We start from the raw sequence: 71,193 nt of genomic DNA, 5'->3' as shown, positions 1-71,193 counted from the left end.
GATGCCTGCGATTCGTCGACCCGCGGCCGTCTGTTGTTGTTGGCGCAAAATCTCTTCCAATTGTTGCTGCATCTGGGCTTGGTCGAGAACACGGTCTCCTCGCCTCCTCCTTCTTCTTCTTCGAGCTCGAGAAAGACCCGATCGAATCGACGAAGGCGGTGTGGAGTCACCGCCACTTCCGCCACCACTACCTCCTCCGCCTCCGCCTCCGCCTCCGCCTCCGCCTCCGCCTCCACCTCCGCCTCCACCTCCGCCTCCGCCTCCGCCTCCACTTCCACCTCTGTCACTGCCTCTGCCTCTGCCTCTTCCACCGCTACCACTAGCGCTACTTCTTCTGCGGCTTCCGGAATTGCTGGAGGACGTCGGTGTATTTTGACGCGGGACGCGTCTCGGTCGTTTCCCTCCTCGAACGGCTCGTGCCAAAGGGGTGGACATTGTTATCCTGGGTGCCCCGACACCTGCCGTGACATTGGCGCGCAACACCGATCCAGCACTGCCGACACCCACCGTGACGTTGGTCTGCGGTGCACCCGAGCCAGCGGTGCCCACTCCGACGGGCGAGACATTGGGCAGAGGCGGTGTCGCCAGTGACGATCGCGGTGAAGGAGGCGTGTTCAGACTCGCACCCACACCCGCGGCAGGCGGAATCGGAGTACTCGTCCGAGCCGGTGTCCCCCAAGGCGAATAATCTTCCAGAGCCGAGAAGTTGAAATCGTCACTACCATAAGAGCTCATTTTTATCCATGTACCTTTCTCTTTCTATCTTCTTCTCGGCGAGTTCTCGTTGTTTATGAACCAAATAATCGAAACCTTCACCGTTATATGCGTTGATGATGGACCGTACTTGACGGTAACTCTCGCATTCCGTGACCTGTCTCATCGGTTCGTAGTCCAGCTCGTGGGGATTCATGATGTATTTGAGCCTGTTTTTACACAGGTGAATGAATAGCGGAAACCACTCGACCTCGCTCCTCAACATGATGGGGTTGCAAACTGATGGCATCGGACGAATCCTTCGTCTTTTAACACATGGCTGAGAACGCGTTGATCGTCCTGACTGGCTGGATGAAGATCCAATAGCATGTAACCGTAAGGTCGATCGGTGACCTTGCGAAACGTGTCCAACACCTCTTGCCATTGCGTGGGAAACGATTGCAGAAGTAAATTTCGTATCCCCAACTGATCCCGAGGGTTCTTGAAGGCTGCGATGTAATGCGCGTTTCTGGAAATGGTCTTGGCGAATTTTCCGTTGGGGAATAGATCCTGGCACAGGTAAATCACCGTGATGTTCCGATGATGCGAGTGTTTGGTGAAGAGATCCAACACGCGCTTGTCGTTACCGCCCTCGTCCATTAGATCGTCCAAGACCAACACACCCCCGCCAGGAAACCATCGGGGTAACTGGTCGCTGTCGGGGATGCCTTCGTAAAACTTGACTCCACCCTTCTTGAGCTTTTGGAAACCGTCTTGCCACGATCCGTAGCAGTAGTGAATACTCTTCGGTGTTTGTTGGAACAAGTCGCCGTTCTCCAACAACAGTTTGGTCGTGAACACCGTCTTGCCGCACCCCGACGGACCCGCTATCAACAAACTCGACGGCGTGTGAAATTGAAACGCTTTGCGCCGTTCCATGATCTTGAAAAAATGGTCCAGGGTCTAGAGACGTTCCGTTTTTATCCGATCAACTTGACCAAGGTGGTCTTGACGGCTGGGATGCGTTTCAACAGACTCAAGAGGGTGGTTCTACGATTGAAACAGATGGGTGGTTTGGCGCGACTCTTGCGTTTCACGAGTTTCTTCGCCTGGAAATTCTTGGCGTACCACGCTTTTCCCTTCTTTGGAGCCTTTGGAGCGACTCTTCTTGTGGCTCTCTTGCGTTTCCTACGCACGGTCACGGTCGCTGGTAATGCACCGGTGTCCAGGACACTCATTGGAGCCGGTTGAAGAGCGACTCTTCTTGCGGCTCTCTTGGGTTTCCTACGTACGGTCACGGTCGCTGGTAATGCACCGGTGTCCAGGACACTCATTGGAGCCGTTGGAGCCGTTGGAGCCGGTTGAAGAGCGACTCTTCTTGCGGGTTGTGGTTGTTTTTTTCGGACCATGTTGAAAGCACTGGGTTGAGGCGTCTTTTTACCCGCTTTTCCGTAGCGTTTTTCCAACCTGGCTATCACGTTGTCCAAATGTCTATGCCCTTGAAACTGAAGAGCCATGACTACGCAACGTCCTTTTCTCAAAAATGAACGTCTTTTATTTCGAACAGCTTACTTTATAACAAATGACGCACTCCTCGGGAGGAACCGCACGTGTCCTGGTGACACGGGGTTTTACAAATCTTGCGCCAATCCAACTCGTCCACGATCAGACGTTCTAACATCTGCCCTACTTTACGATCGTTCTCCACAAACTCGTTTTTCTTAAAACGATTCAAGAACTCGTTCATGTCCCGACCTTCGGCTCGGTCGATCAGGAACATCAGGGCGTAATCACCGCAACTCTGACTGAACAGGGACTGTAGACTCTTGCCGTTGTGAATCTGGTACTTGAAATGACGGTCCAACCAGGCTTGGATCGGTCCGGTGGTGACGTACGTGTCCAACGGTAGACCGTAACTGTCCAGGATCTCGCACTTGTTCTTGTCAGCCCACAAAGCGATCCAATGCATGCCCGGTTTGTCGTGAGGGTCCGTGTTCACGATGTAAGCGGTCGGTCCCTCTTGAGGGACTGTCCTGGGAAGCCGATCGCAAGGGACCGTGCCGTAAAAAACACAGCAGAGCGACGGATTCGTCCGGGCCAAATAATCCAACTGCAAATTATTCAAGACTACTGTCTCCATTTTTTCTTCTTCTTCTTTCTTCTCACTGGTATACGTCGTAGAGGACGACTCGGTTCTCGTTGATCTCTATCATGTTCTCGAATTCGCCGTACAACAAGATGGTCAGGTTTGTGCCTGGATTGGCTCCAAAATCGATCACCAGACGCAGTTCACCTTCCTACTTGGGGTTCAACACTGGACTGTCCAAACATCCATTGGCCGTGTTATCAAATACAAACAGGTTGCATCTCTTGCCGTGTCCCCAGTCCTCTTTCCGGACCATGTTTCCTTTTCCTCTGCACAAGGCTCCCGAGGCTTTGAGGAATCTTTGGTAACCTCTCAGATCTTTACTGTCATCGTCGTGTTTGAGCTCCAAGGTCTCGTAGGGGTACTCTTCACCTCTCACCAGTTGTTTGATGGAAACGAGATTGAATTGTTCAAAACTGAACGGATTGACCGTCACAGTTCCATTGAAGGCCGTTTGTTTCATCAACACCACCACTAACCGATTAGGTAGCTTACTGTGGAAAGGATTGCTGCACTCGAAATGACGATTGTCATTGGGATGCGAGTAAGTACGAATTTCACCTCTTACCGTGGGGTAAGTGGCCACTCTTCCGCCTTTCATGCTGGTCATGAGTTCTCGGTACACCGAGGGAGTCACTCTCACTTGAGATAGGAACAATCTCACTTTCACGTCGGCTTCAGTCAGTCTGAGAGTATCGGAACCGGCCCATTGGATGGTCCACATAGCGGGGGCATTGAAGTACATGTCAATCTGGATCTGTACGCCGGGTACCAGTAACTTGCTGAGATAAAACACTTCCAGGTAAGGTTTGAACCTCAAGGTCACTTTCTTTCCACCCAAAAACTGAATTCGACTTTGAACCATGTTCTTGAGATCTTGGGATAAAGCTTTGTAATCGTTGTGAGCAGGATCCAACTTGTTGCCTGTCATCACGTCGCCTTCTCCGCGACTGGGTACACCGAGACAATTGTACCAACCCTCGGGTGTCAGGATCGATTCACCGTCGTCTCGGTCATGGTTCAATAGCGCTTCGAGGTAGGCTTTGTAGTGGTAAGTATCGGTCTGGGGACTGATGAGAGTCCCATTCAATCTCACATTGATCTGTTTGAAGAGGGTGTGGACCAGATTGTTGGCGAGTCCGACGGTAGTCGCTTGCGCTATATTACCTCCGGCAGCTGTCTTGACGGCCAACTCCACTTCGAAGAAACTCTCGTTCATGTCGATGAAGTCTTCTTGAGGATCGATTTGGAAGGTCACCGGGTTGATCCCCGTATTGAACGGATTGATTCTCACCTCACGTCGCGACGACATGCTGAGATCCGTAGGAGGCGTGGTGAACATGTCCAGGCGGGGGTTACGAACTCCCGCCGACCTAGCGTGAGCCACCAGGTCCGTCATCGTCGTCTACGTCGTCTTTTCCGTCTCCTTCCCAGTGCTGACTTTACCCAACGGTAGTCTGGGAGTTTTGAGGGTCTCTGGAAGAGCGAACCCCCTTTATACGTGCGTATCTCTCCGGGGAGACGTCTCACGCGTCTCGAGTAGATGGGAATCATGATCCAAACAGGTCTTTTCTTTTTCTCTTACCACCCAACACGCGTTGGAACTCTTCCGTCGCTTTACGTTTCCCGGAGCGTATGGCTCCCCGCTTCAACCCGGCGAGTGCACCTTTCCAATTGGGCTTTCCTCCTTGACCGCCCGAATTTAAACCTCTCAGACCCTCGATGGCCGTCTCCTTCAGAACGTCCTTGAGAATGCCGGGACCTCGTTTCTTGATGCCTTTCCAAACCTGGCCGAATATGCCAGACCCCGATTGGTATCCGTCGGGATGAAACCGTATCAAAGCTCCACCGATCATGATTTCTTAAAGTGTAACGTCGCGATCGTATTGCCAGCTCCAAAGGTCGTCAGTTCTCCTGTTGCCTCTGCCACTTGCACCTCTATAATGTCCAGTACCTCTTTGCGCACGGTAATATATTGAATGTGAGCGGGTTCGAAGTACTGAGTACCGGCGCCTTTTCGAATCAAGTTGACCTCTCTCAGTAAATCCGTGACTTGATTTCCCACCACGCCACTTCTAGCCACGTCCGAGTAGACGAGTAAGGATCGCGACTTGTTTCCCACCACCACTGCCTCAAAAGCCTCGTTCAGGTTCATAAAACGCCAATTGCAATGGATGCTGAGTCTCAAATATTTGACTCCCCTCGATGAAAAGGTTACGACCTTCCAAAAGACAGGTACCCCATTCGAGCCAATTACATCCCCATCGCGGACACTAAGGTTGGGAATTTCATCATTGAAGAATTCGAGCTGTAAGTTAAGTCCCAGCACGTAACCGCTGCTGCTCTTTTGGAGCCATCCCATTTTCATAGCCAGGTCGACATTGATGAGTAAGGCGGGTACATCCGCTCCGTGACGTACGATGTTTTCGTTGTCCGTGACCAGGTCTTCCCCGTCCCACTTGAACTTGATGTAGGTTCTCTTCCCGTCGTCTCCGACATATTTGGATCCTAATTTGGGTCCGTCGTGTTTGAAGATGCGTTGTCGCTCGAAAAAGGCGATCATGGATTTCATGAGTCCAACACCGTCCACGTGGTAAATCGCATTCTTGAGGTCATCCGTGTCGAAGTAAGCGTTTCCATACGAATACCCCTTGGATGTTCGAGGTTCAAGGCGTCTCCAGGCACAATAGAACAAGTTGACTTTCTTATCATGGTTCGACATCAAGGAAGTCAGCTTCACGCGGTCATCCGGCATGGCGATGCTAAACAACCCCACTTTCCATCCATGTCCCTCCAGGCGTAAGGGATTGGGTAACCTGATCTTGAAACTGTTGGCCTTGTTCTCGGGAAACTCGTTCTTACTGCTGTGACTGGGTAAAGTGATGTAAAAATCACTCATCCTCTCTCTTGAAATGCAACGTGATCGTGGTCACACCCGACGCAAAGTCCACCAGTCGTCCGTCTTCCTCCGACACCTCAGTCTCGATAATGTCCAAAACGCCCGTACGCACCGGTAGATATAGGATGTGTCTCGGTTGAAGGTCGACCACGTCCGGATCGTAACGCACTTGTTTCAACAGGTCCGTGACTTTATTTCCCGTCACCATACTCTGTCCCACATTCGAATACACGAACAAGGAACGACGCTCGTGACCGAACGCTTCCGCGTAACTGCGATCCAGGTCCGTGAAGACCCAATTGATGAAACAACTCAAATGTAAGGTGTCCGTGTCGATCTTGTAAAATAGTTCGTCCCCGTCGTTTTGTCCTATGATCAAGTCCGTGGCCGTGGGGACGACTCCATTGGGAAATTCTTTCCTCAAATGGGGTCCCAAGACGTAACCCGGTCGTCCGTTCTGTAACGTTCCCATCTTGATCCATTTCATCCTCTGGGCCAATTCGATGCCGATGTTCATCTGAGGGTAGACGCGTTTACCATGGATCAGGAGACTGCGGCACGTTCTCGAATTGTCCAGGACGCATTCTCCATGCTCGGCCCGATGCATGACCGTGTACAGTAATTCGTTGGGACTGTCTTTCTTGTACAGGGTCACGTCGACATCCGTTCGAGAGTTCAACCTATGCAGGTATCGATCTCGTATCATGTTCATTAACTCGGTACCACTCCTCGGCGTGAATTCCAAATCGCCTTCTCGCGTCACCGAAGAGACCCGCGTGTATAGGTTTATGGACGCGTTCACCATATCGATCCACCAGAATTCAAACAGAATAGATCTCTTCAAACCCATCTTACGCGTCGCGGACGGAAACGAGAGGTCGCTGATTCCCACTTTCCATCCCGACTCTCTCAACTGCAACGGGTTCGGCAGACGGTTCTTGAAACTTTGGGCCTTGTTGTCCGGGAACTCGCTCGTGCTGGCATTGCTCATCAGTTGCACGTAAAAGTCTTTCATTTTTTCGTCTTGGGCTTTTGGGTCACGTACAAGCCCTTTTTATCCACCCAACTGTCGTACTTGACTGGCCAACCTTTCCAGCGCACCAAGACTTTATCCCCTTTTCGTTTGACGATCTTGTCGACGCGGAACAGATCGTCGTCTTTCACGTTCACCTTTTGTAAATCTTGCGCGTAGAACGTGCCCTCGACCGCCGTACCGTCCCATTCTTCCACCTTGTACGTGATGACCTTCCCAGGACGCACTCGGCGTATCACGAACACCTCCTCGGTCCATCCGGGTAAATACCCTTTCTTGAACTGACGGAACTTCTTGTTCAGTCTCACACGATCCCCGACTTTGAGTTGCGGTTTCTTCAATGTCCCTTTTTTCTTTTTACCGTAAAGAGTCTCCCACACGTCCTCGCTATTGCCCAAAGTCACTTGATCGGGAGCCATCTTGATACTGCGATGATACGATCGATTGTACCCTCGGACCAACTCTTGTAACACGGGCACATACGTCATCGTATTCTTCACGGTGAAGTACCGGTACATACGTTCCTTCAGGGTCCGATTGAACCGTTCCACCAGACTGGATTTCGTATCCCCGCGCGTCGAAAAATGATGAATGCCTTTCTGCTTCATCAAATCCTGAAACGTCTTGTTGTAGAATTCCTTCCCGTCGTCCGTCTGGAGATTGATGGGTTTTCTACCGCCTTTCAGGATCTTTGCCATGGCTTCCGTCACCGCTTTACCCGTCTTGCTCTTCAAGGGCTGGACCCAGGCGTGCTTGGAAAACACGTCCACCACCGTCAAGAGATAACGATACCCTCGATTGTACCTCGAAATATGGATCACCTCGATCAGGTCAGCCGCCCACTGCTCGTCGATGCCGAACACCACCACCGGGACCGTGGGAAAACGACGACGTCTGGGTTTGTGCAGCGTGTACCCCAAATCCCGTTGCAGGACCTCGCGAGCGCGTCGTACCGAGATCTTATTGGCCTGGGCGAACCGCGTCAGACCGCCTAGACTACCGGGTCTGGAAGGATCCCGGTACCGTCCCAGTAACGTTCCGGTCGAAAGCGGCTTTTGACCTTTCTTCATAGTCGATAAAGTTTGTACACGCACTGTCTCCACAACTCGAAACGTTGCTCCCGTACCTCGAGATACTTCTTAAATGAATCGGGTTGCCGTTTCAACCACAAGATATAAACGACAAAACGCATCACGTTGGGTTCGACGTCGGTATGGTCAAACACCTCCAAAGGTGAATCGCTGACAAGGTCGGGGAGGGGTTCACCCTTACCGTATCGCTCGTAGACACTAGTGCACTTGGAACACAAGGTCGTCCAACACCATCGATCGTTCATGGTCGTACCCACTCTAGAGATCAACCAACTCAGGACAAGAGACATGAAGATTTGAACCCAATTCTTTATTCACACTTTCTTATATGTACAAAAACGTCGTGCCTGATTGGTTCTTACGAAAAGATCGACTCTGATTGGCTAAACAAAAAAGAAGGCGAAAAAGACTTAGTCCGAATCTGAAAAGTACTGGGCATAGTTCATGTTCTTACATTTCCTGACCGTACTCATCATCACAGTCTTCCTCAAAGGTATCCATGGCATAATATTTACAATTTCTCCAATCACATTTACCGGGTCTCCACTTCAGGGCTTCCTCCTCGTTCCCCTTCACATAGAATGCTTGACGCATACTCTCTTTACACTCACCACACAGGTCATCCTCCGCGGCCTCGATGGCACGGAAGAAAAACCGATCCTTCCACAGATCACGCTGACGCATGATATCGTAGATCAACTCTTCCAACTTCAGACATGTTTCCTTGTAAGTGCACCTATTGAACGTCAGTGTTTCCTTCACCATGGGACTCTCGTCGTTCTCCAACACCCGTCGTGACAGGTCACAAGCGAACCGCAAGGGTTCAAACAGATCACGGATGGCATCGGCCATCAGGTACGAGAGGTGATCCGTGGCGATTAAACAAGCACGCTCGGTGTCCAGGGTGGGATCCCGACAATGAACGAATTTGAATTGTCCGCTACCACTTCGGTACATCACGCGACACCACTCACCGCAGAACAAAAACACGTGTTTGTTCTTCTTCATCATCTCCAAAATCGTACCACCCCAGTCAGGACGACGTCTCATCAAGAGCTCGAAAGACCACAGACTATCGGGTATTTGACCTGACGGTTCGAAGAGATTGTCAAAAATGTACATGTCCACTCTGACATCCGGAATGGCGTCGAGATCTCTTAAAGTGTGTACCTTCAGATCCACGATCTGTTCCACGAGGTCCCGAATCTGGTTCGAGTTGCTATAGTAAGTCATCTTGACACCCTCAGACAAACTCGTTAAACTTCTTTCCTTCTCGATCCGCTCGCTTCGTGATATCCAAGCCCGACAAATGAGGATAGCAACCACGCACACCCCAGTCTATCAAGTGCCTCTGGAGCCTATAGTACAAAGGAGAGACAAGACATAACTCCAAGTCAATTATCCTCGCGTGTAACGGTCTTTCGCCTTCTTTTTCGACTCTATCCAAAACGTCGGAAGCTCGATTCAACTGTTGTCTCATCCAAAATGCTACAGGTCATCACCGCGTCAACAGCAAGTCGAGAATGATTCGCTGCGTCCCACGGGCTCCTTTTATACCCGCGCCGTGGATCCACTTTCACTCCGTGCTTTTCCCGGATCACGTGCCCACTTCAGATCCCGCCAATCGGAACGAAGACCGTCACATGATCCCATCACACCACACGTCACTGATTGGTTAAAAACGCCCATAAAGTCGAACCACGCATTCCATCACGAGTCACTTTTCAGCAGAAGTCGTCATGGATTCACACGTCGAACCCGTCAGGAAGAAGAAAAAATCGCCCAAAAAGAAACTGAAACTGCTCTTGCCCCAGAGAGTAGAAAGAGAAGTAGAAGGTAAACAACTACAAACCATGCGACGTGAAAACACCTTGTTGGGATACTAACTCGTTCTCTATCTTCTCAGACTCACCTCCTCGAACCGTGCAACTCCTGGAAGCAGCCCCTGAAGTGGATGCCCGAGGAGAATCCACCGAAGTCCAAGTGTGGGAGGAATTCGACCCCGATCAGTTCCTAGCCCAACTGAAACCCCAAGATCCCACTTGCCCGCGTTGTATGGTACCCCTGACATACGGAAGCGTGAAAACCCCAGACGGTGGTACCTGGGAATATTACCGATGCCCCTCTTCCAGATTCTACACCAAGTGTTATGTGACCTGTGGCGTCAAAGAGGTGGACGCTTACCTGAAACGCGTCGAAGAACAGACCCACCCCTGCTACAGGAACATCGACCCCGCTCGTTTCCGATGTCTATGCAGCAAATCCCTGGTCTTAGCCACCTCCCACTCCCAGTCCAACCCAGACAGGCTCTATCTCAAATGTCCCAAGCGTACCTGCAAGTTCTTTCAATGGATCGACGAATACCCACGAGGAGTCGCCGAAGCCATACTGATTAACGGACAGGACCCATACTAAGAAAAAACACACTCTGATTTTTTTATTTCACAACTATTTACACGTTGGGTAATCTATCGTTCGCGTCGATCATCGATCGCATTGTTACTTGGTCACATTGATTAAAAGTACGGTAATAAAAATTGATAACGTTCACATAGCGTTTCGCTGTTCTCTTCTGTCTCCGAGTCCAGTAGGTCTGGAAAGGCTCGAACCCGTAACACAGCATCAGTCTGTGAAACGTGATCCGGTCCACGGGCGGCTTCACCTTCACGTCCCATACAAGGTTCTTGTATATAGTACGGATCACGTTAAACAACGTTTTCGCGAAACACTTCTCTATTCTCCGATACATGCTATGACTCCGCGTCCAGTTCTCCCTTTGCACGTCCATGAAAAAGAAGATTTGGTGGAGCATCACCTCGAGCTGACTAGAGTCTTGGATGTGTATCATCCATCGTCGACCCGCCAACACATCCCGGATAGGAAAGTTCCTCTCCTCGTAAAATCGGGTCCAGGGTGCGTCTATCTGGTCGATGGCTTCCTCATACGTAATATTAGGCTTTCTAGGTACATGGTTTTGTAGTCCAATCTCTCTCAAGGCCATGACTGCGCTCAATACAAGTTCAAAAAACTCAGAGTGGCGAACCGACGACGCGGATTCCTTTTTATGAAGATCCGTCCAGCCAATCACAGATCGAGACCAAGTCACGTGTTACCCAGACCCAGGGGATAGGGGGGTATCCCCCTACCACCCCCTACTCACGGTAGGAGACTGGACACCATTTATACCATGTTTGGTAAGGGGTTACCCCCTCACGGTAAGAGACTGGACACCATTATACCGCGTGTATAAAAATGAGTGAGTGGGTCCGTTCGAGTCACTCTGAGTTATTCAACTTGTATCGAGCGCTCAAAAGAAGAAGAAGAAGAAGAAACCATGGCACAGGAGCTGACCGACGAGGAGATGAACCAACTGATGGATCAATATGAATCAGTGAGTATAACATGCACCCTATGTAAGAAAGTAATCTTTAGAACTCTAACCCTAATCTTTTTCATAGAATTACTGGGATTGGTTACCTCCCGAGGTGCAAACTTACATTCTCCATTTACGAGAGGCCCAGGCTCTCGTCGAGACACGCGAACGTTTAATCAGGCGAGAGCTTTGTAACGAGATACGCACCTTCGCCAAGATCAAAGCATCATGGGACCATGGCCCAATCAAAGTGGTTCAACGGATATGCCCACGAAATGGAAATAGGGAAATGCGCATGTACGGAACCTACGTAGACCAATACGACAGCTGTATAAGAACCGTATTGTTAGGGTTGTTTAGGCCAGGAATGGTACCCATAGAAAAGACTTTCATCTAACCCCGTCGCTTATCGCTCCGCTAAGTATGCTCATAATAGGTAGTTAAGAAATCGTTCCCACTCTATTGCAGAGTTACTGGGATTGGCTACCGGAAGAACTGAAGTGCTACGTACTTGACTTAGCAACTTGGCAAAGCATACGCGATAGAAGGAACAATAAACTATTGAACAAACTTCACAGAAGTATCTTGGATTACGCCGAACTGAAAAGACAATGGGGCCACGGTCACATACAAATCAAAAGACAGAAATATACACGTAGATTTAATTACGGAGGCAGATCTCATTTTCCAGCTTTCTATGGTTATTATGTCAACAAGCGTAACGAGAAAAAGAGACTCTATCTAGGAAGTAGTTTCAGGAAGGCATTAGATGTTGTCGTCTACTTATTGGATTACTGATAATAAAAAACTGACTAATTAAAAAAAAAACGTTGTGTTTGTTGTCTTTACAGACCAGACGGACCCACGACGAAGCCTTCCCCTTCGACGATGACCACTGGATCTTTGATCCGGCTCACGACCGAGCGACGCTCCAAACCGGAGGTGGTAGCAATACAAGCCCCCTCCTAGACTTCGACTTAAGACCCGTAGGCGCTCGACGTCGCTGGCGAAACGTCCTCAACAAACAACGGTACGAAGCCACGCTCAGACAACACAGAGACGTGACTCGCGATGACAATCTAGGCCAAGAATTGACTCAGGCCCTTCAACGATCCATCGAGCAACAAATCGCTCAGGATCCTACACTGACACCCAACTCCACGGTCCATTTCACCATGCAGTCCCGTGCCTTCACGCACGCCTTTCAATCCACCACCTTCACCGTGCGAGAATTCGAAGAAGGGAGTGAAAGACTAGCCACTTATCTCCAGTCTCTCGCGGCCAAACTCAACTCCAACGAAGAATTCACCCCCGACGACACGTTTACCATGGAAACCACTTTCATACGTACCCCGGGTCGTGGCAGCGGGAACGGAAAACGATACAGGCCGAGTTGCGCCGCCGTGCGGGGAATCGTCAAACGGTCGCGCGTGACCATCCGAAACAAAGACACTCTCTGCTGCGCTCGCGCCATCGTCACCATGAAAGCCCTGGTAGACGCCGACATGAATACGCGTGACCAAGATTACCACAATCTCAAACAGGGGCGACCCGTCCAAGAGCGATTGGCCAAAGACCTCCACCGTCGAGCCAACGTTCCCGAAGGACCTTGCGGCATTCCCGAACTGCAACAATTTCAAAAAGCGTTACCTGGTTACCAGCTCAAAGTCATGTCCATCGACCCACCCCACATGATCATCTACGCGGGACCCGAACCCTCGGATAAGATCATTCGTCTCATCAAAGAAGGCGATCACTACGACGGATGCAATTCGTTTAAGGGATTCCTCGGCAAATCCTACTTCTGCGACGAATGCAATCGAGGCTACGATCACGACGACTTTCGTCATCATCCCTGCCTCGGTCAATGGTGCACCGCCTGCAAACGAAAAGACTGCCCCGATTTCATCGAGAAAAAACGACCCCTAGCTCCAGGCAAGTTTCCCGAACCCACCAAGATCTGCCAATCGTGTCACAGACAATTCTTCGGAGACCGATGCTACGACGCTCACTCGCAAGTCCAGAGTCACAGCAAACACTCCATCTGCAACACTTACAAAAAGTGTGAGAAGTGTTGTCACGTCTACGAGCTTAAACGCAAGAACAAGCGAGGAGGGCGTCCCCGTGGTCACAAGTGCGGATGGGGCGAATGCAGCATCTATGAAAAACAAGTCTATCTGGAGACGCACCGTTGTTACATCCAACGCATCCCCGAAGACGAAGACGAGCCCAAAAAGATACGCGTGTCGCGCGACCAAGTCAACGGGCGACCCTTCGAAGAACCCGGACCCGACGATCCAGACACGCGAGTCTGGGTAGACAAAGACCCGCCCCTTCAAGTGTACTGCGACTACGAAGCCATCACCGACGCCGAAGGGAATCAGACACCCATTCTACTCTGCCTGGAAGACGACGAAGATGAGATATGCCACTCCTTCTACGGGCCCAACTGCACCGCCGACATGTTCGAACACCTCGAATCCCTCGCCGTCGACCAGGACGGAGACGAACGGAACGTCATCGTCCTCTTTCACAATCTCAAAGGCTACGACGGGATGTTCATCCTGCAACACTGTTACGCCACCCATCGAGAAGTCACCGACCCAATCACCGTCGGCACCAAGATACTGTCCCTAAAATCCGACAGATTGACTTTCAAAGATTCCCTCTGCTTTCTCCCGTTCCCGCTGGCCAACTTTCCCGCCACCTTCGGAATCCAGGAACTGCGTAAAGGATTCTTCCCACACAAATTCAACACTCTAGAAAATCAAGAGTACGAAGGTCCCATGCCACCGCGAGACATGTACGATCCCGACGGCATGTCCGCCAAAAAGAAAGCCGAATTCGACCAGTGGTACCAAGAGAAAGTCAACGACCACTACCATTTCGTACTAAGGGAAGAAATGGAAGCCTACTGCGAGTCGGACGTCAAACTCCTCAAAGCGGGCTGTCAAAAGTTCCGGCAAGAATTCAAACAAAAAGCCGACTTTGACCCCATGGAGAAATGCATCACCATCGCCTCCGCCTGCAACCGATTCTGGCGCAAGAAACTCGTCCCGCTCAACACCATCGCCTCCAGACCCCCGAGAGGATGGCACGGTGCCCGATCCAATCAGTCCGTCGAAGCCCTGAAATGGCTAGCCTGGCAAGAACACTCGTTGCAACGCACGGGTCAAGGCGATCGTATCCGCACCGTGCGAAACGGAGGTGAAATCCGACTGGACAATCATCTCGTGGACGGATACGATCCGACCACTCGAACCGTCTACGAATTCCACGGATGTCTATGGCACGGATGTCCACGCTGTTTCCCGACCCATCGAGACCGACATCCCATCTATCACGCCGATCGCACCATGCAGGAAGTCTACGAGGCCACACTCCGCAAACACGACCTTCTCAGTCGTCAAGGCTACCAGCTCTGCGTCAAGTGGGAATGCGACTGGGCCCTAGAAGTCAAAACCGACCCTGATCTCAGCCAGTTTCTAGACACGTTCGAAATCGTCAAACCGCTCGAACCCAGAGAAGCTTTCTTCGGAGGACGCACGAACGCCGTCAAACTACATCACGTGGCCGACGTGGCTCAAGGAGAGAAAATCAAGTACATCGACGTGACGTCGCTCTACCCCTGGGTCAACAAGGGAAGCAAATACCCCGTAGGACACCCGCAAGTCATCGTCAACCCCGACGACCAAGACATCCATCACTACTTCGGTATGGCCAAAGTGGACATACTACCACCTCACGAACTTTACCATCCCGTTCTACCTTTTCGGCACAGGGGTAAACTCACCTTCCCACTCTGCCGATCGTGCGTGGAACACGAAATGAACAAACCCCTCCTTGAGAAATCACATCGATGCTCTCACACGGCCGAGCAACGCACGCTACGAGGGACCTGGTGCACCCCCGAAATCGAGAAAGCCGTTGCCATGGGATACACGCTCATCAAGATCCACGAAGTCCACCATTTCCCGGAAAGACAACGTCGTACAGGACTCTTCGCCGATTACGTGAACACCTGGCTAAAAATCAAACAGGAATCCGCCGGCTACCCCCACTGGTGTCACACCCCCCAAGACAAGACACAGTACGTGCAACAATACCGCCAGAAAGAAGGCATCGCTCTCGATCCGGCCATGATCCAAAAAAACCCCGGACGCAAAGCCACCGCCAAACTCATGCTCAACTCTTTCTGGGGCAAGTTCGGCGAAAACCTACCCAAACCCACCACCGAAGTCGTCTACATTGCAGCACAACTCTTCGAACTCGTTTCCAATCACTTCAACGACATAAAACAAGTCAGAATCGCCCACGACGAAGCCCTAGAGGTCGTCTACACCGAACTCAAAGACAATCAACCCGATAACGGACGAATCAACATCTTCGTCGCCGCTTTCACCACCTGTTGGGCTCGACTCAAATTATACAGCTACCTGGAACAATTAAAACAACAAGTCCTCTACTTTGACACCGATTCCGTCATCTACTCGCACAAACCAGGTCAAGCCGATGTCCCGCTAGGCGATTACCTCGGAGAGATGACCAACGAGCTCGACGACGGCGACTTCATTACCACTTTCACCTCCGCTGGACCCAAGAATTACGGGTACAAAACCCACCAAGGCAAAGTCTGCTGCAAAGTCCGAGGCTTCTCCCTCAATGTACGAGGAGCCCAACAACTCAATTACGACGTCATGGAACAAAATCTACTCGACGAACTCACACAACCTCTCGAGGACGGTGGACGACGCAACATCCCCGTCGTTAACCCCAACTTCTTCTACAGAAACCCAGCCACCAAACATCTCAAGGTCATCACACGCACCAAACACTACGGACTCGTCTTCGACAAACGCGTCGTAGACACGAACACTTTCATGTCGTTTCCATACGGATACACACCATTGTAATTTTTTACTTCCTGTAAAATCAATAAAAAATCATCTTTGAAAACTCATTTCCTGTCTATCGCCTTATTTGGGCACGCGCGTGACCTGGGATGCAAAAGACTGCTGACCTGTGACGTCACTGCAGACGCATATTTTGATAACCCCCTAACTCATGAATATATTAATGAGCAAATCCGGCCCTCTGATTGGTCGAGAGCCTTTTTTAATGATATGCACGGCCTTCTGATTGGCTACGGCCCACACAAGCGTCCTACACTACTGTCCTTAATTCTTGTTCGAATATGGTAATCAATCAGGCAGTTAATACATCAAACAGCAAAAAGGTTTGGTCCGCGGCTTATATGAGTAGTGCCAGGCCCAGGGCAGAGCATGCGGTCAACAGGAAGACGCTGAAGGAGACATGTGAGCCCATGTTGCATCCGTCCTCGTCACAGCAGCTAACCTTGCAAGTCACATCGTCATACAAACCACAGTTGATTATCTTCCTGTAACAGTCCAACAAAGCTCGCACTATCCTTCTTGGCAAAGCTCCTCACACATTTGCCATCTCCCGCACCGCAGTCTTTCAAATACTTGCTTTTGTCGCCTTCCAGAGTGCTCTTTTTACAGTCATCTTCAGTGCCACGGCATATATAACACTTCAAAGCCGTCACTGATCAATTAGAAGACAAACAAGAAAATACATTCAAAACACCTTCACACTTTAATGTTTATTACAATATTAATTCCTTATTCCTTATTGTTGATTTATTCCTCTCTGAAGTACGTTCAAGTGTCGGTCAAGGGCCGAGCCAGGTTCATTTCAGTAATTTCTTCCGTTTTGAACGTAGCAGTTGATCCATGGCCTATGGACTAACATCATTATCCGCGTTCAGTGGCTCACAGCCACTTTGATTATAATGAAAGTGACACGCTGAGATTAACACAAATAGACCATAATAAGAACACAGCTAGACTGATTGAGAGTCACTCTGGAGGAAATGTACTTTGACAAAACAGTTGAAAACTTAGTAAAATATAAAACTTGAGTGTTCACAGCCCAGTAACCAAATGCTTTTATCCCCGAGACTTTTACGGTCGTATGGCCGGGCCCGGTTTATGTTTATCTCATGGCTTTTTTTTTTCACGCGTGGGTTTACCGGCGGGGTAAAAAGACAAGCGGCTCTGGTTCGGTACAGCATTGTACGGAATAGGGTCGAGCATAGGGCATAGGGCCTTGGCTTTTTTTAACCGGGTCGGCATAGGGCCAACCCAAGTCCATTAAATTTCTTTCGTTTTGTACGTACGGCGTAAGCAGAACGAGACCTCTCCGGGCGGTCCAAGTTGACCGGGAGTGAAAATCAGGGGTACCCGGGATACCCGGATGTTTTTTGGGATATTTGAAAGTCCCCGAGATAATTAGAAAATATTAAGATATATTTAGAAAACTTGAGGATATTTAGAATTATATAATAATGAAATCAATGCGCGCGCTCTGATTGGTCGATCAGCTACCGTTTATTGTGCCAGTAAACTCATAGAAATTTCGCGTGTCTTCTGAATTATTATATAAAAGAAATAGACCACAAGTTTCTATGGTTTAGAGGCAGATAAACCACTTGGGATGTTGGAAGAACTCTCGAAGAATTTCGTAAATCACGAGCCGCAGGCGAGTGATTTACGAATTCTTCTTGTGTTCCTCCAACATCCCGCGTGGTTTATCAGCCTATAGACCATAAAAACTTGTGGTCTATCGCTTAAATATTCATAGCTTTTTGTTTTGGCTTAGCCCTGTGTTTTCCTAGCTTTTTTCTTGAAACAAAGCTCAGTTCTATGCCAGAAACAGCCAAGTGAATTCCTCGTTGGCTATCAATCATTTCATCTTCAACACGTGCTGACCCCGTCCTCATGGAATAATTAACAATTATTCCATGAAACCGCGTTGGATATGAAGTGATAAATAACCAACGAGCGCGTAGCGCGAGTTGGTTATGATCACTTCATATCCAACAAGGTCGAATGGAATAATTGTTTTAGTATATTCTTAATCGGGTTTTTGCCGCCGATTTTTATTTCAACAATTTTACAGAGCGGAAAATTTTTAAACTTGGCGCACTGTTTTCCATATAAGGTAAAACTCCGACTAATGGCTCATAGTCGGAGTTTTTGAGCCAATCAGAGAGCTAGAAATGCAATAGTCGGAGCTGAGAATATACTAATTGCTAAATATCGCTGTCTCACACTGGTATATCGATTTGATTCTTTAAACCACATTCTGTAAACTAAAAGTGAACTTACAAAGGCCGGATCGACTATTCCACACAACATAAATACTCGTTACGAGGGCAGCTGGAATCGTACCGAAATAAATATCTCCAGGAGCCATAATCGGGAACGGAGACCGTAAGTCTCGGGATTCGCGCGCACCTATGATATGGGACAATTTTTCTATTTTTAGAACAAATTGCGCCATCCTGACGTCATATATCCGCGCGGATTCACGCATGTGTCGGGGGCTCTCGCGTGGATGTTGTCACGTTGTGTGATCAAATGGTGAGAGTTGAGAGATTCTTTTGCGCATTTTTCACAGCGATGGCAGGGAATAAGGCAGGGAATACGAACCAGGGCGCTTATATGTAGTTTTATGCTCTGAGCTAACGGAAAAGGTGGGTTTTTCAGGGTCGAAAACAAGACTTCAATCTCGCGCTGGGAATGAATACTAAGATCTGCTCACGCTAGTTGTAAGCTTACGCGTATGTTTTTGCGTTGTTCTGACTTAAGAATATAGCAAGAAAACTCTACACTCTGGTATCGAGTTAATTTGTGAGTTTCTCAGACAATGGTTCATCATAACCAAAACCTGTTTTGACGGCTTCTTATCGTTTCTGCTTGTTTGGTGAGTTTGCAAAAGTTTTTGAAAGGAAAGTCTGACGTGTACAATTAGCTCATTTGCATAGTGCAGCTCGTGCACTTTCAAGTCCGAGTCGGTGTTTGAATTGTCAACAAATCTTGACAAAGATTTCTTTCGTTTTCTTTTGTGCTGAGATGCTGTAACAAATTTCACGAACGCAAAAAAGGCTACTAAGATCATGTGTGTTTCTTCAACATAAGCATAGTGAAGTTTCACATTGCGAAAATGAAAATAGACAAGGAGTTTTGATAGCTCGATCAACAAACTCGAAATCGTTATTCCAAGTTGATTAAAGAAAGCGTCATCGTAACTTTGCTGATTATTTCTGCTTTATTCACATATTTCCAGCTTAGCTTTTAATATGTTCTCAAACATTTATCAATCTTAAACATATTTAAAAACTATAGAGTTATTGTTTGAGTTCGATGTACGCTTTCACACGAAAGAGCGGCGGAAGTACAATTTGTCATGTTTACTGACTGTACTGAAAACACGCATCGGCGGGCGCTCTCATTCATTGACAACAGAGAATTTACTGGATTTTTACACGAATAAAACTGAGCAGTATCTACGGACGTAAAGTTATTGGGCCTTGGATGAAACATCAAGCGTTGCTTAAAATTCAAGCGAAACTCAAACTAGCAATTATTTTGTTTTACTTTTCGGTCGCGATAGACTGACAAATTCCTCGCAAGTGTGTGGCAAGAGGAGCTAGGAAACTATGAAGCCCTGAAGCTCTGCTATATCTAAATATATCCAGCTAGTTTTTTGCTGTGTAATGGAAAAGCTGTTAATCTTCAACATATGTGAAATTTAAAGTGGGGTAATGTACAGCTGATGTAAAAGAAGCATCCGTCGGAACACAACTTGGTCAGCGATATATATAAGCTTACAGCGGAACATACCTAAATTCGATACTGTCTTACTTCACTCAAACTGGAGCAGCTTACGACGAAAATACTTAAGCAAAATTCCAACAGACGTGAACGCGTTGAGTTGTGGGCCAAAAACATGAAAATTTTCGGGAATTTCGGACGCCATTTCCTCCGCGCGACATCCGCAAAAATCCTCGCAGCATGTACGCGCGTGTGCCGCAGGCGATGGCGCAATTTGTTCTAAAAATAGAATTATTGTCCCATATCATGGGGACAACCCTAATACTAGAAATGGCGCGCGCTTACGGTCTCCGTCCCCGATTATGGCTCCTGATATCTCGAATGTCTCCCTCAAATGCATGCACTTCAGTGTTCAACAAAAGGTTCCTGACACCCCTTTTGTTTTAAAACGTATAAAAATTTGGAAAATGAGGCGAAGTTTTCATGATTCCGGTTGAGTAAAGAAGCTCAAACTGTCTGTTCTTGATTGATTACGCATCGGATGGAAATATGGGCGCGGAGTCTGTTGACTGGTGATTTAAAGCTATGAGAAACACATACAACTTGGTAGAAACTGAAGTCATTTGCAATGGTTTATGAACGTAAAACAATAAATTCCTGATGACTGCGGCACTAACTTTCATGTGACGAAGGTTATAGCTGGAATAACTAAGGCATTACGGAGAAGAAAGCTGTTCTTGACGAGATCTTCCGCATCCAAGTTTAAGAGTCTGTTGCAAACTTCGAGAAAAACTCACCTGCCGCAACTAGCACAAGAAAAACAATGATTGTCAGCAAAAAGCGACCCATGATTGTGGTTCCTCGATTCCTTCGTTGCTTGCAAGATGTGGCTCAGTGTATCAAGATGAGCAGACAACTCCCAAATACACTTACTAGCTACTTGCAATATCCAGTTTACAACCTGTTTCGATTCTTTTGATCAATTTTAATTGGTTGACAGACCACTAAGTCACTGGTAGCTAGAAATAACCGCTTACACAAAAAGCGGGAAAAAAAGAAGCATGTAAGCTCCGGGGCATGATTCGTTGCATGCTCTTGTCACTGAAGCGATTCCAGGAATATATAAACTTTCCCACTGGTGAATTAGTGTAACAAACAGAAGGGCAGCATGTCATGTTTTCGAAATTTGCGAACATTTCTCGTTCTCAAATTAAGGGATGACCAAACCCAGAGAATTTGACCTTTCCCTTTTTGGCTCAAAGAGTTTGACCTTACACGGCCGAGTGACATTTTGGTGAAGTTTAAAATCTAATTAACCGTATCCAATAGAATTGCTTATTTTCCCGTCGAATCCACAGTTGATCAGTCCGTTATCTATTATAAACACGCTCTAGTTTATTATTGAGCACTCTGAAAACAGGTTGCTATGTTGGGGTGTCAGGAACGTTTCGTTGAACACACTGAAGTGCATGCATTTGAGGGAGACATTCGAGATATTTATTTCGGTACGATTCCAGCAGCCCTCGTGACGAGTATTTATGTTGTGTGGAATAGTCAATCCGGCCTTAGTAAGTTCACTTTTAGTTTACAGAATGTGGTTTAAAGAATCGAATCGATATACCAGTGTGAGACAGTGATATTTAGCAATTATTCCATGAGGACGGGGTCAGCACGTGTTGAAGATGAAATGATTGATAGCCAACGAGGAATTCACTTGGCTAAAATCATCTCGTAATTACGGAAAAGTATGGAAGCCTTCCGGATCACGCGATTTCAGAGAAAAAAAAGGAACCTGTCACTGGGGCACATGTTCATCGAAGAACATCGTTGCTTGTTTGCGGATATTTTTGTCATGAATTCGATGAGAAAGCGTAAGGAAGGTGCAATATTCCACCTAAACAGCACCATAATCCTGTGACACGTCAGCGGTTTAGAGAATCAAAGATTGAAGTTGAGATGCTACCACCGAACAGCCACAAGGGAAAGCCAACAGAGTTATTCCAAGTTGTTATGCAAGAAAGTGTGATAAAATGGCAAGTTCCTGGCAGAGGTGCCCAGAAACAGGCCCAGCAACTTTCCGAGAAACACAAATAGCAGTGTGGCTCTTTTTCTCAGAAATCACGTAGTTTTCAGTACTTTTGTGAGTCAGTTACCAAATTTGGATACGCTGTAATGCAAGTCTCAGGCCTTTCCACAAGTCGCCCAAATATCCTTCCGGAAATTCTCAAAAAATCTTCTAAATATCACAAAACATTTTCTAAATATCTCGAAAAACCCTCTAAATATCTCTTATTTTTCTTGTAAAAATACACCAATTTAATTTTAAATCACTTTGGCCAAATTTTTCAAAATTATCATGCAGTAGTAGGAGTTAAAGAGGAAGATTCAGGGGCTTCTATTTAACCAGCATCCGCTATTTTGGAAAATTGCTGCTTTAGCACGTTATATTTTTCGAGTGAGAATTCGCTGGACTGGATTGTTTCTGGCATAGAACTGGGTATTGTTTCAAGAAAAAAGCAAGGAAAGCACAGGGCTAAGCCAAAACAAAAAGCTATGAATAATTAAGACACAAGTTTTATATTTTACTAAGTTTTCAACTGTTTTGTCAAAAGTTTGTCAAAGTACATATCTTCCGGAGTGACTCTCAATCAGCCTGGCTGTGTCCTTATTATGGTCTATTTGTGTTAATCTCAGCGTGTCACTTTCATTATAATCAAAGTGGCTGTGAGCCACTGAACTCGGATAATGATGTTAGTCCATAGGCCATGGATCAACTGCTACGTTCAAAACGGAAGAAATTACTGAAATGAACCTGGCTCGGCCCTTGACCGACACTTGAACGTACTTCAGAGAGGAATAAATCAACAATAAGGAATAAGGAATTAATATTGTAATAAACATTAAAGTGTGAAGGTGTTTTGAATGTATTTTCTTGTTTCTCTTCTAATTGATCAGTGACAGCTTTGAAGTGTTATATATGCCGTGGCACTGAAGATGACTGTAAAAAGAGTACTCTTGAAGGCGACAAAGGCAAGTATTTGAGAGACTGCGGTGAGGGAAATGACAAACGTGTGGGAGCTTTGTCAGGAAGGATAGCGCAACTTTGGTATCCAACTTCCGTAGTAACCAGTTGGACTGTTATAGGGAGGTAATCAACTGTGGTCTGTACAGGAGGGAGAGGTGAACACGTCAGATTTGGCTGACCCTATGATCATGGCCATTATGACGTCACGGCGAAAGAAGCGCGCAAATGCATAAAATTTTCGAAAATGGCGTCGTCGCCTCTCGCTAATACAACTTTTTGAGGAGGATTTCTCCAATCATTCCAGCTTCAAATGGTATTGTATTTGGATCTCAAGGAGTGATTATCATTTTCTTTCTTGAGAGGTAGGTAGATTTTAATTGTAACTGAAAAATCTTGCATAAAGTGTTACAGTCATCGCTCTCCGGTGGAAATATGTGGGGCAAAATTTTGACTATTTGCCCTGTAAAATTTCCTTTTTTTACGTGATCGGTAACTTAAAGAAACGTGTAACGTGGTCACATAAGAGCTTACATGTGTAGGAACACATTGTAATTGAAGATGAGTTTGAAGAATCGGTAGTAAAAATGATCAGTCTATTTGAGTGTGAAATATCTGCGATCTCGTGCTCGACACATGTTCTGCAACAGGCCTAGCAAACAGAAATATCCACAATGATGGAAATGAGAACTTTCACAAACAAGAACTTAGGCTTAATTATTTAAATAAGAGTTAAAGCCTGCCTACTGCACAACGGTGGTTAAAATGCAGACAGAGGATAAAATGAATATGCAGACTGCAGACTTTTTAAGAAATATCCCATTTCCTTTTATAGAGAGCTAAGTGCTCCGGTTAGCCTGAAATATACGGCTCATGTTAGCCGGTGTAAGGTTAGCTCATTCTCTCCATAAATGAAAATGGGAATGTGATATTCTTAAAAAGCCTGCAGTCTACATTTTACCCATAGTTTGCGGTCTAGTCTTGTAAGCCTTCTCTTTAAACATATTGACATACAAGGCCCTCTCTCCTCTGCTTAGGCCTCTTTCATGCTGCTTAGACCGCAGGCTGGTAGTTTGGAGTATATTCAATTTCCATGGGGAACTTCTGCAGAGGAGAGAGTATAAGGCCCCATTTATATGGTCTTGGGTACTGGAGACCCTATCAGACCCTTCTGAAGCAACTTTATCAAATTTTTATATGAACCGAAGTTGTCCCTCCAGGATTACTTAAGCCTTTTTTCATATTCCAATGCTCAGTTATCATTCTTTTTTTGGCTTCCTTTCAGTCATTTGATCACTACGGGGTTTTGTGAGTTAATTTTGATTTCTTCATACCATGAGTTGTCCCAGGTAGGCCAGTCATAGTATTTCAATGAAAAAAGGTTACCAGGCCTACCAGGGTTACCCTGGTGATGTTGCCAAGAGTGACTTGTGTTTCACTTTCTCAACAAAATGGTGAAAGTTAGTTCGTCCAGGGTCACTGGGGCAAGGGCTTTCTTGGTTACCTAAGACCAAATAAGGGGCCTCACTGCCAGCAGGAATCATGTATGCTTATATAACAAAACTTGAGTTCCAAACTCTGGTCACCTTGAGTTCCTATTGCTGGATCTTATTATGTTTACAAAACTGACACAGTTGATCAGCAATATTTAGGAATTTGAAGTTTGATTTATTTCAATTCCTAAACAATGTTCTCTATGTAAGGATCCAAAAATGCTTTATGCAGAGTGTTTGCTGTAGTTTGTTTGACACGCTTCAGAAATTTTATTTTTCCTTTGTGCAGGTGAGGGTGCTGAAAAAATTTCTTTATATGAATCTGAAGACCTCAATTCAATGCACTGATACTGGAAATGAGCTATTTTATGTTTTATAGATTATGATATTAGCTCCATGTACATTACCGCATTGTATCTGCTTGGACGGGACTTAAAAGGTGGATGGGGTTTGATTGTTTAATTGTGAGAGTTACTTTTGTTAATTGTAAATACGTATTGAGTTCCTGGTGCTAGATCTCATTAGGAAATTTATGTTTTAGTTTTTTAATACATTTTCTATTGAAAAGAGTTAGGGGCGATGTAAAAACCAAAGAGGGAAGGGAGGTGATATAAACATTTACCCCAATTTTCAACGGGTGATTATTAAGAGGAGTCTTATTTGATCTTTTTAAACCTTAGGTTACCATCCTCCACCACCTTTGCAAGACCATTCAAGCAGGCCCCATTTCTGGCAATACATGCAACCACCATGGAAAGCTATCTATTTTTTGTCATTGTGCTGTCAATTAAACATTTAAAACCCAATCTTGTGTGTTTTTTTTTTTGTTATTTGCTGAAAATGTACAGTTATCATTCTCTTGAAGCCAATAATAAACTCATCAATGCAAAAAGCAACAGGGAACCTGGGATGGATGGCACTGGGGAGAAATCAGACTTCAGGTTCATGTTTACAAGTACAACCTCTGTGACACTTTTCTCTAGAATATTTCTTTGTAGGTCAGTTTAAACTTAATGTAAAATAATTGTTAAAGCTATCTCTATTTACATAAGATTTATGATCAAAATTAAAAGCATAAAGTATAAAGAAAATAACTGATTATCATTTCAAACTTAGAGACAGTAAAGCTATTACAGTTTCTCAAGACAGATACTATTAGAAAACAAGGGGTTTGGTTATGATAAGAGATTACCTGATATTGATCTTTCCAGCTTTGTCTTAACCTTCCTTACTGAACTCTTTGTTTTGGCAATAAGTCATTTTGGCGTTACAAGTTTCTCCTGGATAAGTTAACTCTTATTGCCAATGGCTTAGCATAGGAAGTGTCCCTGTTCATATTTTCTTTCCTCTTTAATTCACTTGCTGCTTGGAACCAGATTCTGTATTTTTTAGTTCTTTCCATATAACATCCTATGAGTTTTCTTGAGTTTAATTGAACTCACTGTGATATTAAAAAAAAAATTAGAACCCAAAGCACTAGTTTAGGATACCTTTCTTGTCAGAGGTGCGAGACAAGAAATAGCTTTGCACTGCATGCGGACGCCCGAGGAAACAGATCCTGCTGCGATCTCATATTTGAAGAACATTTTGACATGAAATAAAGCACCTTTCTGCCAAGAGGTCTCATCCATGTTATTCTGAATATCATCTGTTTCATCTAGGTCTCCCGTACAGTGATTTTATATCATTTTACCACCTAAAATATCCACACGTCTGCTCGGCTTGCGTCAGTTGGTTGGTCTCGCCGAAGAACATGTTATTGTTGACAGTTTTGCGGATAATTTAGCGCAGAAAAGTAATTTCTTGGTACATTATTTACTTTAATTTCTAACCCAGCATATGACTTGATAGTTCAAATGTCTTTGTAAGGGAGCATTTTCCATCAAATACTTTCTTATATTTCGAGGGTTTCGAGTATTGATCAGCAGGTCCTCCACGCTATCGTCTCCAAAATAATGGGTTTAAACCCACTGATTATTTTTATGCATATGTTAAATGATTCGTTCTTATCATCATTCAAACGTTTTAAACCATATCAAGATCATATTTTTGTGTTCGTGTTGTTCATTGTTGGGTTCTCCAGATATCGCCCAGGAAACGGGCGTGAAGCTTCACTTTGCAATCGCGTTTTCAATTGAGCGATCTCCAAATTTTGCGTGTTTTTGAGCCTTCCGACATCTAATTTTTGAAAACCAAGGTAGTTTTGGACGCAACATTAATAGGTTATCTTATTCCTGTGGTCTGTTGATCACTTTCTTTCAAATTCTTTAAGCAATCATCAGATGAAAAACTTTTCTGGTATCATTTTTTAGCGGCCATTGAAACTTCACGGGCTGGCTCACGAGTGACGTCATAATGGCCAAGATCATCGGGCGCGCAATCGCATCGCTACGCAAGCAAAGTTGACCTCTCCCTCCTGGGTCTGTATAACGACGTGACTTGCAAGGTTAGCTGCTGTGACGAGCACGGATGCAACGTGGGCTCAAATGTCTCCTTCAGCGTCTTCCTGTTGACCGTATGCTCTGCCCTGGGCCTGGTACTACTGATGTAAGCTGCGGAGCAAGCCTTTTTGCTGTTTGGTGTATTCACTGCCTTACTGATTACATAGATTGCCATATTCGAACAAGAATTAAGGACAGGGGCGTAGCGTCCATATACGCACGTACGCCCGTGCGTACAGTTGAAATCTGGAAAAAAAAAAGTTTTATTCCCTTATAGCATTTGTCAAAGTTACGATAAAATAGGACAGATTTTCAAATTTCGAATTATACTGGCCTGTGTGTTTGTTTTCCCAGTACCTTTTAATTAATCCATAAACGACAAGAAACGTTATTTGGCTTCCTAGACTTGTTCACTCTCTAGTTGTTTTAGGAAGCCAACACCCTTTTAGCTTTAATTCTATATTCCAGCGAAGCTCACTGAGCTAACAGAAAGAACCGTTAATGATATCTACTGTTACTTCGGCAGTGACATGGACATCTCTAAGGGCGAATTCAAATCCGAGGTCAAAAGATGGAGGCAAAAGTGGAGTGGAGTGGGTGGTAATGTGAAGCCAAAGACTTTGGTTGAGACTCTTGATCATGACAACCCTCAATTCTATCCCGGAGTTTATGTTGTTGTGACAACATTGTTGACGTACCTGTATCAACTTGCACCGCAATCTCGTTCCCAGTCTCCGTTCCCCTTGACCAGCGGTCGGAAACGAGAGCTCTAGAAGCAACCATTTCAGGCGTGCGCCATAGATGCAGACTGCGCAGTGAAACCGGATGGGCAGAAGTCGGTTATTTCGAAATGGTTGCTCCCAGAGCTCTTGTTTTTCGACCGCTGGTCAAGGGGAACGGAGACTCTGGGAATGAGATTGCTTGCACTGCTGAGCGTAGTTTTAGCAGTATGAAGAGATCGAAAACGCTCTTACGAAGTACCATGGCAGATGGGAGATTGAACTCTTTAGCAATTTTGCACATTTCCAAGTACAAGGACGTTGACATTGATGATGTTGTAACAGAGTTCGCCCGTCTAAAGAGTGCACGTCTTGCCCTGTTTTTACCATTGCCTTACCCCATTTTTTGTTGTAGGTTACCGAAAACTCTAAAGATGGGTAAAATAAACAACCAACTACCGCATTTTCCGTCGCATTTATTTATAAAAAATTTCCGCGGAAATAGTTGGAAATGGCATTTCCGAGACCCTAAATTTCAAAATTTTCTGGGGGAGCATGCCCCCAGACGCCCCTAGTATTTGCGCGCTGTGCGTACACCTTCAGAATCTCACGCTACGCCCCTGAAGGACACTTCTTAGTAGAACTTCATTTTGCTGAGGAAAAAATTTCAGTCAAGGAGGGTTGTCGATTAAAAACTTTTTGTAGATTTTCCCGCTTCATTTCTATTTGTAACCTTTTACAGTTTCATTAAATGCTTTTTTAAACCGTTAAAATACCGTTTAAAATACCTATGCGGGCGGCCCAAGTTATTATTCTTTCCATAGCCGTATGCAAAATAGATTTCTCTTCTCATATTTATTTAATCATAATACTGATGTAAATTAATTCTGTAATTAATGCACAATAAAAGTTGATTGATTCATTTTTTTAATTTGACAGTTTAATGATCTGTTGATTGTGTAAGACCCTTTTCTGTAAAAAAAAAAAAAAAAACAGAATGGGATTACTTGAAAAAGTGAGGATACGAAAGATCATATGAAAGTGAGCACCTTTATTACATTCCTTGAAAGGAAAGATGAGCAAAACTCCAATACAACAAAACTTTCCTGAGTTCAACAGATTTTAATTTTGCTGCAGCTTACAAACCTATGTAAATAACAAGAAAGTAAATAGTTCTTACAATTAAAAAATTTTCCCTTCATCTATCGGCAGGACTTATATTTAAATCCTCTGGTCTGTGACGCAATTTCCACGGCTGATTTCCACAAACGCTTCCGTGTGTCCATAGACAAATTTTACCGTGTCATCGATAGACGTAATACATGTCGTATATCCTAATTACTTTGCTTGAAAGTTTTAACAACTGCACCTCGCTCTTTAAACTTCTCCTGTATATCGAATATGAAGAGAAGAAACAACAAGAACACAGCTATCGATCCCTGAATTTTTCTAGACGGTCCACGTCAAAATGCACAGCGAAACCCGTTGGTAAAATATTACACAAGCTTGCAATCGTGTTTGAAGCGGAGACGGCATTTAAGGCCGCTTTCTACTCTCTTTTTAACTCTAACTCACCTAACTTCAGCGAAGTGACAACACATGTCAACGTTCCGATCTGTTTACATCTGAAGAATATACTATTCCTCTCTCCCCCCCCTCAGGATTAGTTTCTGAGCATGAGCAGATATGCAGGCCAAAATTACGCATGCGTTACCGGATGTCCGTGATCTACGGACATCCGGTAATGGCTGCTACCAGAGCCCCTCCGTTTCTTCGACCACGTGATCGAAAGAAACGGAGGCTCTGGGAACGAGAATGTGTTTAGTAATGAAGCTAGAACCCTCTGTTATTTACTGATTACGCACCAATGAAGCAGACGTTTGAAATGCGACAGAATTTTTGGGCAGCATTTTGCAGCAGATAATAATATCGATCTTGACTCAGGCAAGAGAATTTCTCTTGGTAGATACAAAGTGTAGACGACATCCGATATCCGGGCGAATTAGATTAGGAATTAACTGAAATAATGTAAGATTATAGCTGGAATAACTAAAGCGTTACGAGAAAAAAGCTTTTTAGCCTGCGGGCAGTCTCTCGGGCTTTGCTCTCCGAATTCTTCTGTTTCGCGCTCGCCGAAACTTTTTTCCGTCCTCGCCGAGAGCCTGTTCGCAAGCTAAAAGCTTTTTGACGAGCTTCTCCAGATCCAAGGGTCTTCAACAAACTTACGATAGGATTCATGACCAATTCATAGAAGACTAGTGCCTCAGCTGAAGAATCCTGACCATAGTACTACTCACCTGCTGCTACTAGCACAAGAAAAACAGCGACTGTCAGAAAAAAGCGGCCCATGATCGTGGTTCCTTGATTCCTTCGTTGCTAACGACAAGTAGCTCAGTGTATCAAGATGAACAGACAGCTCCCAAATACATTTACAACTTGTAAATGTATTTATGTATTTTTTTTAGTCATCTTTGATTGGTTAACAGAGCATAAAGCCATTGGTGGCAGGAAATTACCATCTATGCACATAGCGGAACAAAAGCAAGCACGATCCGGTGCTTGCTTTCGCCACAGGAGCGATTCAGGGGTGCGAGAGTCGTCATATCCATGTCGATCATAGCGACATATGCCATACAGAGTACCGCGTGACCCCGACATCCGGTAAAATTGCTCCAAAAACACGCTTCTTTGGGTGGAACATTCCTTCCTTTTCCCAGGGTAGTATTTCTTTCTCAAATGTACCTCCAGAAATAAGTTGAAAAATTGTGACCTACTATCGAGATTTTGTCGTTATTAAGGCATGGCATGACTACACTTTCTACGTGGGCTTGATGTAAATTTTTAAAAGCGTGACCCGTCGGGAAACCACTACACCGAGGAAAACTGGGCTTGTTCGTCAGCGAATGCTTGGAATATTAAATGTACCACCAAATTTAAACACAGGAATAAAGTTGCCGTACTTTAATATGTAATTCGTGGGGTTACGGCATGGCAAAAGGACTTCGAAAATCTTTTATCTTCTTTTCTTTGTTGTATTTGCGTGTTGCACGACGGTGACCGCAGTAGGGGATCATTCTGGAGGTCAAAATGACGATTCAAACGCGAAATTCAGCCAGCAAAATAGTCCTTCGTATTCTTATGAGATCAACAAGTAATTAAACTTCTTAATATTTATTACATTTTTTTTCCCGAGCATTCAATTGTTAAAATTTCCTCTCTCAAAGTAACTTCCCGTTCCCTGACCAAGTCCAGTGTCAAACACATCCTGCTCTACTGGCAATTCTTATTCTATTCTGAACTCCGGCTGTCCTGGTCTTCTTTCCTGCCAGACCACAGTTTTCGCTTAATTCCTCCATATAAATTGCCGTGAAACAATTGCTTTCTGTCTTCTAACGATTCTTTGTCTGGAACATAAATTTTTTCGAGGCGGACAAATGGTAACTGATCACTGTCGATTTCGGAATCACGTCACTCATCAAATTCATTTCCATGGCCGACAAAATCTATCTTCGTGCATCAGTTTGTCCTAGTCCACTTCGGCACTTCAATATCGTAGAGGTTACTGTCCTTTTTCGGCTTTTTTTTCTTCATCGCATAAGGTTTTGGTTGCTCAACTTCGTCAATAAAACTCTTTGGTGGTCGCGATTCTCTGTTTGGACGAGCTGCCATCTTGAATTTTGGTCACGCCGAGCAAGCGCAATAGTGCCACCTTCATGTAAGGGTCACCAATATCAAATGTCCTACTTTGTGGGTTATGACTTTGATATGGTAGCAGGAAATTACCGCCTTTTCACATAGCGAAAAACAAGCAAGCATCATCCGGTGCTCTTGCCACAGGAGCGATTCCAGGGGTGCGAGAGTCTGTAAACGACCTTTCCACAGAAACCGTCCCAATCGTGAGTTAGTGTAACAAACAAATAAGCGGTGCATGTCTTGTTTTCGAAACTTCCGAATATGTCTCGTTCTCAAATCAAGCGACGGCCAAACCCAGAGAGTTTGACTTGTAACGACCGAGTGACTTTTTGTTGTAGTTTGAAATCTGAGTCTACCTCGTTACCATGCTGAGTGATCCGTGGGATAGCAAGCGCATGCGCCAGACAGTGCAGCGCTTGTCGCCAAACAGTGAAATATACTTCTCGAAACACCCTCATTCGTTTAATTCATCATGGATTCGGTTGAGCCGGATAACGGGTTGGGTACTGACAACCACACAATTACTGAAACGGATCATCCGCGCGACTTGTTTAGCAAGTGGAATGGCGAGCTTAGCAAAGAGAAAAACAACACATCTTCGGTACGATAACGGGGGGCGGTAGATTCCGCTTGCTTGAATCGCTTAACAAGGGGTCTGTGGAGACCAGAGGTCCCCCTCAATCCCTAAAAAGAGAAACTGTAAAGGTTGCCGGTGGAAAAACAACCACAGGTAATACCAAGAAAGACGTGCATGAAAAATCACCAGAGAAAAGCGCGTCCGCCTAAAGAGCGCGGTGCATCAGAACGCACTGCAACTGTCGCCCTTCACCAAATGGAAGCGGCGTCACTACAAATGGCTGCCAACATGACAATCATTTTAAAGGAATGTTTCGCCAGCCTATCGCAGAGTATGAGCGAAGTATTTGACAACTTGGGGCAAAAGTGACAAGACGTTCGTTCTGGACAAGTGTCAAAAGAAAGACAGTTGTAGCGAGTTGGATCTGTCGGTTCTAGACAAACAGCAGCAAAGAGACGGAAAAGCGATGAGCGGGTCAAAGTACCGATAATTAAGCCATCTTAGGTCAGCTTGAAAAACATTTTGATTTAGCTGAACAAAAAGGAGCTGAGATCAATACCGATTTAGCTGCTATCTTTTCGAAACAACTCAAGGAAAAACCCGAGGCAGACAAGTGAACTGAAATAAAGAAACGCTACCCGTTGCCAAAAAATTGCTAACGATTAGCCGAAACAAGAGCTAACTTGCCAATATGGAATAACCACTCAGAAAGCACGTTCAGCTGATAATCTCTTATCACTGCATCTGAAATGCCCCCAAAGGACAAAGTTGTAAACACACTCAGTCATGGATGGAGTGCTGTTGTTAGCTATTGCTAACATAGAGCTTAACGTTCGTCGCAGCAGAGAACCTCTTTGACCAGAACCCATGCCAGCTACAGATACCTCTGCGCACCTTCAAATCCAATTGCCACAGAATTATTTGGGGACGATTTGCCAAGAGTAGTCAAGGATATAACTCTAATAACTGACACCAACAGAATTACCTCAAAACTCCGAAGAGATAAGAAAAAGAGTCAAAAAAGAGGTTGGCAATATGAACGCCATGACAAATTTCAGAGGAGAAGGAGCTATTCTGGGACAAAAAAACTACAATCGCCTCTCCCTATACAAGGGGAAGGGGAAGAAAAAAGTCCAGAAGTCTCAGTCTTGACTTATAAAAGTACGCAACACCCAAATTCAAAGGTGAGTGCAATAACTCAGTCACCATCAAAGTTGCTGGCAGGCTCAATTTTTTTTGTCTGAGTGAAAATTAATTACAACGGATATTAAGATTCTTGACATGGTGTAGCACTAGTACCTGAAGTTTATTGAGACCCAATTTCACCATTATAATTTACCACTCATCAGATTCAATCCAAAGAAAGTTAGAATTATTGATGAAGAGATTAAGGCTCTATTACAGAAAAGGGTTATTCAAGAAGGGTTATTCAATCAGGAGCCGAGAATTGAAAGACAATAGGCTATTGCTTGGAGAACAATGGATTCTATCGTTCTCCAAATCCAAGAGGGCCGCCACAAATTTCACCCAATCCGGAGCCGAATTAAAAATTCAAGATGGCGCAGTATTAAACCAACCATCACACAATGTCAAATGTCACGAACTTTAATATCAAAACTTTTACTTTTGCCATGATGATCGAGTAAAAAGACCGGTTTCTATCGTCATCGCACAATTTTTTAAATGAACCTTAATGTCCAAAACGTTTGCGCTAAAATTACAGAAAGCTGGTCATCGTGTCTCAAATAAGATAACACTACTAAAAAAATGGAACAGAAATAACTTTATCTAGCGTGAATGCAATCCTTGACGAGTAACGAATAATAAGCGAAGGCAAAAATATATAGGGTAAAAGGTGAAAAGGAAAAAAATACAATTGAAATACTTCAAGTGGAAATGAATTGCCAATGACAGTTTGCAATAAAATCTAAACTCCTTGATCTCGACTGTTCCCTTGTGAAAAGTATCATTCAAAGGAATCTTAATTGAACAAACAAAAGGCATTTTGGGCGACCGTTGAAGAATTAACATAATTAGTCAGGGATGAAACATGGAATAAATTAAAACCGGAAAGCACGTGTTTAGAGGCTGACATTATGTTAGACTGTATCTTAACCCTTGAGAATAACATCGAAGGAATTTCAAACAAACATTTCGCGCTTGAAATAAAGATCTAACTTCATTTACAAACACTGCAAACTAAACGCTTCCAATAAAACAGCCGCTCGAATAATAAGTAGTTTTAGACAGGTATAAAATCACTTGCATTAACCATAGTCCTTTCCTCCGAAGCGTCGCACAGCTCTTGATCGCTTAGATCCATAATCGCCAAGACAAGAATGAGAATCTTAAGACTTGTCCAACTTTGTCACGAGTAGTATGACTTCTTTCAAAACTGTTTGACTTATAAACGGGTATTTACGAAAGAATAGACAATGTCACGTGGTTAACAACCAATGAGAAGACGAGAGATAGGGTGTACGCGATATCACGTGATTAAGAGTCAAAGAGAATACGGGAATAGGCGGTATACCTCCAGTTATGTCATTAAATTGTTTAAAATTAAACAAAGAGTCTGGTGTTTACTTTATAACGTTTATTGAATAATAACAACTCCAAAGGGAGAATTGATTACAACTTACACTTTTTCTTTGCCTGTACAAATCTCTTCTGTCATGGTTTGAATCCTGGCTTCTCATCTACTTTCAAGGCTTCTCGCAAGTTGTTGTAGAACTAGTCTCGGCTGTTGGTATACCATTTTAGTCCATGATCAGACATCCTCTCTCTTTCTCCGATGCCAGCACGGGTATCCTTCGTGCGTCAGGAGGTGACTGAATACGCGTTTCCTGTCATCACTGGCGGGATGTAAATCCAGGACCGTGTACCCAAACGGTCGTTCGGTCACTTTTTGATACACATCCATCATGTCTTGCCAGCAAGTGGGAAAAGCTTGAGGCAGTTAATTCTTCATCCCTAATTGATCTCTTGGATTTTTGAAGGCTACGATGTAGTGCGCGTTTCTGGAAATAGTCTTAGCGTATTTCCCTGGTGGAAACATGTCTTGGCACAAGTACAACACGGTGATATTTTGATGATGAGAGTGTTTGGTAAATAAGTCCAGCCACTCTTTGTCCTCACCTCCCTCTGCCATCAGATCGTCTAACACGAGTAATCCACCCTTCGGAAACCATGACTTGAGATGACCTGACTCTGGAATCCCTTCGTGAAATCGCACACCAGCGTCTTTCATGTCTTGAAATCCATCTTGCCACGCCCCATAACAATAATGAATCGTAGGGGGAGGGTCTACAAACAATTCTTCCAAATGATCCAAGAGCAACGATTCACTAAAGCAAGTCTTTCCGCAGCCAGAGGGACCCACGATCAAAATACTGGAGGGTGTCTTAAAGCGAAACGCTTCTCCCATTTCTATTCCACTAGGGATCCCATGGTGCTTTTCGGTAGGAAATGGAATATTTGGCACATCTTCTCGTGCTTTTTTCTGATGCACTGCTTTGACAACTGTTTCTCATGACGAATTCTATTGCCTACACGAGAGAATAATCTATGAAAATATCGGCAATAAAGGGACATGACTCCTTGCTAGTTTGACTCAAAATGAATTGAGGCAGTTTAAGCTTTATTTTTATAGATGGTGGAGGATGGAATTGGCGGGTGTGGTGGAGGTGGTGGTGAATGTGGTGGCGGTGATGATGAATGTGGTGGTGGAGGTGGTGGTGGTCAATGTGGTGGTGAATGTGGTGGTGGAGGTGGTGGTGGTGAATGTGGTGGTGGAGGTGGTGTTGGTGAATGTGGGGGTGGTGGAGGTGGTGGTGGAGGTGGAGGTGGTGGTGGTAAATGTGGTGGTGTTGGTGGTGTTGGTGGAGGCGATGGTGGTGAATGTGGGGGTGGTATGGTGGTGGTGGTGGAGGTAGAGGTAGTGGTGGTGAACGTGGTGGTGGAGGTGGTGGTGGTGGAGGTGGAGGTAGCGGTGGTGGTGGTATTGGTGGTACAGGTGGTGGTGGTAAATGTGGTGGTGGACGTGGTGGTGGTGGTGGTGGTGGAGGCGATGGTGGTGAATGTAGTGGTGATATCAAGTTCTGGAAATACGCTGTTAGTATTTCCAAAAACGCCACCTCATCACAACATCACCACATCCACCACATTCACCGCCAACGCCTCTAACACTACCACCACCACCACCACCACATTTACCACCACCACCTGTACAACCACTACTACCACCACCACCTCCACCACCACATTCGCCACCACATTCACCAGCACCACCTCCACGACCACATTCATCACCATATCCACCACACCCACCAAAACCACCTCATTCACCACCACCTCCTCCACCACCCCCACATTCACCACCACCACCTCCACCACCACTACCACCACCACCACCTCCACCACCACATTGACCACCACCACCTCCACCACCACATTCATCATCACCGCCACCACATTCACCACCACCTCCACCACACCCGCCAATTCCATCCTCCACCATCTATAAAAATAAAGCTTAAACTGCCTCAATTCATTTTGAGTCAAACTAGCAAGGAGTCATGTCCCTTTATTGCCGATATTTTCATAGATTATTCTCTCGTGTAGGCAATAGAATTCGTCATGAGAAACAGTTGTCAAAGCAGTGCATCAGAAAAAAGCACGAGAAGATGTGCCAAATATTCCATTTCCTACCGAAAAGCACCATGGGATCCCTAGTGGAATAGAAATGGGAGAAGCGTTTCGCTTTAAGACACCCTCCAGTATTTTGATCGTGGGTCCCTCTGGCTGCGGAAAGACTTGCTTTAGTGAATCGTTGCTCTTGGATCATTTGGAAGAATTGTTTGTAGACCCTCCCCCTACGATTCATTATTGTTATGGGGCGTGGCAAGATGGATTTCAAGACATGAAAGACGCTGGTGTGCGATTTCACGAAGGGATTCCAGAGTCAGGTCATCTCAAGTCATGGTTTCCGAAGGGTGGATTACTCGTGTTAGACGATCTGATGGCAGAGGGAGGTGAGGACAAAGAGTGGCTGGACTTATTTACCAAACACTCTCATCATCAAAATATCACCGTGTTGTACTTGTGCCAAGACATGTTTCCACCAGGGAAATACGCTAAGACTATTTCCAGAAACGCGCACTACATCGTAGCCTTCAAAAATCCAAGAGATCAATTAGGGATGAAGAATTAACTGCCTCAAGCTTTTCCCACTTGCTGGCAAGACATGATGGATGTGTATCAAAAAGTGACCGAACGACCGTTTGGGTACACGGTCCTGGATTTACATCCCGCCAGTGATGACAGGAAACGCGTATTCAGTCACCTCCTGACGCACGAAGGATACCCGTGCTGGCATCGGAGAAAGAGAGAGGATGTCTGATCATGGACTAAAATGGTATACCAACAGCCGAGACTAGTTCTACAACAACTTGCGAGAAGCCTTGAAAGTAGATGAGAAGCCAGGATTCAAACCATGACAGAAGAGATTTGTACAGGCAAAGAAAAAGTGTAAGTTGTAATCAATTCTCCCTTTGGAGTTGTTATTATTCAATAAACGTTATAAAGTAAACACCAGACTCTTTGTTTAATTTTAAACAATTTAATGACATAACTGGAGGTATACCGCCTATTCCCGTATTCTCTTTGACTCTTAATCACGTGATATCGCGTACCCCCTATCTCTCGTCTTCTCATTGGTTGTTAACCACGTGACATTGTCTATTCTTTCGTAAATACCCGTTTATAAGTCAAACAGTTTTGAAAGAAGTCATACTACTCGTGACAAAGTTGGACAAGTCTTAAGATTCTCATTCTTGTCTTGGCGATTATGGATCTAAGCGATCAAGAGCTGTGCGACGCTTCGGAGGAAAGGACTATGGTTAATGCAAGTGATTTTATACCTGTCTAAAACTACTTATTATTCGAGCGGCTGTTTTATTGGAAGCGTTTAGTTTGCAGTGTTTGTAAATGAAGTTAGATCTTTATTTCAAGCGCGAAATGTTTGTTTGAAATTCCTTCGATGTTATTCTCAAGGGTTAAGATACAGTCTAACATAATGTCAGCCTCTAAACACGTGCTTTCCGGTTTTAATTTATTCCATGTTTCATCCCTGACTAATTATGTTAATTCTTCAACGGTCGCCCAAAATGCCTTTTGTTTGTTCAATTAAGATTCCTTTGAATGATACTTTTCACAAGGGAACAGTCGAGATCAAGGAGTTTAGATTTTATTGCAAACTGCCATTGGCAATTCATTTCCACTTGAAGTATTTCAATTGTATTTTTTTCCTTTTCACCTTTTACCCTATATATTTTTGCCTTCGCTTATTATTCGTTACTCGTCAAGGATTGCATTCACGCTAGATAAAGTTATTTCTGTTCCATTTTTTTAGTAGTGTTATCTTATTTGAGACACGATGACCAGCTTTCTGTAATTTTAGCGCAAACGTTTTGGACATTAAGGTTCATTTAAAAAATTGTGCGATGACGATAGAAACCGGTCTTTTTACTCGATCAACATGGCAAAAGTAAAAGTTTTGATATTAAAGTTCGTGACATTTGGCATTGTGTGATGTTTGGTTTTTAAAATACTCTCCTTAAGAGAGGGGGACTGGGGAAGCCCAGCTGTAAGTACTTTGATTCATTCTGATTTCTTTCCTTTGATTGGTTCCCGATGATATCATTGTCCCATGATGCTTTGGACTAGCCTCCCTATAGTCAGACCTCGGACCCAATACTCTCTCAGTCTTCATCATGGCCGCTTGCCGGATGGACTTCTGTCGTTTAGGACCACAGGACACTGTATCGAGTTTGAAGTTGCATGACATTTTTGGCGTGACCTTGCCGTGATTTGTGTTGCCATGGAAATCCGTGAGACCGATCCCAGGTCCTCTGTCGAGGCTGGTGGGCTGTTTTCCAACATGGCCGACTTTCGCGGGCGCCGCCATCTTGAATTTTTAATTCGGCTCCGGATTGGCTGAAATTTGTGGCCGTTACTGCCTATATGAGCGTCCATTACTACTTGATCTTAAAAGCTTAAATGAGTTTATCGAATTTACGCATTTCAAAAAGTTGAGCTTATCCTGTGCTGTGTTTATAATTAATGAGAAAAAATTTGTTACATGGCCTCAATCGACTTGACAGATGCTTATTACAATGAGCCATCTGATCTGAGCACTGAGATTATTTGCGGTTCACGCTGAGAGGCATATTATTTCAGTATACTTGCCTGCCCAATGGCTTGGCCGAAGAACCAGGTATAGTTTATTGAGCTCTTTTAGGTGATTCCACTTAAAAATAAGGAGTATTAAAAAAATTCTCAAACTCCATCGAGTTGGTAATCATGTTATATTAGAAAAATGCAATAAAAAGTAGGGGTCACTGTGCTCATTTTTGCACAACATGAAATTCTAGAAATTCTAAGAATAGCACTTTAAGTTACATTTGAAGATATACTACGTACCTAATACCTCACACCAGACAAAAACAGGACAGAGTTGTTTCAGCCTGCCAGACACTCATTAGAGAAGGTGTGAGGCACACTCTCAAGTATATGGAGTCCAAATGCCTTTTTGAGAAACTAGGTTTTGTTATTAAGAAGTAGAAATCTGTGTTGCAGCCGACAATCTGTGTTGCAGCCGACAAAAACCTTAAAAAAAATCCTTCGGTTTTATTTTTGACTCCATACTCATGTTATTCTACCCCAGCACAAGGACTTATATTATTGACACATCCTCGCAAAGGGACGCAACATCTCCCTAAGGAACAAGCTAAAGATAGTGGCATGTCAGGGAATTATATCAAACACGAGGAATTTCACCATCGCCTGCCAAACTACTCCTGGCGTCCTGGAGATAGGGTCCCAAAAAGTAGTATCATATGTTTATAATAAACGGCACGCAATGCAATGTTCCTAGAAGATTGGAACATGAGCAGACAAACTGATTCTTAAACTTTTGGGTTAGAAATTTTAGGGGTTTACATTTAGGGTAGTCCATTGGTGGTTTATTCAAGTTGTTCATGTACCAGGTCCATCTTGTCAGTCCATGTGCTAGGGGTCAGCGAAACGTACCAACCCAAATAAAAAGCACTCCGCTGAAAAGTTCCTCTCTCTGAAACCAACACCTTATTATCTTTAAAGATATTTGGCAAAGCTAATTACCTCACCGGAAATTAATTTGTCGTTTTAACCATATACTTGTCCAAGAGAAAATCATTCTCTCTTGACTTGTCATATCGCGTGTGCGACCCGCTCGTCTATCTAAAATTGTATGCATCGAAGTTATGTTATTATGAGTTTACCCGTGAGCCGAAATCCACCCCCAAATCTTCGTTTAAAAGCTGAAATTGAAAGCACTCCGCTGATCCTAAAAACAGCAAAGGAAAGCCGTAAAGTACAAGTTTCTCTCTCTGAAATCGACACCTTATTATTTTTAAAGATATTTGGCAACGCTTATTACCTCACAGAAAATTAATTTGTTGTTAACCGTATACTTGTCATCAATGAACATTCGTATTGTCTTTACCCTGACAAAACGATTATCGATTGTTTAATCACAACCACTCTTTCGTTGACGGAAAATATAAAACAGCACATTTCCAAAACTTCATAAAAAACTGAAAACTGCAAATGAATCGTAGCCTGACTTCATTATCACTACTGTAAACTGTATATTTCAGTGCTCATGCAATACTCATTCAATTCGCTTCAAGACAGCTGCGCTACCAATCCGTAAATTTTATGTAAACCCTTCAGCTATCGCGTATGCGACTTACTTGTCTATCTAACTTTGTATGTATGGACGATATGTTCTTATTACGAGTTTGCCAATTTATGCAAATTTATCCGACACTGTATAAACCAAAATCAACCCCCAAATCTTCGTTTAAAAGCTGAAATTAAAAGCACTCCGCTGATCCTACAAATAGCAAAGGAAAGCCGCAAAGGAAACTCGCAAAGGAATGTTCCTCTCTCTGAAATCGACACCACATTATCTTTAAGAATATTTGGCAACACTAATTACCTCACCGGAAATTAATTTGTTGTTTTAACTGTATACTTGTCATATCCATTAAAAGCAGTCTGCTGATCCTACAAACAGCAAAGGAAAGCCGCAAAACCTTCACCTATCGTCTGTGCAACTTACTTGTCTATCTAAACTTGTATGTATGGAGGATATGTTCTTATTCAGTATGAGTTTGCCGGTGAACGCAAATTTATCCGATACTGTTTAAACCAAAATCCACCCCTAAATCTTCTTTTAAAAGCTACAATTAAAAGCACTCCGCTGAACCTACAAACAGCAAAGGAAAGCAGTAAAGGAACTCCCAGAGTGCATTTCACTTCCACAGGGGGATAAATCGTGTGCGACATTTGCGCACGGACATAAGCGCGACAAACTATGCGAAATCACTATCCAAAGGAATGCATGCATGCCAGCATAAAGCGATGACGTCACACAATACGTCATTGCTTAAAAAATGGACAAAGGTTTGTAGTGAAAGGCAAGCTGATCAATTTTACCCACTTGTTACAGATGTATCCCACTGGATTTTATAATGACAGGTGTTAAATTCCATAAAAGTGTTGATGTAGCTAAGAAAGTTAATTTTATCCCCTTCTATTGCTTTGTTGTACTTGGGTCAGCGTAGTGTGATGTGACCAAGATTCGCTTCTTTTGCTTTTTCGTTTCTGTACTATAAAGATCTTCATATAGCGTAGAGCAAACATCGAGGGTGTGTCTAATAGGTGATGTGGGAGGCGTGGTGGCCTCATGGTTAGTGTGCTCGTCTCCGGATCGAGCGGTCCAAGTTTGAGCCCCGGTCTGCCGGAGACTCTTAGAAGCATGGAAACCATTTAGCGGACTTAACGCTCACAGTGCCTCTCTCCAACCAGGTGTATAAATGGGTACAGACAAACTTAATGCTGGGGATAACCCTGCGATGGACTAGCATCCCATCCAGGGAATAGCAGACATACCCCTAGTGGCTTCGTGCTACAGAAACCGGGATAAGCTCCGGCCTGATGGGCTATTTGGTTCGTATGCAGACATTACCATTACCCTAAGAGGTGATACCATTGTTAGGGCAACTTGTGATATAAAGAGAATTATGGTAACATGTTTACTAATGATTGCAAAGCCCTGGCCTGGATATTCGAGGGGGAAGGGGGCATATTAAGGCAACAGCAATGAACATACATTGCGTCAAGCCAAATAAGTTTATTTGAGAGGGCCTGGCGAGAACCCACCCTTACAACCTTTTGGAAAGACAAAGAATTGGGTGAATGTTTGATTCTGTTCTGAATCCTCGGGGTCGAAGAAAATTTGAAACTGCACGGCCTTTTCCTGGATCATCATGTATCTTTTGCTGGCACAGACACAAACTTCCAACGACCGTGTCGCTAAAAACGAGCACCCTGTCGCTGCCCCATCATTTACAGTTGTTTTGACACCCTCAGAACACAGGAAATGTAAGTCGAACTTGGTAGGGTTGGTTCCGATGCGATTCAAATCTCGTTAAAACACAGTCTTGCCCATGCAATATTCAATAAATCGGAAGGGTTTGAAAATACAATTTTACGATCCGCACATCTTGACAGATCGTCAAAGACTGTTTTCGGTCCGTATACGATCGCAAAATTGCATCTCATTAAGGGGATTTAGAATATAAACGACATCCATACTTGAGCCAGGCGGTGAAACGCTTTGTCGATCCGTACGGTTTGAAGGGATCGTAACCGCAGTTTATGGTCCGAATACCATCCCAAACTTGCATGCCATGAAGCGTTTGAATCAAAAGAAATTATCAACCTGGGGCTACGGCACCAACAAACTAGGCAGGTATATGTGCATGCCTCGTTCTTGAAGCGTGACCGACAAAATGACGCGTTTGCAGCGACAGAAATATCAACCGCGGGCTACTGCTACAACAAACAAGGTAAATATACATGTATACCTTGTTCTATATAATTATGATTGAATTGTGTTGTACGGCAAGACACTTAAATCCCTTTGTGACCCTCTCTACGTACGTGTATAGATGGGTACCACCAGGAGCCATAATCGGGGACGGAGACCGTAAGTCTTAGGATCCGCGCGCACCTATGATATGGGACAATTTTTCTATTTTTAGAACAAATTGCGCCATCCTGACGTCATATATCCGGCGCGGATCCACGTACATGTCGGGGGCTCTCGCGTGGTTGTTGTCACGTAGCGTGATCAAATGGTGAGAGTTGAGAGATTATCTTGCGTATTTTTCACAGCGATGGCAGGGAATAAGACAGGGAATACGAACCAGGGCGCTTATATGTAGTTTTATGCTCTGAGCTAACGGAAAAGGTGGGTTTTTCCTGGGTCGAAAACAAGACTTCAATCTCGCGCTGGGAATGAATAATAAGATCTGCTCGCGCTAGTTGTAAGCTTACGTGTATGTTTTTGCGTTTGTTCTGACTTAAGAATATAGCAAGAAAACTCTCTACTCTGGTATCGAGTTAATTTGTGAGTTTCTCAGACAATGGTTAATCATAACCAAAATCTGCTTTGATGGTTTCTTATTGTTTCTGCTTGTTTGGTGAGTTTGCAAAAGTTTTTGAAAGGAAAGTCTGACGCGTACAATTAGCTCATTTGCATAGTGCAGCTCGTGCACTTTCAAGTACGACTCGGTGTTTTCAATTGTCAACAAATCTTGACAAAGATTTCTTTCGTTATCGTTTGTGCTGAGATGCTGCAACAAATTTCACGAACGCAAAAAAGGCTACTAACATCGTGTGTTTCTTCAACATAAGCATAGTGAAGTTTTACACTTCGAAAATGAAAATAGGCAAGGAGTTTTGATAACTCGATCAACAAAATCGAAATCGTTATTCGAAGTTGATTAAAGAAAGCGTCATCGTAACTTTGCTGATTATTTCTGCTTTATTCACATATTTTCAGCTAAGCTTTTAATATGTTCTCAAACATTTATCAGTCTTAAACATATTTAAAAACTATAAAGTTATTGTTTGAGTTCGATGTACGCTTTCACACGAAAGTGCGGCGGAAGTACAATTTGTCATGTTTACTGATTGTACAAAACACGCATCGGCGGGCGCTCTCATTCATCGATAACAGAGACTTTACTGGATTTTTACGCAAATAAGACTGAGCAGTATCTACGGACGTAAAGTTATTGGGCCTTGATGAAACATCAAGCGTTGCTTACAATTCAGACGAAACTCAAAATAGCAATTATTTTGTTTTACTTTTCGGTCGCGATAGACAGGCAAATTTCTCGCAAGCGTGTGGTAAGAGGAGCTAGGAAACTATGAAGTCCTGAAGCTCTGCTATATCTGAATATATCCAGCTAGTTTTTCGCTGTGTAATGTAAAAGCTGTTAGTCTTCAACATAGGTGAAATTTAAAGTGGGGTAATGTACAGCTCATGTAAAAGAAGCATCCGTCGGAACACAACTTGATCAGGGATATATATAAGCTTGAAGCGGAACATAACTAAATTCGACACTGTCTTACTTCGCTCACTAGGGGTTGACACATTATGCTCCTAAAATCGAGCATTATGCTTTTTGGCACTGCCCCCAAAACGGACTATTATGCTCCAAATTATGCTCGACTGTAACTATTGTGATCGTAATTATGCCGCAAAATTTTTTTCCCGGACCCCGGTGAGTTATAATTATGCCGTAAAAATTTTTTTCCCGGACCCCGGTGAGTCATAATTGTGCCGTAAAAATTTTTTCCGGGACCCCCGTGAAGTGCGATAATAGTAATGGAAACCATGTAGAACATTAAAATAGCTTGAAATTTTGTAGTTTTAACTTAATAAATGGACAATAGTAGCTCTAAAAAAGGAAATAACTGTTATGTTGCAAAATGGCACTATTATGCCCCCCAAAAAGCACTATTATGCCGGCAAAATGCACTATTATGTCGGCATTATGCTCGATGCTCCACATATAGTATTATGCTCGAAATTATGCCGGCATAATGTGTCAACCCCTATCGCTCACACTGGAGCAACTTACGACGAAAATACTTAATTAAGCAAAATTCCAACAGACGTAAACGCGTTGAGTTGTGGGCCAAAAACATGAAAAATGTCGGGAATTTCGGACGCCATTTCCCCCGCGCGATATCCGCAAAAATCCTCGTAGCATGTACGCGCGTGTGCTGCAGGCGAGGGCGCAATCTGTTCTAAAAATAGAATTAATTATTGTCCCATATCATGGGGACAACCCCAATACTTGAAATGGCGCGCGCTTACGGTCTCTGTCCCCGATTATGGCTCCTGGTACCACCCAAGTGCTGAAAGGTAACCATGGATCAGGACTGACATTTCATAAACGGGCCATCAAACACCGGTCAGTATAGCTTTTGAAAAGGCTCTTCTTTTGTAAATCTCTCACAATCGGAGCCTCTACGAAGTATGCATAGCCCACCTTCTTTCAGTGAAAACGCTAACACAAATGTTCAGTTTAAGAAAATGTTTAATGAAATTGTATAAAGTTACAAATTGAAATGACCTTAAAGCTACAAAAAAAAATGTTTTCTAGTAACAACTTTCCTTGACTGAAATTTTTTGTCGAACAAAATGCAGTTCTTCTATAACAACTAAGAAGTGCAATGAGTAATACTGGCTGTCCTTAATTCTTGTTCGAATATGGCAATCTATATATGTAATAAGGCAGTGAATACATCAAGCAGCAAAAAGGCTTGGTCCGCGGCTCACATCAGTAGTGCCAGGCCCAGGGCGGAGCATACAGTCAACAGGATGACGTTGAAAGAGACATGTGAGCCCACGTTGCATGCATCCTCGTCACAGCAGCCAACTTTGCAAGTTATGTCGTCAGCGTAGTTGTCACAAACTGCTTGCGCCAAATCACAGCCCAACTGATTAGTGCAGTCGTTCAACACTGCGGTCGAGTTATCTTTCTTGAGAAAAGTTCTTATGCACTTGTCTGCTCCAAAGGGGCACGTTATCAAATACGTGTCCTTGTTGCCTTGCAGAGTGCTCTTTTTACAGTCATCTTCACTGCCACTGCATTGATAACACTCCAAAGTCACCACTGATCAGGAAGAAGAGGAACAAGAAAACACTTTTAAAACACATTGACACTTTAATAAAGTGTTATTCCCGGCTGATGTACGCCTCAGTGTCTACTATTAAAAGCTAGTGAGTGTGGACTTAAAGTTACTTATCTTTCTCAGCTCGATGTTCCGATATTCTGTCAGCTACTGCTGCAAGAAAAGTTTGTATGATTTCGATTTGGAAAATCCTGACGAAAAAGTTGAACTGAGATTAGATTGAAAAAGTGTTGATGTTAGAGAATAGTACAACGAGACTAATGAATACTAAAAGAATACCAATCTGATTACACTTAAATGAACCATCAATGTTGACGTCTAAGTGATGAGTTACAAGTCCTTCTACGTGAAAAATCCCTGAACTCAGTCGCAAGTTTTTAAGTGTCTATATTACTCTTTATTTAACTATTTGAAGATTTTAGCCACTAACGTTTCGTATCATAATGAGAGCATTGTTTGTGACTAAAACGATGGAATTTATTCAAATATCTCAGCACATACTGGGATTCAATTCCACATGACAGTATGAACAATTAGCCCTAGTGGTTCACGTTCTCGGAAAATACATAGAACTCTGCCATTACTTCATCTTCACTTAGTAGCCGAGGAAACGAAGTTGAAAGAAGCCGAATCTCGCCGCCAAGTATGGTCTACACCACACTTGAGAACACAACTGACCAATAGGAAATGGAAGCCAACTGAAAGCGATGTGCAGCGGTGCTACAAATCTGATTAACGGACAGACGAACAACTTGCTTGAATTTCATTTTCATAGACAGCTTGATCCATCGCTTTTCATATCATCCGACACCAAATGCGATTCTGCAAACTGCAAAGCAGCCACTGTTTCAAGTTTCAACAGGGTTACTTCTTTGTACCCGAACAACTTTTTCGAACATTGGACGAGTCACTCGAAAATTCATTTTCCATAGCGGATCCATGTCTTGGCTAACTTAAGCGTTACAGTAATTTCTTTGCCGAAAACCGTGTTGTTGAGCTATTCTAGAGAAATTCATGTGGTGTAGTTTGTTCCTTTGTGTTGCTGCTATGTACTCGTTTATAATAGAAGCAAAGCACCTATATGGATTTTTTGTAAAGTTAAAGGAGTTAAAAGAAAAGATAAATTAAAGGAACTGCAAAAAACTCTCATTCATTACAAAGGCCTCACGATTTTACTGCCAAACAATCGCATTTGTGATATGCATGATTGATTTTACTGTGAGAAATGTTTGATGGCTTTTGCTTCAAGTAATATACTTTGGCATCAGGTGTGAAGCCTAGTTTTCTAAAGTGCGACTTGAGAAATTGTGAGGACGGACAACTTCTGACGTAAAAAAGACTTAAAAATTTAATAAAAAACGTTTCGGTCAGAGACCTTCTTCAGTTATTACAACTTTTGAATAAAAACGAGCTTTAAATAAGATTAAGGTGCTAGTGACTACGTAATTACAAGTGAAAATTAATAAAAGTACAAAATCACGTGAAAGAGCAAGAAGTGGTGTTAATTAACGAAGAACAAAAAACAAAATCAACAAAGCGCAAAAATATTGAATAAGTCAAAAACAAACTATTATGAAAATAATCGGCAGAGTCTGAGAGATAAAAGCTAAAAACTAAAAGACCAAACTGGCTAAAACAAATAAAATAACCGAAGAGGCAACGCGGCAAGCATGGGAAAAAGTAAAACCCTCCCCTACGTATAACTGAAAACATCAACTGTAACAAAATCCCAAAACGAGGCCTTTGGAGCCTGAAAGGGCAAATTAGCAACAAAATCCCTGGAGGGGCCCTTAAATAATATTTATCATAATAAGATCCCTTGACAGGGCCCTTGAGTCTAATCAACACCTAAACGGCTGACAAAATCCAAGAAAAGGGCCTTTGAACGATCAATCAATAACGTACAATACAGGAGAGGATTTAATTAATTATAACAAATTCTATTTTTCGAATGAAATTCCTTTCTTTTATTTAAGCCATGGGGTGCCAAAGAGAACAGCTGAGCACTCCAATAAGCCTCTTTTGTAATTAGAAGCTTATCGATCTCCTCAGAGTTGTCTACGTTCGCTTTTGCTGCGAGGTTTGGACTGGGAATCTTCACTGATCCTCCTGACGCTGTGACACCTTTGTTGGCCTGAGAGTTCTGGTAACGATTATATATATATATATCTTATTATAAAATAGTTCCCATATAACGCGCGCTCTGATTGGCTGAAAGTGCGTGCTTTATCAGAGAACAGAGCTCGGGTTGATGACTGTAAGTTGGCTTTCAAATTTTTGCGTCGGAATTTTGACAAATTTGCCCCAAATTAAACATCCCCTGTGATTCAGACAAACGCAGTGTAAACGAGCTATTTGTCTGTAGTAAATATGGCTCACAGAGACCATTGTTAGCAACAGTAGTGTTAAAACTGTACTAAAATAACAAGTTTTGCTAGATTCCCGCCGACAAAACACGTAACGAAATAAACAAACTCTCAACCCAAACAGTGCTTCGATAAAAGACATTATATTTGTTACGAAGGCAGAAATTATACTTAAGAAGTAAAACAATGATAGAAAACAACAATTGAACTGTCTCTGTTTATGATGAGAAACTTCATTTTTGTAAAAATGCTCAATTGCTCAAACAACACTTCCATGCAGTGTAGTAACACTCGTTCTCCGGTCATCTCAGCGAAGTGAACCGACGAGTGGTCAGTGCAAAGCTTGCTCTGATATTCTGTTCTGTGCTCGGAGTAGAACCAGTGGGAGCCGTTTAGTCTTTCTAACTTTTACGCTAGTTCAGGCAGTCTTGCTGCATGCGGCTACAAGCCATAAATAACTGTAGCTCCTTTCAAATTCAACTCGGCATTTCGCATTTTCATCCGCAAGCTTTGAGCTCCGTGTTTCGTAATTTCCACTGGAAAAGTGCACGTTTCCATGGGCCACAATACGAGCGGGTTCCTCTGGACTATAAACCTTCACCTGCCTTTAGATCCGTATTTAAAAATTAACTTAAAAGCCAACTTCGAAGGCATCGTTCCTCTCTCAAAAGCCGCCCAAACTACTCGAAACTGAGAGCTTAGCCGAAGTCCAGTTTGTGATTGACAGCTGTCGCTTCGTTAGCCAATCAAATTATTTGAACAATTCTAACAAGGATTGTGATTGGCTTATTTTAGCGTACTTTATCAGAGAACAGTGCACGGTTGACGCCACTTCTGTTCGTTTGGAAAATAAAGTTTGGTTTGAAAATTCTTCCAAATGCGTGGGGAAATTATTGGATTCTTTATCATAAAACAAATAAAGAAGCCTCGACTGTGCTCTGTTCTGTTGTAAAGCACTTAGGAAGCGGTAGAGCACTCAAGAAGTGGGGAAAACACTTCTTTCGTGCTCTACCGCTTCCTCCGTGCTTTACAACAGAACAGAGCACTTCTTTCGTGTTCTACCGCTTCCTGCGTGCTTTACAACAGAACAGAGCACAGTCGAGGCTTCTTTATTTGTTAATTAGATATTTCGATATGTAGTATCGCTGTTTATTATATAGAAACGAGTGTCGCACTGGAAAATACACCACTCGTAAAATTCATACGAAACCACATCCGGGACTCGAGTGGCGTATATTCCATATCCTCACTAGTGAAGATATCGATGATTTCACTGATATCAGGTTTGTCTCTTAAATTGTTCTTAAATTCGTTGGTGTATCATCAAAACATCTTCAGGTCTTCCTCGAAAGTCTTCGGCAATCTTCGTTAATCTTCGGAAACGTTTGGAAAATGTTCGGCAACGTTCGTGTGACCTTCGAACAAGTTTTGGAGAACCTTCGGGAAATCTTCGAAAAGTGGTCGGAAATCTTCGGAAAATCGTCAAAAACGCCGTCATCGGTACGCCTATATAATAAAAAGAACATTACACGTTAGCTCGAAGATATATAAATTTTATGTTCTCGTGACAACAACAGGATCTCACGAGTGAGCGCAGCGAATGAGTAAGATATTGTTCTTGCCACGAGAACATAAAATTCATATCTTCTCGCCACCTTGTAATATCCTCAATATAGTTTTACGAGATGTGCCGTATTTTGACGAGCCCACAGGGCGAGTCAAAATACAGACAACGAGTAAAAATATACAGCGATACTACATATCAAAACATCTAATAAGAGATTTATTATCCAGTTGCTATAGTCAATAAATTTATCAGTGGAAGAGAAAGAGTGTGATAGTTTTGCATGAGCGCGCCGACCTGTACGGCAAACAGGTTTTCTACTGTGCAAATAACTGTACAATATCTCTGTTTATGTTTTTTCTCAAGCATCTGAGCGGGCCGGATTCCTAAATCCTCGAATTTGATTGGCTAATCATAAGCACGTGACCGGTCCAGATTTTTACGATACGGCCCACGGGCCGGATGTTTTCTTCGCTGCCTAAATTTCGCTCCTAAAAGTTAGCGGTAATCGTCAATCTTTTGCCTTTTTTACACCTTCATCGACGATTAGTCAACGCAAGTTTATCTCTGTTCACTTTAAAATGGCAAGGAAAGTCACTGTAAGTAAATTCACATGAGTGTTTTGAAGTTGTTAGAGTTTGCTTGGTTGTTTGTAGCTTGGCGCTGTAATAGCGCGTAATCCTGTGTTTCTCTCGCCGTAAAATTTGAGTCAATTTCAGTCGAGTTTACCTCTCTGATCGTTCCTGTATTTAGGAGAATTTCCATGGAATGCACTTAACGAATTTCCTCGCTTTCTGCTATGCAAGTTACGATAGAAAAGTCTGATTTCAAGTAATTTTAAAAGCAACGATTGAGAGAAATTATTTTTGTGGTAAAACTTCAAACTTCGCACGGAATTTCACACCGCAAAAACAATTTAGGAGAACTTAACTGGTGAAATAAATGCAACTACAACCTAAAGTAGTTCGAAAAAAATCTGTTCTTTAATACATCTTTCTTTGTCTACTATCTGAGTTACTCGCTCGTTGCCGAGATGTTGTACAAATCGTTAGTAGACGGCGCGCAAGCCGATTCAATGACAACAGTTGGTAAACAAACCCATTTGTAATCTGTAAAGCCAATTTACTGCAGGAAAAAAATAAATAAACATGTTATTTACCGGCTTAGGGTCGGTCCGTATAGCGAAAAACTGTGACCTCGGGCAGCATTTTCAAGACCTCGGTCACAGTTTTTCACTATACTGACCTCCCAGCCGGCAATGACATATTTATATTTTACTCGTTTCGCGCGATATTTGGACGGTATTCGCTGCAGTTGGACAATAATGTACTGTATTGTAGTTGCATATTGTTTACAAAAAACAATATTCTGCTCTTTATTTATTTTGCTCCTTACCCTCGTTTTTTTTATTTTTAAACCTTCTCACTTTCTATGGAGATTGATCTTTTTAGTTTGGAGCTAATTTTTAGCCAAATATAGCAACGGATGAAGTTGAATATAGAAGAGCTGTCTGATTTTGTAGCCTTAGGCCGCAATTTCGCGCATGCAATTCCACACGTCATTTAAAGTCCCTCGAATTTCTAGTTTGCTTACACAAATAGAACAGGTTAAATTGGTAATTATAAAACTACAGGGTAACGGCCATTTTTTGGAAGGAAAAACGATCGAAGTGGGGTTTTGCGACTGATGGAGACACCGTTAATGCGAATTTATCGCGCATCTGATTGGTGGCTACGGATAAGGATAAAATTTTATTGTACACTCCTTAAAAGGTTTTTCAGTGAACAATATAATACATAAGGTGAGATAAGTACAAAGTACACTTGTTATATATTATGTATGAAGTACACTAATTATATTTAAAAAAAATAGAAAGGAAGAAAAATAAAAGAAATAAGAAAAATTTAATTTAAGAACTCGCTGAGAAGCTTTGTCTTCAGAGTTTTCTTAAAATTTGCATGACTCTCGCATAGTTTTAAGTCTTTGTCTAAAGAGTTCCATAGTTTTACTATTCTGTAATAAAAAGATCTCTCACCAGCAGTGGTTTTGCACAGGGGAATATTCAGTTGTTGTGAGTTTCTTGTGGTTCTGCTTTATATTTGTTGCCTTTTGACAAATTGTGATGTCAGATAGGTCGGGGCGCAGCACGTCATGCACTTAAAAGCGGAAACAGCGTCTCGGAGGTAAAGCTGCTTTTTTTACGGGAAGCCACCTCAAATTCTTGAGTGATGGAGTTATATGCTTTATATGTACCACTAATTATCCGAGCAGCGAAGTTCTGAACGAGTTGAAGTTTTTGTACATTACAAGCAGTGGTACTGGACCATACAGTAGAGCAATAGTACAACTTACTGAAAACGAGCGCGTTGATGATAGTCACTAATAGGCCGGAGTTAAATGCGTGCTTTGCTCGATCAATCTGGGCTAATTTACTCATACAGGATGAAACTGTCGCTAAAATGTGATTGTCAAATGACAGAGTGGGGTCGAATGTTACACCAAGATCTTTAATGGACTCTGACGGCAAGAGTTCCTTTCCGAGTAGCGGAAGCTTAAAATCAGATAGCCTACGGATCATCGGGCGGCTGCCAAAGATCATCGACATGTCAAAATCAAATCAAAGTGTTCATATTATATCGATCAGGTTAGAACTAATTATGGTAAATTCAATGTACATTTCTCTGGTCCTTCTATCCGGAGCAATTTGGATGAAGAGATAAAAAGTTTATCTCTGCGTTTAAAAAAACCTTGACTAAGCAATTTCTAAGTTCTTATGCTTAATGCTGGGTTAGTATTTTTCTTTACGTTACTATCGCTCTTAATTAAACAATGCTCTGTCTGTAACTGGTAGTGTTACTACTTATATTTCTCTTTATATTTATATCTATATATATATTTTTTTCTTTCTACCTCTTCTTTTCTTTATTTTTCCTACAACCGATTTAAAGCGTAAAAATTCTTGTAACCACTCAGCTCGTTTTGTTCTTACTATTTTGAGTAGTTTTTTGCTTATTTAAGTTTAATGTATACTTTTGCTATATGATATTCTCTGTATTAAGCAAAATAAAATGGTTGGATGTTGTTGTTGTTACGGTTTTTTTGACTTTCACGCTTGAAACACCAACGATGCTTCTCCGCAATCCGAGCGTGACCTGTTTGTTTCTCTCTCACGCGATTGAATGTATTTGTCATAAACAGTTTACCTTGAATTAAGTGACGATCTTTGAACAGCAACAAGGCATTTCTTGTCTGAACTTTATTGCAATAATCCGAGTTCAAAATGTCGGCGCAACAACTACAGACCTGGACATTTGATTATCAAAGGAATATAATTACAGTCAAACCAAGTGAAACGTACCCCTCAAGATTACATTAATGAACTGATTATTTGAATATTGAACCCGCTAGTCGTTTCAAGAATGCAATAATGAATTGACTATTTGAATCAGTGAACTCATTAGCCTTTTCAAAAATTAATAGTAAATTGATTTTTTTGAACATTAAACCCATTAGCCGTATTCTTGGAACGACTAGTGAATCCAGTTTTCCAATAATCAACTCATTATTGCATCCTTGAAACGACAAGCGGGTTCAATATTCAAATAATCAATTCAATAATAGAACCTGAGGGGTTCGCTTCACTTGGTTTGATTGTATTATCTATGAGAAAATGGCCACGATTCGGAAATACGACTTCATTTAGCAAATAAAATCGCGTTTCTATCATAGTGACGATAACATTTCAAATGGACTCTTTTATATGCAGAAGTTTGTTTAATAATGTTCTTGTAACCTTACTTTCGCTGTCTGCGATGGCGGAGTAATTTAAGTCATTACCCCTCACGGCTGGAGGCAGATTTTATGATTTTTGATCGGTTATGCATTTCTTCTGTAAAAACTGGTAAGATATTTATTTGTTAAGTGTGAATTCATAGTTGTTGATGTTTATGCTGTAAAATGTAGTGAAAGGCAGCGAAAAATATCAAAACACACGGTTTTCCACCAGGATTTAACCCACGTCTGCTGCTTAGCAGCAATATATGCTCTTAATTGGATAGCGGAAAGATTTGGTTCAAATCCTATGCGTTTTGGCTACCTTTCGCTACTTTTTACGGCAAGGACGTGAACAGTTATCAATTTACAAATTGACTCTTTTCTATCACACTCGCCGACATTGAAGCCATCGTCTGAACTAAATGAAAGCTACTACGCTAACTTTCAGGACTTCACAGGTTATGGTTAAATCAGTGCTTTTTTCTGTGTTCAACAGTATTGGGTAAGGCCCTCTTTGGAGACCGGAAAGACAGTTCACCTTTCTTAAAATATGGCAAACATCAAACAGATCTGCTGGGAACAATTTTGCTTATTTTTTCCCACCAACTCATTTACATAAGTTATTTACATCGTGTACGTCAAGTTTATGTTAGACATTACTATCTCAACGGTGATCATTTGGTAGTGATATCCTCCTTTGGTTGTTCAATAAATTCTAAAGCATACAAGAAAATGAGATGTAGCTTTCATGATTTGGCGCCAATTTCTGTTTAGTAACGAAGCTAGAACTCTCTATTCTTCATTGACTACGCACCAATGAAGCAGACGTTTGAAATGCGACAGAATTTTTGGGCAGTATTTTGCAGCAGGCAATAATGTCGATCTTGACTCAGGCAAGAGAAATTCTTAGTGGATACAAAGAGTACACGACATGCGATATCCGGGCGAATTAGTTTGTTGACTGATCATTAAAGCAATTCATTGCCAAATCATTTGCAAACGTAAAATAACATATTCTTGGTGATTGCACCACTAAAGTTTTCGTGTCATGAAAGTTAACCGGTTCCTGCTTTATCTGAAATAATGTAAGATTATAGTTGGAATAATTAAGGCATTACGAGAAGAAAGCTTTTTGACGAGCTTTTCCAGGTCCAAGGGTCTTCGACAAACTTACGATAAGATTCATGATCAATTCATAGAAGACTAGTCACTCAGCTGAAGAATCCTGACAACATTACTACTCACCTGCTGCTACTAGCACAAGAAAAACAGCGACTGTCAGCAAAAAGCGGCCCATGATTGTGGTTCCTCGATTCCCTCGTTGCTAATGAGAATTGGCTCAGTGTATCAAGATGAACAGACAACTCCCAATACATTTACTAGCTACTTGTAAATGTATTTATGTATTTCTTTTGGTTAACTATGATTGGTTGACAGGGCACAAAGCCATTGGAAGCAGGATGATTACCGCCTATACACATAGCGGAACAAAGGCAAGCATGATCCGGTGCTTGCTCTTGCCACAGGAACTATTCAGGGGTGCGAGAGTCATCATATCAAAGTCATTGCGACATTTGCCATACAGCATGGCCAGAAATTCCGGACATCGAGTCTGTTAGTTATCGTGCGGCATACGTCTAGTACACATTTTAGTGGTGCATACCGCTGTTCAGTGTGGCGTACTTCGGGCTCAACGACATTACAGAAAAAGTTGTTCCAGTCCGTCTCTACTTTGTAATAAATTACAGAAAGAGTTCAGGACATCAGTCTTTGGACACCACATCGCCTGAATAAATATTCATGGCGAAAGAACGCACGTGGTCTTCTGCGCCCGCAATACGTATGTTATGGGAAACCGCTGGAAAAACATGGCGGCGAAGCTTCGCACTGATCGTAGCTGTGGAACCTTGTGGTAGAGTTACAATAACAGGAAAATCGGTTTTATACTTCAAAAGCATCGGAAAGGTAAAAAGTAAGTGACCAATTGGCGGGCGGCTTTGAATTTTATTTTAATCGATTTGGCTGAAAACTTAAGTTTGTGTAATTATCGTGGCTTGAAATAGTTAATCGCCCGCTGGCGACCAGCTGAGAAATTCTGGTCGCCAGTGCAAAATTTTTAGTCGCATTGGCGACCAGGAAAGCGCAATTTCGGACCCTGTGCCTGACCAAGTCCAGTGTCAAACACATCCTGTTCTACTGGCAATTCTTATTCTATCCTGAACTCCAGCCGTCCTGGCCCTTCTTTGCTGCCAGACCACAGTTTTCGCTTAATCGCTCTATATAAATTGCCGTGAAACATTTGCTTTCTGTCTTCTAACGATTCTTCGTCTGGAACATAAATTTTTTCGAGACGGACAAATGGTAACTGCTCACTGTCGATTTCGAAATCACGCCACTCATCAAATTCATTTCCTTAGCTGACAAAATGTATCTTTGTGCATTTTTTGTGCTTGTCCACCTCGGTCACTTCAATATCATAGAGGTTATTTTCCTTTTTTGGCTTTTTATCTTCATAGCACAAGGATTTGGTTGTTCAACTTCGTCAATAAAACTCTTTGGTGGTCGCGATTCTCCTTTTGGACGAGCTGCCTTGAATTTTGGTCACACCGAGCATGCGCAATAGTGCCACCTTCATGTAAGAGTCACCAATATCAAATGTCCTACTTTGTGGGCAATGACTTTGATATTTGGTAGTAGGAAATTACCGCCTATTCACATAGCGGAAAACAAGCGAGCATGATCCGGTGCTTGCTCTTGCCACAGGAGCGATTCTAGGGGTGCGAGAGTCTGTAAACGACGTTTCCATGGAAACCGTCCCAATCGCGGGTTAGTGTAACAAACAAATAAGCGGCGCATGTCTTGTTTTCGAAACTTGCGAATATGTTTCCTTTTCAAATCAAGCTACAGCCAAACCCAGAGAGTGTGACCTCTCACGAACGAGTGTTTTTTTTTGTAGTTTGAAATCTGACTCTACCTCGTTACCATGCTGAGTGATCCCATGGGATAGCAAGCGCATGCTCCAAGCAGTGCAGCACTTATCGCCGAACAGTGAAATATACTTCACGAAATACCTTTATTCGTTTACTTTATAGTGGATTCAGTTGAGCCGGATAACGTGTTAAGTACTAGCAACCACACAATTAATGAAACAGATCCGAGCGACGTGTTTAGCGAGTGGAATGCCACGCTTAGCAAAGAGAAAAACACCACAGCTTCGGTACGATAACGGGCGGCTCCGCTTGCTTGAATCGCTTAACAAGGAGTCTGTGGGGACCAAAGATCCCCCTCAATCCCTAAAAACAGAAACTGTAAAGGTTGCCGGTGGAAAAACAACCACAGGTAATACCGAGAAAGACGTGCATGAAAAATCACCAGAGAAAAGCACGCCAAAAGAGCGCGGTGCATCACAATAATAATCACTTTATTTAAGTGTCGATGTATTTAGCACTAATGTGCTAAATACATCGTACTGAAACTGTCGCTCTCTACACAATGCATTGAAACTGTCGCTCTTCCCCAAAAGGAAGCGGCGTCAACCCAAATGGCTGCCAACATAGCAAACATATTGAAAGAGTCTTCCGCCAGCATATCGCAGAGGCCAGAAAGGCGGAAATTCTGAGACTTACTTGCTCTATAACTTCCGTAGCTATATTCTAAAATAAAGAATAAGCAATGTTTTACATACCCGAGAGTACTGATAAGGATAAAAGGAGTGGCTACACAGCCTTATAGAGTGTTCACACAGACGTTACGGCGTCCGGCATATGTAGACCATTACCACATTCCACTTAAGGGCGTTCGAACATTAGTACCACAGCGAGGTTGGGGTGGCCATTTTCATACATTTACAGTATTTTTGTCCACCCTGACTTCGACTCGGTGCCATTGTTTGTTGGAATGCGGGAAAGGTCTATTGATATTCCTAGACAAACTTTAAAAAGTTCTCATTATTTGGGAAATGAGCTCTCTTTTAATGCAAACTTCTCGTCTCGCTTAGGGGTATAAATCAACGTTTCTGGTCTCACTTAGGGTATTCATGACGTTTCTAGGCTCGAATTCCGCCGGTTTCTCGAGTCCGGGCTACTAGTGCAGGCTCCGGTCCTGAACAGCGGTTGGTAATCAAGCCTACTCCGTTTTAAGTGGTATTCTTAATAGCAGGGGTTTAATTTAAATTTTCCATTTTCTATTTTTTCATACGGGAAAGTCCATCACCTACCCCCCCCCCCCCGGGGAATCACCCGATATTAAGTGCGCCGGTCTCGAAATAGAAGGTTTTTGTTGTAATCCTGGCCAAGTTCATTTTGTTGTGTTGTCCTACAAGGCACTTACCTCTGTCCGTGCCCCTCTTCGTGTATAGATGCGTACCGCCCAATCGCTTAAAGGTAACCACGGATGAACTAACATCTCATAAATGGGCCATTAAACACCGATCAGTTTAGTCGCAAAACGGCTCAGTTCCTTTGATAAATCTTTCAAACCGGGAGCCCTGCGGAACTAGGTATGCATCACCCACCTTCTTTCAGTGACAATGCTAAATAATATGTTCAGTTTTTTAAAAAAAAGTTTTAAATGAAATTGTAAAAAGTTACAAACTGAAATGAAGTAAAATCTACAAAAGCTGTTGTTTTTTAATTTATTGACAACTTCTCTGACTTGCATTGTTTTCCTAAACGAAATACAGTTTCTAATGACAACAACACTAGTTACCTTTTATTCTTAATTCTAATGCGAATAAGGGACCGTTCATTTTTTATGAGGGAGGGGGGGCTGGTGGGATTTGGGAAGCACCATTTAAAAATCGCATGACCCCCCCTCAGCTTACCAATTTTTTCACATGGCCCCCCCCTTATAGCGGTCATTTTTTGGGATGACCCCCCCCCAAAAAAAAAATTGAACAAACAATATTTAGATTTCAACTTTTTTAATATTTCTCTATTATCCCCCTACTTCACGTTATTGTGCTCACTATGAAGACAATATTTACAATCTCTATAGGACAGAGAGCTGTTGTTTAAAAAACAAATCAAAAGAAAGAGAAGCCAATTTCGGATCTCCTAGTTATGGCTCGCCCTGAGCGTGTGGCATTTGGCCTCTCATTGGCATCTTCCTCATCTGAATTGATGAATGCAAGAATGACGTCTCTTGTGTCATCTTCTCCCCCAGAGTCAATGGCATCACTGTCATACTCATCATTGTCACTTTCATCCGTTTCACTGCTGTCAGCACTTGCCCTGTTGTCATTTTGTGTCAATGTCCTGGCATTTCTCAGTGTTGGTTGGCCAGCTCTGAGAGGACTCTTCTGCTACAAGCATGAATGTCTTACAATTACCTTTACTTTCTCACTCTTGCTGCTTTTCAAATGCTGCTTCAGCCCGTGGTGGTTTGAGTACTTGTTTAGTTCTGGAACACGTAGCTTTTTAAGCTTGGTTAGATCTTCGCACAACTCAGTCCAAGGATAATCCTCCTCCCTACTTAACTTTGCCTTTTCTTCTGCTCTCTTTTTCCTTTTAAATTCCAGCACTTCAAGATGCTGAAGATAATCCACCACAAACTTCGATTTGACAATAAACTTATCTGCAAATAGAGCAACGCTCTCTGGGTCAGATAAAACCAGCCTGCCACTTCCATGCTCTTTCTTCTTTATATTGTTAATCCAATCGGGGAAAGAGCGCATTACTACATGAGCATCATGAAAGAGGCTCATTCCAAAATGCGCAATAATGGCGAAAGCGACGAGTCGTTTAAGAAAAGGTTTACAGCTGAACGATGCAGGCAGTTCAGTTGACATCTTACATGCAAAAGAAGCAATTTTTCTAGGTGCGGATGGCTGTTCAGAAAGGGCGAGTGAGTTTTTCATGCAAGGGTACCAGTTGAAGCCCATTGATGGAAGAAAACTGAACTTCTCCATCAAAGAGCACAGAGCAATGGTGGAAAAGTTGAATGTCATATTGAAAGATGTAAAGGAACACGATTCCACACTCTTTCAGTCCAATGGGCTTGCTTTAAAGCAGGGCGAAGAATTTGCCCACGTCGATATTTAGAAGAGATGGGCCATACATCGCACAGCTCTTGGAAGGGAATTATTTCACCGATGCTGCAAGCAGCAGAATCACCACCAACCTTGAGCGGGAAGTCAGAGATTATGTTTACACCTTCATGTACCCTGAAGAGTACACACTGACGGAAAGCATTGCTGCTTCTTGCAGCATTGGTGAAAGAGACTCCCATAGCAGCACAAGCTGCGACGAAGAACTCGACGACAGCGGAGATGAAGATGAGTGCCAGTGAAAGTTGCATTCGAAAATAACAGTGTTAAATACTTCTTTTCAGTAGCTACAAATGCTTTTTGTTGCCAAACGTTTTTTTAAAGCAGAAGGAAAGTTTGTAATAAATTTATATCCTGCCTTCTATGTTTATTCTATGGCAGTTTTTTTGATATTCAAACATTATGCCATTTTAAAGTTTTACTAAAATATTTCACGTGACCCCCCCTTTTTCCCTTATTTTTTTTGGGATGGCCCCCCCTCGAAGACCATTTTTTTTCGCATGGCCCCCCCCAAATCCCACCAGCCCCCCCCTACCTTATAAAAAATGAACGGTCCCTAAGGTTGAGAATACATCAAACAGTAAAAGGGCTTGGTCCGAGGCTTACACCGGTAGTGGCAGGCCCAGGGCAGAACATACGGTCAACAGGATGACGTTGAAGGAGACATGTGAGCCCACGTTGCACGCGTCCTCGTCACAGCAGCCAACTTTGCAAGTCTTTACCGTCTTTACTGTACTTTACTGCTTGCGCAAAATCACAGCCTAGCTGATTAGTGCAGTGGCTTATCACGTGGATTTTTCTATCTTCCTTGAGAAAGGACCTCATGCACTTGTCTGCTCCAACTGGGCACGTTTTCAGATACACGTCCTTGTTGCCTTCCAGAGTACTCTTTGCACAGCCATCTTGATGTGCCCCTGCATTCATAACACGTCAAAGCCATCACTGATAGAGTAGGAGAACGGAAAACATTCAGACATAAATTCACTTAAATGTTGATTAGAATCTTTAATGGTTATTTATCTCTCAGTGTACAATACAACTGTGTTAAAAGACCACTTCCTAGGTTAAAATTAGCGACTGGTGGTTTATCAGTTTAATTATTTATACATTTTGACGACGTACACATTACCACCATCAGGTTACTTAATATTCCTTCTTGGAGATTCTTTATTGCTAGGCCACTTGTAGAGCTATTTTTGTCTGTTTTAACTCTAAAAATTAAGTTAAAAACTCTAAAAAGTAGTCTAAAAGTTACTATTCTTTCTCAATATTTGGATGTTCTGTTTGCGCGATCTCGATTTGGAAAATCCTGAACCAAAAACTTAAAACGAAAGTTTCAAAAGTTTACTGATGTTAATGGGGAGAGCACAACGAAATTAATCAACAAATACTAAAATAATTCTAATAGTTAGGCTTTAAATGAACCCGCATTGACGCCATGGTTAGTTGTATGTTCGTTTCGCATAGAAAAATCCTTTATGAACTCAGTCGCAATAGGCCACTTCCTCGAGTTACCTTTTGCCTCCGTGTCAGAACAAGTCTTCGAGCCAAACCATTCATCATATATAGATTTAGCCGAGCCTAAAAGCGGAGCTCCTGTGCCGGGTTCAAAGCCCGATTTAGGAGGCTGGCAACAGTTTCCAGCACTTTTCTAACAGCTATACTTTGAAGAATGAGTACTACCACTGTTTAAAAAGTTATGCTACAATAATGGTTTCATACAAATTCCCAATCATTAGTAAACAAGTTGCGGTCATCCTTTTAATATAACAGGTTACCATAGCAACAATGTGACGTGCTAAAAACCCTTAATTTTGGCTTTAAACGCTTATAACTCAAAAACGAGCAAGGTTACCCCAATTTTCTGTTATCGAATTGTAGTAACCACGATAAGATACAAAACTCTGCGAAGTGGGTTCAGAGCCACCTTCAAACACAAGTTAAGATGGCTCTGAGCCCACTCAGCAGAATTTTTTTAAGGTGGCTCAAAACAGTTTTCTGTTTTGTTTTTTTTTTGTTTTTTGTTTTTTGTTTTTTTTTTTGAGACTTTTAGAACTAGGTGCGATTTTTCAGGTTTGAAACTGTACTGTTTTGAATGACTGTGCTATTTTTTAAGGTAACTCTCCACTGTACCTTTCATTGTGTTTAAGTCATAAATTAAGGCTGCACTGCTCTGTTGCATAGCAACAAACTTGACTCACTTTCTACCATCAATTGCATCTATTTTAGAAACTAAGCTGGTGACCCCATATTTTTTTATAAAAATCTTTTATTATATACAGAAGAAGAAACAGGGAAAAATAGAAAAAAATCTGTGAAGTAGACTTTGCTTAAATTAAAAAAAAATTTCCAAGATTGAAAAAATTCCATTCCACATTTTTTTTTTTTTTTACAATTTCGCAAATGTATTCCGCTTTTGCTATTGAATAATTTTTGTATTAAAAAAGTAGGGTCACCGGATCAGTTTTTGAGATATTTGCTTTGTATATAAGGAATTTTTAGCGCGCGTGAAGGCAGTCCGCTGCTCAGTAAAGCCCGCAATTCCATGCGAATAAAAGTGAATACACGCGAATAGTGTTTCCATTTTTGCTGTCGTCGTTAGCAGCATAAGCGATAGTAAAAGAGCACCATAAATACCCGAAGGTGAGGCTGACCTAGTAAAAAGAACGAAGAAAACTTGAAGAGTAGTTCTTTCCTGCTGTTTTTTAGATTGAAAGCCGGCTCGATCGATCGCTACATCAATAACACGAAAAAAGGATTTTTTCATTTGAAATTGTCTAAAAGATGGATGTTTTCGAGGGAAAAAATAAGCGATATCGCAAACAGCTCTCTAAATTTAGCGGAAACAAAGTTTTACGAAGTAGACCTCGCGCCGCCATGTTTGTTGTGAGTTTTGCAAACTTTAAATCTCGCACGCACTCTCGCAACCCCTCGGATGATCACGTGATGCCTCGCGCTGAAGTCCGCGTTAGAGCCCAGGCTTCTCACTGAAATATTACTGTTTTGAGCCACCATAAACTTTGCAAAAAGTTGCATCTTATTGTGCCTATTACAATTCGATTAAAAACAAAAAAAAATGCTGGTCACCGAGCTTGTTTTTGAGTGAGAAGCGCTTATAGCTAAAATAAAGTGTGTTTTTAGCAGGTTATATTGTTGCTGTGATAACTTATTGTCCCACAAAATTGACAGCAACATGACCCATCAAATCAAGTCTTGACATGAGCCATAATCGGGGACGGAGACCGTAGTTCTTGGGATCCGCGCGCACCTATGATATGGGACAATTTTTCTATGTTAATCAAAACTATAACAAAATTCTCGAACGTGATTGGCTATCAGCAGCCCGATTTGAGAATTAATGGGACAGTGTGCGCGTCATGCTTGTAATTGGACAGTACGCGTCATTTTGCACGCGCTGTTGCGGTGCACTTTGTTGAGTAAACTGCTGTGTTTTCAACATTCATAACGACGTTCAATCGTTCAGCGCTCAATCGATGGTTTGTTCGTTTCTCGAATTTTGTCATAGTTTTGATTAATTGGTAACAGGGCTTCGCGTCGTCCAATTCAGTCTGTAATCATACTCGTTATTAGCAAATCGGACTCCCGCTTCGCGCTCGTGCGATTTTGTTAATCACTCGTATGATTACAGACCGAATTGGACTCCACTCAGTCCTATTACCACTATTTAGAACAAATTGCGCCACCATGACGACATGTATCCTCGCGGATCCACGCACAAGACATGGGCTCTCACGTGGATATTATCATGTTGCTTGATCAAATGGTGAGAGTTGGGAGATTCTCGTGCGGATTTTTCACAGCGATGGTAGGGAATGAGAGCCAGGGCGCTTATATGTAGGGCGGATTGTAGGGCGGCGAGCAAAAAGGTGTGATGCAAGAGACTGGGGTCAACTAATATGAGGAAATTCCGCTTGTAAACCTCAATCTATATGAATAAGCAACCTTTTTTGTGCATTTTTTGTTCTGAGCTAATAGAAAAGGTGAGTTTTTCAGGGTCAAAAACAAGACTTCGCGTTGTGAATGAATTATATCTGCTCGCGGTAGTTGTATGCGTAAGCTTGTGCATTTCTTCTGACTTATGAATAAAGCTTATGAAAGAAAACTTTCTACTATGGAGTGGAGCTAATCTGTGAGTTTCTTATAACAATGCTTAACCGTAGCTAAATCTGTTTTCGATAGTTTCGTATTGTTTCTGCTTGTTTGGCGAATCTGCAAAAGTTTTTGACAGGAAAGTCTGACGCATACAAGTTGCTCATTTGCATAGTGCAGCGCATGCACTTTTAAGTCTGGGTCGGTGTTTTCCATTGCCAACAAATCTTGACAAAGATTTCTTTCGTTATCTTTTGTGCTGAGATACTGCAACAGTTTTCACCAACGCCAAAAGGCTACTATCATCATGCTTGTTTCTTCAACACAGTGAAATTTTACTCTGTGAAAATAAACAGACAAGGAGTCTTGTTAACTCAACAAACAAAATCGAAATCGTTATTCGAGTTGATTGAAGAAAGCGTCATCGTAACTTTGCTGATTATCTCTGCTTTATTATCCAACTGCAGCGAACACCGTCCAGATAGCAGTACAAATATACAGCGATACTGTACAGTTATTTGTACAGTAGAAAACCCAGTGGCGGATTATAGGGGAGCCCCCCCCCCCCCCCCCTTATTTTGGGTGAAAAAAGAAGAAATGACTGAAGGAAGAAAAGCCGGCGGGGCAAGTAAAACAAAACCGGCCCGCCCCCTCCCTCCCTTAGCTGAAAGTCGGCGGGAGTACACCCCCCCCCCCCACTCTCCCTCTTTCACTGATAAATTTATTGACTACAGCAGTTGGATAATAAATCTCTTATTAGATGTTTTGGTGAATAGTATCGCTTTATATTTTTACTCGTTGTTTGTATCTTGACTCGTCCTTCGGGCTCGTTAAAATACGGCACAACTCGTAAAAATATATACAGCGATGCTACACACTAAAACATCTAATAAGATATAGATCATTGTATTGTATTTACAGATTTTCAACGCACAAAATAACATTCTTTTCACAATTTCGCAAATTTCAGCTTCGATATTCTTATAAAATATATTCTTATAAAAAAGAAAGAGTGTACAGTATTCTAAGCTGGAAGCACGAAACTATAGCCAACATCTGAATTTACATTTTTATAGCAAATGTATGGGATTAACAGAACACTTCGCAGAATTGCATAAAATCACGAAGATAGGAACAAATACTTGCTCAATAAAAGTAAACGTAAAAGTGTACGGTGGCTGTCGTCCTTTTGGCTCAAAATTGTCAACTTCAGCAGGTTTGACGTATTCAGTTTAAGTATGCTGTTTACTACATATAATAATAAAGAGGAGGAAAGTCCAACGGCTCATAAGTGGAACGGCTCCAGCGCCGAGGCGGTTTTCGACCTGAAAATTCCATCGCTCGGCTTCCAACCTAAACAGCAGAAAAGAGGAAAGTTCCACCCACTATTAGCCTTCGAACAAAACCGAGGACTGAAAATTTCCAAGCCGTCCGAATGCGTAGCGACAAACATTTGTCATTCTTCTATCCTTTTCCTCCCCTCAACCCTTCCAGCCGGAGCCTGTTCACAGGCTAGTTGGCTCTTTACGACCATTTACTAGCATGACCGAGGAGTTGAACTAGGGTCTACCGAGAAACATCTCCAGCTAAGTGGTCAGAGCGGGACTTGAACCCGCGACCTCCGGATTTCAAATCCAGCACCCTAAACACCATCCTCTGAGACCCACGGGCAGTTAGTCGGGGCGGGAGGAAATAAATCGGGCAAAAAATTGAAGCGTCGAAGGTTTACAAGTAAGGCGGGAAAAGCGCTTTTCCCACCTTACTTGTAAACCTTCGACGCTTCAGTTTTTTTTTTTGCCCGGTTTATTTCCTCCCACCCGACTAACTGCCCGTGGGTCCCCGAGGATGCTTAAACACTCGGCCACGCTGCCTCAACGAAACGTGAATGTGAACTTGACGAGGCACACATTACTGTTAGGCCTGAAACCTACAACTGATAGATTGATTGATTAATAGTTACAATCTATTCAAGGTACAAATTTCTTGAATGACATGTAAACTTGAGATGTTTTCTTAATTCCTCTATATCAGTTCCTACTCGAGTTGTCGCTTGCTTCAACATAATGTTACCCTTGTTGATGAGATGAGAACAGATGATAGACAACGAGGGATAATTAGCTGGTCTCCTCCAATAATCTGCCAAGGGCTAGCAATCGGTAAATCATGATTAGTTCATCTTAAAAGTTCCACACCGTTACAGGAGCCCAAGTCGATACACGCTAAAACTGCAAGTTTAGTGCATGCAGGTTGCTATAAAACTTCGCACAACAGTCAGTTGCTCGAGAAAGTTGCTCCAAAAATTAAATAAAATAAACAAAAATATGTCTTTTTCTAACTTTGAATTACTTTTTCGGTTATTTTGAATGCTTTTTTAGATTTAGATTTGTATTATTATTATTATTTTTTTTATAATCATTTGTTCTTGGTTTCATAGTTATTTTACATGTTATTTTTTGCCCGCGTTATTCACATTTGTTTCTCTGTTGTTCTCATTTTCATTAAGAAAACATTATTCATACTAGTCAAGAGATAATCTCTTGCATTAGTCTATCTTCTAGCGACATTCACTGGCTTTGTTACATCATGACCTAACTATCTTGCCTCATCTTTGTCTTATGTCACTCAGTCATGCAGCAGTGACAGAAACCTTGTTTAGCCACGTATTCAATACTTAAAACAATGTGTACGCGTAAAATATTCTTTTTTTTTTTTAACACGAATATTGCAAATAAAAGCCCCTTTATATTTTTCGCATATTTGCGTGTTGTCTATTAATAGACCAAGTTGTTCAAATTGAGTCACGAGGTCATCGAACTATTAATGAGGCGTTCAAATTCCGATCACAACAACGCTGGTACTGCTGAATTCATCTGTTTGCTCGTGGATTCCATCGATGGAAGAACCGAAGTGGGAAAATTTACCTGAGCACATTGTGGTGGGGATCTTTTCATACCTCAGGCTACCAGACAGGCTTTCAGCTTCGCTAGCTTCTAAACAGTGGCGAGAATGTTTTCATTCCCCAGTGTTATGGCAGACATTTCTGTTCAGATTCGTCGATGCAAGGGAGTTCAAATACGGCAAATTCTTGGAGAATCATGGTCAGTATCTTAAGCGTGTTGAGATCCAGTGTAAGCAAGACGAAAACATCAACAGAGAAAGCGCTTGCACTCTTATCCGTATGTTAAGCGGTATTAAAGTGCGACGGCTAGAGAAATTTGTTGTCAAGTTTGTCGGAGAGAATCCTTTGTTCTACGCCGGTCACGAATTTATCGACTGTTTGCGAGATTTGTTCGATAAACCAAAGCAGGATTGCGAAATATTCTTCACACTGAAGTCCGTGGACCTTAGTAAATTACCGATTGCTTACAGCGACGATTTAATCAACTGTTTGGTGGAAAATAATCCCGACTTGGAGTCATTGAATATTCAAAACGCTTCGCTTGTTTGCAAAGTGTCTTCCGGTTGCATAGAAAATGTTGTTAACAGGTGCCGGAAGTTGAAGTCGCTCGCTGTTCATCACACCAGTGTCACTGAGGAGATATTGCTGTTGTTTACCGAGGAGGACCGTACCGCCTTAGAGCATCTATCTATTGACTGTCGACGAGAGGAGAAATTTGGAAAAGACATAACCTCAGAAACGTGGGAGCTTGTCACGAAGAAGATTCCGCAGCTTCGTGTCACGCTAGCGTTCGACACTTCATGCCCTATGTTCAAGGTAGACACTATTTTAAAGCCAGAAATACCAGTAAAAAACCTGCGATTAGAGGTCATGTCCAGCGTTGTGACCCAAGTTTATTTCGCGGCAATGAACTACAGCGAAACCTTAGAAAGGCTGTCCGTCAGCACCACAGGCAGTGAAGAACTCGAACAAGCCTTGCTGTGTCTCGTCTCTAAGTGTGAGAGACTTAGTGAACTATACGTGTTTCAATGCTACATTTCTCAAGAAACTAAACAGAAGATTCAGGAGCTCCGTCCTCAACTGAAAAAACTCTTTATTAAAACTAAGTTAGAGTTGAAGATTTTAAGCAAGTCTGTAGTAGAGTAAGAGTAGTTCCTCTTTCGCTTTAATATTCTGTCGAGTGAGAACTTCTCGCCCCCAGGTTATTTTTTCTCGCAGTTTTCTTTCGCGTCACGCACGACGGACTAAGCGAAAGAAGCTGAAAGAGGGACTACTCGTAGTCGAAGTCTGTGGTTATAATGCTCTATTTTTTATAAGAATGTTTGTTATATTGCAAGGTAGCCTTGAGGTAAATCCGAGCGATCTGATTGGTTCTTTCATGGTCGGGATTTGAAACGGACAAAAGATGTTTGTATTTTTTGTTTTTTAGTGCCATTTAATAAGCTACTTACTAACCAAGCCTGCTCGAACTGTACTGGGGATTATTATATGGCTGTGTCTCACAAGGACTGGGAACTACCAAGTTCACGAATTTGATTGGCTGAAATCGATATTGACCGCGGTCTAGATTTTCCCATCTAGACCGGCATCTCGACCGATTACATTCTGCCGTGAAAAAGTTGCAAACTAAATACAAAAATATGATTATTTTCTTCCAAAATATTAGTTCCAGAAAATATTCATATTATGGAAATGCCAAGCCTAATGAGGAAAAAAAGTAAAGAGGACGAGCAAACTTTGGCAGAATGAAGTTGAGCTCATCGCCGTTCGCAAGCAAAATGTCAGCTAGTACACACCAGTTACATTAAACGAATTGATTTTTTCTCGTTTGCCATATAATAAACATCTTATCAACCGAACTTAGTCGGTCTGTATGTGAGAATCTTGACCTCGATCGCGTGTACAGACCTCACTGCGTTCAGTCTGTACTCCTGACCTCGGTCAAGATTCTCCCATACAGACCTCCTGCTCGGTTAATAAGAGCTAAATATTGACCCTCGGTCGTTTTTGCTGCGCTCGGTCCGTACTGCCCTGACGTTTGGTTAGTAAGAGGTTAATATTTTTCATACCCAGGCTGGATACTATTATTTTTCTGCCGAATTAAAGCTAAAAATATTATTGTTTACATTCTTAGATCACAGAGATTACACTTAAATAAAACGGGTGTGACCAGGAATTGAATTTTTAATATATATGGTGTCTGTATCATGTTGCATTACGTGCCATACTTTTCAACACGTTCAGTGGTAAAATTAAGTTCCTCATGAAATCATTGTGTGTTTTTATTGTATGGTTCAAACTTTTTTTTTCTCTCAACTTCTAACGTGTTCTGACAATTTGGTAAAGGGCTGTACAGGGCCATGTAATGGTTCTATTCCCTTACATATCTGTACTCCATCAATTTCGTGCTGGCTGGGAAACCCATGGCCAGCCACCATCATGAGGCCAACCGTTAGCTGGTATTTCCTGCGGTTTGCGCTTACTAGCTGGTTAAATTCCGTTAGAATGTGAATTTTTACCCAGTCAACTCCCCACCCCCTCCCCCTAACTGAAGATGTAGATAGTAATGAAACCACAGCCCAACTGTGTATAATTTGATAATCAAAATTGAACGTGTTTCGAAGCTTTATTCACTCAGCTAACGGTAGAAGACTAAACTAACGATTCAAAATGCATAATTTATATGTACGGCAGAAAGTCCGCTGACAATTCCAGCTACAGAAATTTACATATCGTAACAGAACGCAAAGCTGGCACTACGACAACAAGCTAATTTATTTAGGCCTTAGTGTCAGACTGGCATTTGGTTGTGATTTTACACTTCTAGTGATATCTGTCACGGGCATGCTACAGAAAGAGATTCGGTAACTTGACTAGTTCGTTCTGTGTTTGCGTTGTGTACTGTGTGTGGGTTTGGGTGGTGTGTCTGTGGTTGGCAAGTAAGAACTTGAGAATTAAATTTCTGCTTAGAAAAAGGAAAAATGTCAAATTGGCAGCTATAGATTTAATAGAAATTTTTGTAAATGCTTATTTGTTGTTACTTCGTGGCTATGATGGTCTGATATGAATTTTAATTGAAAAAGTAGGAGACGGAATATTGTGGACTACACAAGGCATAGTTTTTCATACCCGTTTATCGACGTGCTCTATAGATTTTGTAGACTCGTCTCGCGGCTACTGCCTATATTATAGACCTGATCGAACGGCTTAATATATCATCGTAGGCAGACGACAGTAAAGAGGAAAAATAGATCCTTTACTAAGGATGGTTCGTGTCGCCATTCTTTTATTTCTCAAAATAGTGATTGTAAGCTGAAGTCAGTGAGAACTTTATTACTTTATTACTTAATCTAGGTCTTACACTGAGTACCAAAAAGCATCGCGTTCGATGTTTTAAACATCATTTACAGGCTTGAGTTAACCCCTGGCAAGGTGTTATCAGTACCATTGCCAATATGAACTAAAACCGAATAACAATACAGCAAATGAAAGTCACACGTATAAAGTTGGGTTCCTCGCTTTTCAGTTTACATCAGTAGCGCCAGATACAATGCAGAGGAAATAACCATCAGGACGAAGCTGAAGGAAACGGACGAGCCCGCGTTGCATATGTCAGTTGTACAGCACGCGACACCGCAATCGTCTCCGCTATCCTCGCAGGTTTTCTTGTTTGCTTCACAGTTGCCTTCAGTGGTGCAGGTCATCACTACAGAATGAATATCCAAAGCAGTGCCATGTGTCCTCTGGCAGGTGCCCAGTGAGCAATTTTTTACATACTTGGCTTCATCTGCGTCCAATTTCGACTTTGAGCAAAGGCTTTCTTCGTCATCTGCCGAGCCGAGCTCTATGCAGTCGTAGCACTGGAGGCCTTAAACTGAGATAAAAGGGAAATACATTATTTACCAACGCTCAGCGTCAATTTAAAATCACCACTTTTTTTTCTAACTTGCTGAACTAGGAGTTTGATTGCTATCATTGAAGCTTAAAGTATCATCTAGAGGAATCATTTCTAGAGGGTTTTTGCATGCCACTGATGACAACAATCACTGAAATATACAATAAAGAAGTTTACGAACTACGTGAAAACTGGAGTACTTAAAAACAGAGAGGTTTTTATGCAGTGTTGATAAATGTTTTTTGATTCAGAATTTAAAGTGACGCAATTCACATTACAGCAGAACTAGCTAGGAATTGTTGGCAGTCCCCGAAATAAAAACTAAAATCCTCATTCTAAAGTCGCTATTATACTTAAGGGAGGAAGATCGATATCGTGGGTGTTCGTTAAATTAGGACGATTTTTACGGAAGGCACAAATGTTTTAAGTTTTTAAATGTTCAAATTCCCCAAAACGTATCACCCCACCTTCTCATTATTTTACTCTCAGCTCACTCTAGGTCATGTAGGACAACATCACCCCACGTTTCGATTGATTGATTGATTGATTTAAGGCTAGAAATCCGAAAAAGTTGCGTTCGAGATGAATACTCGGCTAACTTTTCATTCTCTCATGGT

General features: G+C 42.7%; 7 protein-coding genes and 1 pseudogene across 9 annotated transcripts; 5 read left to right on the top strand and 3 right to left on the bottom strand.

Moving 5' to 3' along the window:
* Positions 1-963: 963 nt before the first annotated feature.
* On the bottom strand, positions 964-1,893 carry LOC145469845 (uncharacterized). Its single transcript, XM_081453655.1, has one exon. It carries the CDS (start codon positions 1,630-1,632, stop codon positions 973-975), a length of 660 nt encoding a protein of 219 aa, XP_081309781.1. The 5' UTR covers positions 1,633-1,893; the 3' UTR covers positions 964-972.
* A 19,407-nt stretch (positions 1,894-21,300) lies between these two features.
* On the top strand, positions 21,301-27,036 carry LOC145473593 (uncharacterized). Its single transcript, XM_081455057.1, has 3 exons — positions 21,301-21,442; positions 22,830-23,022; positions 26,754-27,036. Exons 1-3 carry the CDS (start codon positions 21,301-21,303, stop codon positions 26,938-26,940), a joined length of 522 nt encoding a protein of 173 aa, XP_081311183.1. The 3' UTR covers positions 26,941-27,036.
* Positions 27,037-27,812: 776 nt separating this feature from the next.
* On the top strand, positions 27,813-32,945 carry LOC145473577 (uncharacterized; annotated as a pseudogene).
* A 1,833-nt stretch (positions 32,946-34,778) lies between these two features.
* On the bottom strand, positions 34,779-35,246 carry LOC145479459 (uncharacterized). The gene has a single exon (XM_081457830.1). The coding sequence runs from the start codon at positions 35,244-35,246 to the stop codon at positions 34,779-34,781; it is 468 nt and encodes a 155-aa protein (XP_081313956.1).
* A 224-nt stretch (positions 35,247-35,470) lies between these two features.
* On the top strand, positions 35,471-36,364 carry LOC145479457 (uncharacterized). Of its 3 annotated transcripts, none has more exons than XM_081457826.1 (2): positions 35,471-35,550; positions 35,590-36,364. In XM_081457826.1, exons 1-2 carry the CDS (start codon positions 35,472-35,474, stop codon positions 36,342-36,344), a joined length of 834 nt encoding a protein of 277 aa, XP_081313952.1. In that variant the 5' UTR covers position 35,471; the 3' UTR covers positions 36,345-36,364. The 3 variants fall into 3 exon arrangements, with proteins under 3 accessions (XP_081313952.1, XP_081313954.1, XP_081313953.1); XM_081457828.1 differs by having other exon boundaries at positions 35,471-35,565; positions 35,647-36,364; XM_081457827.1 differs by having other exon boundaries at positions 35,471-35,813; positions 35,886-36,364.
* A 199-nt stretch (positions 36,365-36,563) lies between these two features.
* Positions 36,564-37,031, top strand: LOC145479458 (uncharacterized). The gene has a single exon (XM_081457829.1). It carries the CDS (start codon positions 36,564-36,566, stop codon positions 37,029-37,031), a length of 468 nt encoding a protein of 155 aa, XP_081313955.1.
* A 7,711-nt stretch (positions 37,032-44,742) lies between these two features.
* Positions 44,743-55,081, bottom strand: LOC145479490 (uncharacterized). Its single transcript, XM_081457871.1, has 2 exons — positions 54,872-55,081; positions 44,743-45,903 (listed from the first exon to the last, which is right to left on the bottom strand). Exons 1-2 carry the CDS (start codon positions 54,921-54,923, stop codon positions 45,563-45,565), a joined length of 393 nt encoding a protein of 130 aa, XP_081313997.1. The 5' UTR covers positions 54,924-55,081; the 3' UTR covers positions 44,743-45,562.
* An 11,479-nt stretch (positions 55,082-66,560) lies between these two features.
* Positions 66,561-70,211, top strand: LOC145479481 (F-box/LRR-repeat protein 8-like). Its single transcript, XM_081457858.1, has one exon. It carries the CDS (start codon positions 66,676-66,678, stop codon positions 67,825-67,827), a length of 1,152 nt encoding a protein of 383 aa, XP_081313984.1. The 5' UTR covers positions 66,561-66,675; the 3' UTR covers positions 67,828-70,211.
* The last annotated feature ends 982 nt before the right edge of the window (positions 70,212-71,193 follow it).

The sequence above is a fragment of the Orbicella franksi genome, chromosome 2, assembly GCF_964199315.1.
Source record: "Orbicella franksi chromosome 2, jaOrbFran1.1, whole genome shotgun sequence".
NCBI classification, from domain to species: domain Eukaryota; kingdom Metazoa; phylum Cnidaria; class Anthozoa; order Scleractinia; family Merulinidae; genus Orbicella; species Orbicella franksi.
The sequence above is the reverse complement of the archived record's forward strand: the minus strand, read 5'-3'. Positions and strand labels throughout refer to the sequence as shown.

Coding starts and splice junctions, on each gene's coding strand:
- LOC145479490 (XM_081457871.1), bottom strand. CDS start 54,923: ATGGGCCGCTTTTTGCTGACAGTCGCTGTTTTTCTTGTGCTAGTAGCA. Junction 45,904..54,871: donor TCTTGTGCTAGTAGCAGCAG/GTGAGTAGTAAT, acceptor CTTCCTGATCAG/TGGTGACTTTGGAGTGTTAT.
- LOC145479481 (XM_081457858.1), top strand. CDS start 66,676: ATGGAAGAACCGAAGTGGGAAAATTTACCTGAGCACATTGTGGTGGGG.
- LOC145479459 (XM_081457830.1), bottom strand. CDS start 35,246: ATGGGAGAAGCGTTTCGCTTTAAGACACCCTCCAGTATTTTGATCGTG.
- LOC145469845 (XM_081453655.1), bottom strand. CDS start 1,632: ATGGAACGGCGCAAAGCGTTTCAATTTCACACGCCGTCGAGTTTGTTG.
- LOC145479458 (XM_081457829.1), top strand. CDS start 36,564: ATGGGAGAAGCGTTTCGCTTTAAGACACCCTCCAGTATTTTGATCGTG.
- LOC145479457 (XM_081457826.1), top strand. CDS start 35,472: ATGGTGGAGGATGGAATTGGCGGGTGTGGTGGAGGTGGTGGTGAATGT. Junction 35,551..35,589: donor TGATGAATGTGGTGGTGGAG/GTGGTGGTGGTC, acceptor GTGGTGGTGGAG/GTGGTGGTGGTGAATGTGGT.
- LOC145473593 (XM_081455057.1), top strand. CDS start 21,301: ATGTTGGGGTGTCAGGAACGTTTCGTTGAACACACTGAAGTGCATGCA. Junction 21,443..22,829: donor GAATAGTCAATCCGGCCTTA/GTAAGTTCACTT, acceptor CTAATTGATCAG/TGACAGCTTTGAAGTGTTAT. Junction 23,023..26,753: donor AGTTGGACTGTTATAGGGAG/GTAATCAACTGT, acceptor ATAATGGCCAAG/ATCATCGGGCGCGCAATCGC.